Source organism: Barbus barbus, assembly GCF_936440315.1.
Source record: "Barbus barbus genome assembly, chromosome: 39".
Taxonomy (NCBI): Eukaryota; Metazoa; Chordata; class Actinopteri; order Cypriniformes; family Cyprinidae; genus Barbus; species Barbus barbus.
This window is the reverse complement of record NC_136717.1, coordinates 3,066,736-3,138,824: the sequence shown is the minus strand read 5'-3', so window position 1 is coordinate 3,138,824 and position 72,089 is coordinate 3,066,736. Positions and strand designations below refer to the sequence as shown.

At 38.4% G+C, this 72,089-nt stretch overlaps 2 protein-coding genes across 2 annotated transcripts; one reads left to right on the top strand and one right to left on the bottom strand.

Annotated features, from left to right (window-relative positions):
- Positions 1-34,309: 34,309 nt before the first annotated feature.
- Positions 34,310-44,662, bottom strand: LOC306858883 (uncharacterized protein). The gene is made up of 3 exons (XM_079399661.1): positions 44,639-44,662; positions 44,078-44,181; positions 34,310-37,155 (listed from the first exon to the last, which is right to left on the bottom strand). The coding sequence occupies exons 2-3, from the start codon at positions 44,160-44,162 to the stop codon at positions 35,591-35,593; spliced, it is 1,650 nt and encodes a 549-aa protein (XP_079255787.1). The 5' UTR covers positions 44,163-44,181; positions 44,639-44,662; the 3' UTR covers positions 34,310-35,590.
- A 2,895-nt stretch (positions 44,663-47,557) lies between these two features.
- Positions 47,558-56,768, top strand: LOC306858879 (uncharacterized protein). Its single transcript, XM_079399653.1, has 3 exons — positions 47,558-47,602; positions 49,865-50,019; positions 54,544-56,768. Exons 2-3 carry the CDS (start codon positions 49,935-49,937, stop codon positions 56,190-56,192), a joined length of 1,734 nt encoding a protein of 577 aa, XP_079255779.1. The 5' UTR covers positions 47,558-47,602; positions 49,865-49,934; the 3' UTR covers positions 56,193-56,768.
- The last annotated feature ends 15,321 nt before the right edge of the window (positions 56,769-72,089 follow it).

Sequence of the window (72,089 nt, the reverse complement as noted above, 5' to 3'; positions counted from 1 at the left end):
ACAAAGAGAGTTTCAACCAATAGCCTTATGATCCTCTGAATTCGCACACTAGACAATTCAACCAGACCACGAGACCACACACTTGATGATTGTAGGAACGATTTCACAATACACGTGATCTCACGGAGACTCACGAGATCAAATGTGATTGGAGAAGAAAAACTAATGGCAAAAACAAACGATCTGTTTCACAGTTAAAAAGAAAAGAAAATGGGTGATGTTCTTTCTCAGTACTCTGCTTTCATAGCATGTTTGTGGCTACCAGGTTTCAGCTGAATGCGAGTATCGCTGATACCAATACTATTGCTGTCTCTAGGAAATTGTTATTTTCTTCTTAATATTTAACCATTGAATATAGCCATCCAACTTGACAGTGTAATTGAGAGCTATCAAGTTTAACATTTATTAGGATTTAAAAAAATAACTAATTTAAGTGAACTTAAAACAATCTTCACATAAACCCATTATAATAAATGGCATATTTAGCTACCTGTGCCCTTCAGCAAGAAGGAAATATACAGAAATTTAATAAAGTTATCAAACACTAAATGCTAAATTAAATATAGATGAATCCTTAAGCTACAAAAGTTATTGATTTCCACATTTTCTTTTTTTCTTTGATTAACAGGGATCACAGCAGCTGGTTATTAGGCTGCTATTAAAAATTTATTTTATTACTTTAAAAGCTTCTGCTGCTGAACATGAAATGGATCTGACAGGCATGCTTGTAGTTTCATTCACGCTTTAGTATGAAATGATGCAGGCTACAGTGCACGCTGCTGTATTTGTGTGTGAAATTGAAGAGCACGCATTACAAGCACAGTATAACAGCTGACAGGACAGGAAAATTAATTTTTACCGACATATGACCTGACAACATCTCATCTGACCACAGTTCGTTCACTGTTGTTCTACTGAAGCTCCTCGTCACCTGTACCTGGTGCTGAGGCGATGTGGAGTGCACGTCTGAAAAAGTCTCCTGTTTGATGTGGTTATAAAGATGTTCTGTGTCTAATAAAAATTATTTTCAAGAAAAGAGACAGAAGCAGCAGTTGTGAGTGGCCAGCACTAGCTCTGCCCCTGCGTTATATATGTTTAACGTCATTAAAAAGGACAAATCATTCGCCTTGTTACCGGGCTGACGAGACGTGAGACGTGCGGATCCATGTGCAAAGCTTTATTATAAAACATGGTCATACAGGCAGGGTCGGGAGACAGCAAACAGGTATGGCAGAGGCAAGACAGAGCAATCCGTGGAGCAAGTGTGGGTCGACGATCAGGAAACAGGGGCAAGGCAGAGAGAATAATCCAGGAACACGGGCAAGAATCAGAACACAGGAAAACCACGAGGAAAACTACGAACAGAGAACACTTTGTAGTGCAGACAGGCTAACAATACTCAGCGGTGAGCAAGAGCAAGTCCCAGGCTTAAATAGTGAGTGGTAGTGATTGTGAAATGGTAATCAAAGTGTGGGCGAGATAGTGAACAGCTGTGTGTGTCGTCAGTGCAATGGATTGTGGGAAATGGAGTCCAGTGTGTTGTGAGTGAAAAAGTCAATGTGGTGAACGGGTGACCTCTAGTGGTGGTTGACCGGGAGAGCATGGACCAGATTCGTGACACGCCTGTGTTAACGTGCTAATTTTGACAGCACTCATTCATATAGATTTATTAGTAATATATATATTTTTTTTTTTACTATTTAAGTAATTAATATTTTCCATAAGATTGGCAATATATGCATTTCATGTATTATGAGCATTTCAATGTAGTGTCAAACAAACATTTTGGGGTAGAATTTTGTAATTCACATTATCTGTATAGTGTTTGGGCAATTATTTAATCCTTTTTTCTTTTTTTTAATTAAATTCACTACAACCTTGTTCTCTTAATTAACTTAATTGTTCAGAGACAATGTTCTGCATTATTTGAAAGAAAATTGCAGAAAACATTTTTTCAGCATTCCAGACATACTGGAATGAATCATTTTGACATATGATGCACTTTGATTTATAGTTAAATGTGCATATAGCTGGGGGCAGGTGCATAACTATTAAAACAAAGAATGTTTTATGTTCAGCCAAATTTTCTCCACCTATATAAAAACTCACACACCACCTCACTTTATTGTCACTTCACCACGTACACAAGTGTGAGTCGAGCTGGACACGCATACCTGGACCAGGATGAAGGTTTTAGTTGTCCACATCTGCGCTCTCTTGCTGCTCCTGAACCAAAGAAACAGTAACCTGGCTTCAGGTAAGACATACAACACTCCTCAGGTAACCTGTGTGTATACATGTTCTGTGACAAAATACAGGAAACAAAAAGTCTAACCAAACCAAAGATGTTTTCTATTTATATATGCTCTATATTCAGATTACTAACTATTGCTGTTATTGATATCGTCAAATCCTGATAATTTTATAAGCCGGGGTCCGTTCTTCATACATGGATTACTCAGTTAGTTGGATTTTTTTGACATGATCCAAGATTATTAGGTTCTTCGAAGCTCATTTTGGAGTTGCTGTCATACCAACCGGTCCATAAACTCAAACCTGCTCAGGAGCAGCTGATTTCACATAGACAGCATTAGATTGTATCATTTTAAGTGAAGGTGATACTGAAAGTATCAGTCTCTGCTACTTTCTTACAAGTGTACCTAATTAAACTGAAGCGTTACTAAACATTACTGAAGCGTCAGTCTGGATCCAACCCTTAAATGATCTGAGATGACCAAACACCAGAAGAGATGATGCCAACCCTCAGACAACATACAGAATTACCAAATTTTGCTATAACTTAAATATATTAAGTTTCTACACTATATAAATATATTGAAGATACTTAATTTCCTGTAAAGCTGCTTTACAACGATTTGTATCATAAAAAGCGCTATACAAATAAACTTGAATTGAAAAATAATTTAAAAAGTATAAATTTAAAATTAGTTTGAAAATAATTAAAATGTTGCACAATAATAGACATGGCCAATTTTACTCTGAGAGAGGTTTATTTGAGAAGGAATAATTATCTCTTCTTTTTTTTTTTTAAGTCATAAGCCCTATTCGCAGGGGATTAGTATTATCTGGGGACCATGTGTGATTTTGAAATTACTGTCTGAATGTCTGAATTTCGTGTGGTGCATTCACACGGGATAAGCAAAGCCTGTGATTTTACTCGAAATTACTGATTTATCTCCGGATGTCAAGGCTTTGAGAGTCCCGTTCTGTGGTCCAATTAGATGGATTAAAAAAATAAAACAAACTAATATAGTTTTGTGCCCCGTGTCATTTATATTTCACCAGGTTAAAATAATATCTCAAGCTTTATGCTTGATTTATTTATAATACATTAAACCTTTTCAGCTTTCTCTTTCTGCAAATTGTGTGGTCAGTGTCACCTTGTGTTCAAACTTTACAATGAAATGTCAAATAAATGCTAATAGCTTTCTGTGAATTTTGCCTATTGTAATGAGACTGGTATTAATAGATTCCTTGGGTCATGCTGAGAACAGTGATACCAATGTTGCTGTAGTCAGCCATACTTCCTCTCTGCCCGTTTGATTTTCTTTAAAAACCTACTCTTTCGAACTCCTCCTACACCGCTGGTCCGATTTTCACCAAAATCGAATCATATCATCTTCAGACCATGCTGACAAAAATGTATGGATTTCATGTTGATAGACAAAACGGTTTTCACATACCACAACACCACATTTGAGGCATGATGCCAAAATGACACTTGAGGCCGTATCTCTGCAATGCTTTGGCATATTGACACCAAACTTTGTGTGTGTCCCATTGTCACCTCACACAGAACACACCACATCGATTTGATAACGGTGCCACTGTTTGGTCAAAAGTCCTTCAATCATATTACTGGTAGTTTTAAATGATTTTTCAGGCATTTGGACTGCAATAATCTAAAAATGGCTTCAAATACTCATTTCTGCAGTTGTTCTGGTGCTCCATGCTATGCTTAGCTCCTCATTTTGCCGCTGATGTGCTTGGCCCCGTCATTGCTGCTTGCAGCTATATTTGTTCATGTTTTTGCATTACCCAATCTAAAGGTTAAACTATTCATCACTTGTAAATGTTTATAATGTTTACGGTAACACTTTATTTAAGGATCTCTTAACTAGTTTCTTATTAGCATGCATATTACTAGAATATTAGCCATTTATTAGTATTAATTAAGCACATATTACTTGCTTTATTCTACATCCCTAATCCTACCCAATACCTAAATTTAACAACTACCTTACTAACTATTAATAAGCAGCAAATTAGGACTTTATTGAGGGAAAAGTTGTACTTAATAGTGAACAAGTGTTCCCTATTCTAAAGTGTTACAAAGTTTACTATTAAACATTTAGTACCCCTATGAGAATAAATCTTTAGCTTCTGTAACAAAGTTTGAGTTAAAGGTGATTAGAACTTTATATTCTTGCTTAATTCATATTCTTGCTAAAGGCCGATTTATCCAATATAATATACATAACTACGTTTTCAAAGGAGTATATAGACCTAACATAATGTTTTTATTACCTTAGAATGAGCAATTTCTATCTACATACACCACGGGTCCCCTTACATGGAAGTCGCCACTATGTTTCTACAGTAGCCCTAAACGGGCAAACTGCTCTACAGAGTGCGTTTCGTCACTATGTTGTTCTTGCGAAAAAACACAATGTTGAACCAGTAACAGTTATTCAATAAACCGATGTTATTGCGAATATTACTAAGTAAATATAATTCCTTAATTTACCTTTGTAAAAAAAAACTCAATGCTCTGCTGTCTCAGATGATGGCATAAAGGGAGGGGTGAGCGGGGGACTGAGCCATTGGTTGCAATTCGGAACCTCACCGCTAGATGCCGCTAAAATCTACACACTGCAACTTTAATGTAATTCAATAAATTCATCCTTTACTAGCACATTATTTCTTATTTGTACTATTTGATTTAACTAATGTGTTAATAATAATTATATAATGTGTGTTAATGATTGATTGATGAAGGTTATTATAAAGTGTTACCCATTGAAAAATGTAAACCCTGTACAAATACTAGAAATGGTAAATAAAAAAGGTTATCATTTAACAATCAGTTACACATTTCATCTATTAGATCTTTTATGCCATTTTACTTGCTAGGCTGTTTCCTTGATCTTAAAGGATTAGTTGACTACCAGAATAAAAAATTCCTGATAATTTACTCACCCCCATGTCAACCAAAACGATCATGTCTTTCTCTCTTCATTTGGAAAGGTTTTTGAGGAAAACGTTCCAGGATTTTTTTTTTTTTTTTTTTTTTTTACATATACTGGACTTTAATGGTGGCCAATGGGTTGAAGGTCCAAACTGCAGTTTCAATGTAGCTTCAAAGGGCTCTACACAATCTGAAAAAATGTATATACTTTTTAACCACGAATGCTCCTCTGGTACTAGTTCTGCAATGTGCGTCCATGACTTTGTGTTATGTAATCACATTGGAAAAGTCAGACAAGCTAGGTGGAAGAGGAGCATTTGTGGTTAGTATATAGATATAAAGTATGTTAAAAAAAAATTAATGACTGATCGTTTCACTAGATAAGACCCTTATCCTTTTTATTCTGGAAGTGAACTAATCCTTTAATTATATGATGTCATTACATTGCTATCTTGCCGCCAGCCAATCACTACTTTGCTGATAATGGTTTCGATTATCAATATATCTGCCTTTTCCAATGTATATGTCAACACTGAGTAATCTCAGACAACTTAATCCAGATATTTAGATATCCCTCTAACTTGTTTGAAAAACCAAATTAGCCAGAGATCAGTTGTTAGAATTAAAGAATATAGCATATGTCAAGTTTTCTCAGATGTATTAAGCATGGTACGAAGAACGGACCACTGCACACAACTCTTTTACACGTTCTCTGTGTCATCGTCTTGGGTCTTCTATCTTTCAGCCCAGTGTTCAGGACCCCCAGAGTTCTGCTGTCATGAATTCAATGGCTGTTACCGTGACGGGTGTTACTGTGATGCTTACTGCGTGGGAGCTGGGGACTGCTGTCCTGACTACGAACAGACATGCACTCAATGTAAGATGAAATCAAGATGTTACCATGAAATCAAAATCGACAGTACTTTTCATTTTTTATTTATTTTCTTTGAATATTGCAATGTTTATTATAAATGTATAATTATTTTCAGTGAACTTCATGAACTGTTAACTCGTACTCCTTATGTTGTTAACATTACCCCTTGTTACTCCCTGCCCAAATGCCTAGACTGAGGAGGGAACGTAACACTGTGCCATGTCCTTTTCTGTTATATTACTAGATTTCAACTTACATGTTGATAATGACTATGCAGAATCCTGTGAACTTAGTAACCACATTTACATGGACAATTTTATTCCATCATCCGGAAATAATTCTGAATAATGAATCTAAATATTGTGTTTACAATAAAGTGATCAGGTTGATGTGTGCGTTTATCTGTCAGAAGTTTCAAATCGGATTTAATCTTTTGACACACTGCACAACTATACACAGTTTCCCGCTGTTTTTGCAAACCTTCCTCCTTTTTTGTTTTAAAAAGCAGACTTAATATTTATCCATTTCAGGTCTTAATTAGAAGACAATAATTACACACAGTTTTGAGCAATCATGCTTATATTAATCAGGCAGTAAAATTGGCCATTCCTGCGCCCAACACAAGATGAGAGTCTGAAACAAGCAATTGTGGGACAACGCTGTCCTGTACCACTTCACAGATGATGAGTGGAAAGAGAATTTGGTCACTCTTTATTCTAAGGTCCAGTTCCAATTCCTAATTTGCTGCTTATTAATAGTTAGTTGTTAAATTCAGATATTGGGTAGGATTAGGGATGTAGAATATGGTCATGCAGAATAAGTGCTTTATAAGTACTAATAAACAGGTAATATGTTAATAACAGGCACGATAATAAGCAACTAGTTTATAGTGAGAATTGGTCCTTATACTAAAGTGCTACTGAGAATTTGAGATAGACAGGACAGTCACTTATTATATTATATATCAACAACAACATCAGTGGCCTGTAGCACGAAGCAAGATGAACAAACTCTGAGTTTCAGAGTAGGTTCAGAGTTGACAAAACCAAACAAATCCAACCTGATTTAGATCAGGTTCAGCGTGCTCACAAAACTCAATATAAATGTTCTCTGTCAACTCGGGGGTTTGAACCAGAGTTTGTGATTAAGTGTGACATGTGCAGCAAACAAGCCAATCACAGGGAACATGGAGAGCGTCAGTTTGATTCACTTCTCTGTTAAAAATTAATAGATGTTATTAAAAATATAATTTAATTAAATGCATTTACAAGGCAGGAATAAACACTGATGCTGCAGCAAACGTTTGAGAAGACAGCAGGAAGAAAATGTCCGACTAGGCAAAAGAATCAGCTGAATTTATTAATTTATATACTTTCACAAAGAGCTCAAAATAAAATGCTAATTATATATTATATTAATATCATATGATTTATAATTATTCATAATTATCTAAAATATTAAAAAAATTATTAAATGAGCTGGCAATTCATATAAAATTTGCATTGAATTAATTTAAATAAATACATTGCCTATACATAAGTTTCGAGATATAAAGAATATATAAAAAAATATGCATTTTATTTCCTGTCATCTTCCTCATCCCTATTATCATCAGCAAATTCACAAACTTCATCACCATCTCCAACAATAACATCAACCTCATCATCACCTACAACATCTGCATGGACCACACCAAGCTCAACGACTTTGAGACCATCTTCATCATCCTCACCATCTACATTGCCAATTATACTACCTTCATCTTCACAAACCTCCATACCATCATCCTCACCATCGCCAACCTCTGCAACATCTTCATCAACAACACCACCATTATCAGGTGACCATTTTAATAAATAATGATATTATTTTGATGGTCCCTTTTGAACATTCTGACACTAAGTAATGTTGCTCCTACATGTCAACTAACTTCCATTAGATTATGAGTAGACTGCTTAATATATGCTAACCCTTTATTGTGATTTTCTCCCCACAGACATTCTACTGTCTATAAGTAACTTTGCAAGTACATGTCAACTTATTCTAGCCTTAACCCTACCAGTCTACTAATACTCTACTAACACTCAAGTGAGAGTTAGTAGACATTACAGTAGGTGCAACATTACTTATAGTCAACAGAATGTGTTAAAGGGACCATCATAATAACGTAAAACCAATCATTTTCATGTAGTCCTGTTACAACATGGTTTTTATGTGATTATGTCAATTTAACATGTTAATTTGATGTGACTAATTATGGCTAAAATAATATGTTAAAATGATCAAATACGTTAAAATTACATTTAACGCACATTCCCCGCTTAGACCTGTATGTCATCTTAAACCGTGGCCATCAAATTAAAAATTACCTTATTTTCTCTTTATAATAGTACATTTTTTATTTATTTAAACATTTGATGTTTTCTATGTTCTATGTTTAAATCATTGCTTTTTTTGTTATTTTACACAGCGTATGGAAATAACTGCATACTTCCATGTCATTTTGTGCAATATGGTCATATTCTTTTCTGTTTTAGTTTGTAATACTTGCACTGAAAATGAGGATTGTCAGGAGAGAAGTGGTGTCTATGGCTGTGGTTGCTTGCATGAACAAACACCAAATCCTGAAATCTTTGGTAAGTGCTCTCGCACTTGTTGTGCATTCACACATTTATCTAAGGGGCAGTTTACACAATGTTTTCAGCCAAAAACGGTCAACTTTTTATGCGTGTTGCCTGTTCATTTACACGAAAACAGCATTTTGGGGACTGAAAATGCATAATTTTGAAAACTGGTTTAAAACGTCACCGCTATCGTTTCCATGTAAACACCCAATATGGAAATCTTTGAAAACTGTGACGTCATGCGCGTGCGCAGTACGTGTTAGGTATGTAGACGTGCAGTGCATGACGATTTTCATCGTCCGTCCAGACAAAATTACTTGCTGCTTATATTGCTTGTTTGTTTACGTCTGTGCACGAGCTGCCATCACTATGAATGAGGAGTAGAGCAACAGTCGATGTGATGAATTTAGTGACGGAACTCCCGCCCACAAAGAGCCAATCGTCACTTCAAGGTGACAGCGCCAACTACTGGCCTGGCATATGTAATACAGCATTTTTGGCAGTTTTCACGGATATGTGTAAACGCAAATAATTTTGAAAAAGTTGAGTATACGTAAAACATTTTAAAAATGCAAATAATTTTTTTTCCATTTTTGACTACATCTTTGTTGTGTAAACAGCCTAAAAAAGCTGTTTTTCACTTACATCATATCCTTCTCCGTCTGACTACCTCATTTATACTGTCAGTAACTTGTACTTTTCTCAAAGGTTAAACCAAACAGGTGTAAGTGCCTGTAATGTTATAGCAGACAAAGACTAGTTGTTGCAGTATATACAGTGCCCTCCATAAGTATTGGAACAGTAAAGACAAAATTTATCTGTTGGCTGTGGAGTCGAGACATTTACAAATATGATTAAAAGATGAATATGAGACAAAACTACAGAATGTAACATTTTATTATTGGGTGATTCAACACAGATGTTTTACCAGCTAAGAAGTTCCCTCTATCTGATGTGAGCATAAGTATTGGAACAGTTGCCTCACAGGTCTTTCTAAGTGATCAGCTGTGTCCTGTTGCATTAATTCTTCAGATATTAAAAGCAGGGAATGTGTCGTATCAGTTATATCCATTACTTCTGCATTCTGAATCTTGCATTCGATGATGACACACAAACCAGGATGAAGATGACGGAGCTGACTTTGAGAGAAAAGCAAGCAATTTGGATGCTAAAAGAAAAAAGGGGAAGTCAGTTAGAGCTCTAGCAAAAACAAAGGGCATGGAGAAATCAAAGAGTTTGGAAACCACCAGCGACACCAGCAACCAACAACGACCTGATCGGCTGAGAAAACAACAGTAGTTGATGACAGACAAATCATAAAAGCTGTGAAAATGAACCCTAAAAGACGTGTCTGTAAAATCACCAACAGCTTCCAGAAAGCTGGGGTGATGCTCTGACAATCTACTGTCCTCAGGAGACTTTGACACAGAATTACAGATGCTACACAGCAAGATGCAAACCTCTGACCAGCACCAAAAATAGAAAGACAAGATTAGAGTTTGCAAAAAAAGTGCAAAGGTGAGCCAGAAGAGTTTTGGATCTGTGTTTATGGGCCGATGAGACAAAGATTAACCTTTATCTAAGTGATGGGAACAGGCCCTCTCAACTTTACTGATGACTTAATGTATGATGACAGTAGCAGAATGAATTTGGAAGGGTACAAAACCATCTTTCCTAACAATATTCAAGAAAATGCCACCAGATTAATTGGGAAGTGCTTCATATTGCATCAGGACAATGACCCAAAACAGCCTGCCAGTTCAGTCAAGGAATTTATAAAGGCAAAGAAATGGAAAGTCTTAGATTGCCCAAGTCAGTCTCCAGATTTAAATCTGATTGAACATGAATTTCTCCAGCTGAAGAGGAGAGTAAAGGCAGAAACTCCCCAAAACAAGCAACAATTGGAATTGGCTGCATTAAAGGCTGGGAAAAGTATTTCAAAGGATGAGATCAAGAGTCTGGTGATGTCTATGGGTCACAGACTCACTGCTGTGATTGAGCGCAAGAGATCTGCAACTAAATAATAGCTTTTAATCTTTTATATCTGCCTTATGTTCAACTGTCCCAATACTTATGCTCACATCAGATAGACGGATGAACTCTAAAAGTGCTGTTCTTTTTATTTGGTAAAACATGTATGTGTTGAAACGGCTAATAATAAAATGTGACATTCTGTAGTTTTGTCTCATGTTCATCTTTTAATCATATTGGCAAATGTCTTGACTCCACAGCCAACAGAGCAATTTTGTCTTTACTGTTCCAATATTTTTGGAGGGCACTGTCCATGCAGCAGCATGTACAAGATAATCCTAGAGGATAAAATCTAAAAGTAGTTGTATTACAATCATCCACTTTCACAATAAAGTTTTATTACACAATGACTAACACATACTTTTTGTTAAAGGTAAAAACACCAAATATAAATCTTCTAAAAAGGCAAAAACACCCAAAAATATTTTATACAACTTTGGAATTCTTTATCTACTCAGATGCTGTGGAGTCTTGTGCCAGCAGCACTGGCTCCATGTCTCTATCCCGCTGCCAGCTCTTTGAATCTGGTTTTCGTCCTGAGCACCTGCACCTAAACGACCCAAGCTGCAAAGGAACCCTTGAGAATGGCAGACTTGTGTTTCATTTTGACATTGAAGACCACTTGTGTGGCACCACTTTGATGGTAATGATTTTTCCATTTTTGTTTCCTCAATATGCTAATGAGATCCATACATATGTGTATATGTATAGCTTGGGATTGACATTTGTTCATCTCCTCACAGAGCAACAGGACACACTTTATCTATCAAAACGCCATTCAATCCACAAGTATCATCAGCCAGAACGTCATTACAAGAGAGAGATGGGCAAACATTACATTCTCATGTGTGTATCCTCTGATCCAGACCATATCTATGCCCATGGGTATCCGAGCTGAAGGCGGGTAAGGCTAAACAATGTCTTCTAGATACAAGTATTAGGGATGTCCCGATCAAATATTTTGTGCCCCCGATCCGATCTGCAGCAACACTGTGAACTTTTATAATGATGCGTTTGGTCATTAACTTTTAAGTGCATCATTATGCAACACATGAGCAGAGTTCTTGGCATGAAAGAGCCGCCATGTGCCTCTTTGTTTCCCTCCAATACGGTAGTAAATCAAATCAAATGAAATGTGGATGATGTTAACTGTGACGAGATGATTGACAGGGCAGTTTAAACAGTTACAGGATGCACGTAACTAAGCAAAAGAGCGTCCGTTAAAGAAGCAGCTATGACAAAGTAGTATGTCCCAAAGCCTGCCTACTATTCTGCTACATACTCAAAAGTATGTACTTTTTCTTCACAAAAAGAGTGAAGAAAGAGTACTTTTAGGGCATAGTATATAAGTAGGCGAATTGAGACGCAGCATCTGTCTGGTCCGCAAACTAAGTTTCAAATAACTCTTCCCTGAACTTCCCGCTGCCCTGTATCTTGTTCTCTCATAGGCTGTAGGTCATCATCAATTTATTTTTCAATCAGAACTTATTTCACATAGCATGATTTTGAATCACCGACAGGTCCAGATATTTAGCATGCCAAATATTTCATGGGCGTCAGCGATACATCGGCCATTTTCGTCTTTGATATTTCACACTGCGTGATTGGCACTCGTTTGAACAAGCAACGATTTGTCTCTGATTTTGGACATTTGTCAGCGATTTCACAAAACCTGTCTGCAAGTGAAAATCGGGGCTAATATCGTGCTGGTAATTGAAAGGCTGGTGGTTTAAGTCTCATTAGACTTGAGCCGTGAGCTAGAACCATTTACTTAAGTCATTGTTGCTGAAATGTTTCTATATTTTTGCTCACAGTGTGATAAGTAAGGAGCTGCCTGCTGGCCAGGGCACATACCAGATCCGCATGATTCCCTACCATGATGCACAGTTCACTAGCCCATATGATGGGGAGGTGCAAATGCAGATAAACCAGCAGATATATGTGGCTGTTGAGGTGGAAGGAGTGGATAGAAATCAATTTGCAACAGTTCTGGACAACTGCTGGGCCACACCAGTGAATGATTCTGACTATCATCTTCGCTGGAATCTGATTGTTGGAGAGTGAGTGGCTTTGTTTAAATGGTTAAATTTGTTGAAATTATCTATTAAGAAATTGTTGTACCATATGCTTTCTCTTGACCAAAAAAGTAATGCTTAGTTCACCTATGCCTAGAAACAGCCCTGCTAACCAAGTACATAATAAAGAAGACATTCAAACCTTGCCAATTTTCTATTTATAGCATTCCTTTCTAAAACTCTTCTCTCTTCCTAGATGCCCAAGCCCTGACGATGGCACAGTAGAAGTTCTTCAGAATGGTAATGAGACCACAAGTCAGTTCTCCTTCAGGATGTTCACCTTCTCAGGAATCTCTGACCACATCTTCCTGCACTGCCAGGTTCATCTTTGCCTTGTACACAGTGGCAGATGTGCAATGGTATGTTTGGACAGTAAATTTTAACTGCATTGTTTTGACTGAGCATTGTTTGACTGCATTGTTTTCATTGAGTAGAATCCAAGCAACTTAACCTTTTATGACAGATATTTCTAAAAGAAAACATACAACAGCTTTTGCACTGTAGAAAGCCTGTATTTAATCATAAATCAATTTTTTGTGTGTCATCTTCAGCCATGTGACCATGGACATAGTCGGCGCAGTAGAAGGCACAGATCTTTGGACTTCCGCCACTCTGCAGCGATCACCATGGGGCTCATGAAGGGTCTCAGTAACCCTAATGAATAAAAGATCCTACAGAAATTTCGAAAAATTTTCAAAAGCACTTTCGGTAACACTTTACAATACGGTGACACTAATATGCATTAATTCATGCTTATTAAGCTTATTGTGAGTTAATGTATAACTCATCATAAACTAAACCATTTATTAATAATTACTGCATCAGCAACAAATTAACATTCTTAATGATTCATAGATTAAGTAATCAATAAATTGTTAATAGTTAAATGTACCAAAGTATTAATTCCCTAATGACATATTATCTTACTAATAGTGTAAATTCATATTGTAGCGCGCACACTTTATAATCATGGGGAAATTGCTGTTATTTGTTTTGCACCGGCAGTGATAGTGTTAATGTGGGGAGTTCAGCACCCGGAAGAGAGAGACGAGCGAGTTAGTTAGGCTGTTCTGCATTCTAATAAAACCAGCATACACTGAGCGTCTTTTAACAGTCATTCTTCAGACATTACAATATGTTAATTTCCACAATGGGTTGAAGCATGCATTTCAACTTGCATGAGTATCATTGTGTTGTGACTTTACTTGTTGAGGCACATGACTAACTAACTAATTCAAAATCTATAACTTCATGTATCTATATAGTTGCTGATGCAGTAATCATTAATAAATGGTTTAGTTCATCATGAGTTAGACATTAACTCATGATTATCTGTGCATTAGTTAAGAGTTATTGCATATTTGTGCACCGCATTGTGTTACCACCTTTCTTAACTTTAATTCAAATTAATTTACAGAAAATAAATCTCTGTAGTAACTCTCTGTATCTATCTATTGTTTAATTGCTGTAGAGAAATTGTTATTAAAATCAGTAAATACAAAACGAGTCTTTTAGCATGTTGGGAGGACATTACTAAGATTTAGTGTAAATGGAATCAAGTGAACGAATCAGCTGTCTGTCTTTCTGCTTGCTCAAGGAGCAATCTTTGAACACTATACATTACACTTACCTTGAATAAACCTGCTTAGCAATGAAAAAACATTGTGACATGTTTTTTTCTTGAATTGTAGTTTCATATGTTTAGAGTGAATTAAATATACATTGAGTGTTGCTTACATTGTACACAGTATTGCACAGAATGAATGTAATTGAGAAATAATGCATCTCTTCGTAAAATGTAAGACTGGTATTTCAGAAATTGTGACAACCATAGCCTTTATTGTAAAAGTGTGCTTAAAAATAAGTTGCACCCACTGTTAAACCCTGTGGCTCAAAAGGGACACAACAGAAGAAAGCTGACCTTTAGTACATACAGTTGGTATAGAAGAATCACTCCCCTTTAAAATAATCGTATTTTCCCAAGTTCACCCTTACACCTAATCTGATAGCAAATACAGGTGCATCTCAATAAATTAGAATATCGTGAAAAAGTTCATTTTTTTCTTGTAACTTATTTCAAAAAGTGAAACTTTCATATATTTTAGATTCATTGCATGTAAAGTAAAACATTTCAAAAGTTGTTTTTGTTTTAATTTTGATGATTAGAGCTTACAGCTCATGAAAGTCAAAAATCAGTATCTCAAAATATTAGAATATTTACATTTGAGTTTTAATTAATGACCATCCCTACAGTATAAATTCTCTTGTTCTTTGAAACCACAATAATGGAGAAGACTGCTGACTTGGCAATGATCCAGAAGATGAACTCTGACGCCCTCCACAAAGAGGGTAAGTCACAGAGGGTCATTACTGAAAGCTGTGGCTGTTTACAGAGTGCTGTATCAAAGCATATTAAATGCAAAGTTGACTGGAAGGAAGAATTTGGGTAGGAAAAGGTACACAAGCTACAGGGATGACTGCAAGCTTGAGAATACTGTCAAGCAAAGCTGATTTAAATACTTGTGAGAGCTTCACAAGGAGTGGACTGAAGCTGGAGTCAGTGCATCAAGAGTCACCACGCTCAGACGTCTTCAGGAAAAGGGCTACCAAGCCACTTCTGAACCAGAGACAACGTCAGAAGCGTCTTACCTGAGCTGTGGCGAAAAAGAACTGGACTGTTGCTCAGTGGTCCAAAGTCCTCTTTTCAGATGAAAGTAAATTTAGCATTTAATTTGGAAATCAAGGTCCCAGAGTCTGGAGGAAGAGTGGAGAGGCACAGAATCCATGTTGCTTGAAGTCCAGTGTGAAGTTTCCACAGTCAGTGATGATTTGGGCTGCCATGTCATCTGCTGGTGTTGGTCCACTGTGTTTTCTGAAGTCCACCGTCAACACAGCCATCTACCAGGAAATTTTAGAGCACTTCATGCTTCCTTCTGCTGACAAGCTTTATGGAGATGCCGATTTCATTTTCCAGCAGGACTTGGCACCTGCCCACACTGCCAAAGGTACCAAAAGCTGGTTCAATGACCATGGTGTTACTGTGCTTGATTGGCCAGCAAACTCGCCTGACCTGAACCTCATAGAGAATCTATGGGGTATTGTCAAGAGGAAGATGAGAGACACCAGACCCAACAATGCAGATGACCTGAAGGCTGCTATCAAAGCAACCTGGGCTTCCATACCACCTCAGCAGTGCCACAAACTGATCAACTCCATGTCACGCCAAATTAAGGCAGTAATTAAAGCAAAAGGAGCCCCTACCAAGTACTGAGTACATATACAGTAAATGAACATACTTTCCAGAAGGCCAACAATTCACTAAAAATGTGTTTTTTTTTTTATTGGTCTTATGAAGTATTCTTATTTGTTGAGAAAGTGAATTGGTGGGTTTTTGTTAAATGTGAGCCTAAATAATCACAATTAAAAGAACCAAAGACTTAAACTACTTCAGTCTGTGTGCATTGAATTTATTTAATACACAAGTTTCACAATTTGAGTTGAATTACTGAAATAAATGAACTTTTCCACAACATTCTAATTTATTGAGATGCACCTGTAGTAAGCATATTTTAGCACGCTGTCCTGGGGGAGGGCTCCGAGCCCAGAATATGGCCCAAACTCAGAGAACTCCCCCTATCCCTAATATGGGATAAAAATAGATTAGGGGTGAGGAGTTGGGGGTGGAGGAGGGATGCCAGAAAACTGTCATTAGATAGAGGCAGGTAGGCTGCATTTATAATATATATATATATATATATATATATATATATATCACTGATTCTTGAAATAAGGGACAAAACATGTCCCCCATCAAAATGTTACAATCTGCCTTAAAAAACAATAAATTGTTTCATTTAAAAAGGCTTTAAAAGTTGGATATGAAAGACTTGTGTATGTTTAGACCCTTAGTTTTGTATATATTTATATTATTTCATAGTAATTTTATAAAATACCGGCACTGTACTATGAAAGCCCATGCAAATGAACTCGTCCTCTAGGTCACAGTATCAAACTGCAAAAAAAAAGAGTTTTAAAATGCCCAAAATGCACAAATATGAATATGAGATTAATTGGATGGCTTAATAAAATATCACAAATTACTTAAAGTGAACATTGCATTATTTTATACATTGACAACAGCCTTTCAAAATCTGTCATCAATTCATGTCAACTCCGTCAGATATTTTTCAAATTTTAAATAAATCAGGCATATTTTGGTCAGCTTTAACCCTGAGGACCCCCTTTGACTTCTTTCTGTTGATGGATGCAGCAGTCCAACACATGGTCTCGTATGTTTTAAATTTTTTTAAATATTCAGCAAACAAGTTGAAATCCTTGTGGTCACAGCTTTTATGTGTCAACACTGTCTTCAAAGTAGGGATGATTTTAATCAAGAATTTTGAAATAAAAGTTGGTATTTTGGTTTAGTTTAGTGGCAGCTGGCAACTGAGGAAAATCAAAATGGCTACCATCTATTAGACATGATTAAGTAGAAAAAACATGTTGTTTTGTCAACTCCGTCAGACGTCAACTCCGTCAGATATTTTGTCTGACGGTGTTGACATGTAAGCTGACGGAGTGGAAAAGTGCTCCAAAATACTCATTAAGTAATGTATAACAACTACATAGCATGATAATATGATCTAAGTATACATGTTGATTGACTTAAAATATCTTAATATATATATATATATTATATTTTATATATTTTATCTGTACTATAGGCAGACATGGCTAGACCAAAACTGTCAGTGGAGGAGCAAAGAAAAAGAAACAGAGAGTACCAGAGAAATATGAGAGAAAGAATTAACAGTGACCCAGAAAGCAGAAGAGACCAGTTAGAAAAGGAGAGACAGAGATGGAAGGACAGGGTCCAAAACAAAACAGTAAAACAAATAGGAGAATTAGGGCCAAGAGCAAAGAGGCACCGCAGAAAGTACTGGAGGAAAGCAAAGAAAAGGTCCAGAGCTATGCAGAATAGACGGCTAAATTAAATAGACACCCCACCAGAAAGTCCTCTGGACCAGTCACATAAAAACTCCTTTTTTCCTCTTCACTGAAGCCTTTTCAATCACGCAGTGAAACTACACGTCCATTGGTTCGTGCAGTGCGATAAAAAATGAACCAGTGGTACGGTGGCGGTGATGAGCAAGCCTATGGCTATGCAGCCCGCCAAAGCCCGCCAAAATGGGGGGGCTTCTGGCTATATTAGCGGCCGCTTCGCCGCCGCAACTCAGATTTCTTCGAAAGAAGCGACTGAGGCGTGCAGCTCATAGCACGGCCAGGAACGCAGTACTCGTTCCCATATCTCAGGGAACCGAGGTTACATTAGTAAACGAGTACGTTTCCTGTCGATATTTCACTCGTACTGTGTCGTAAGATGCTGTATGGGAACCAATACAATCCCGCCGTGCTATGATGGGGAACGACTCAAACATGACTCCCATGGGAGGGCCCAGGGGAGTTAAAATTACACCAAGCACAGGCTGAGCCACCGGGTCAACCATGGCCTATGTGTCGTCCCGAAGTAGACACTTAGTGCTCATAATATGGACCTTCCAAGAGAAGGAGGGCCTTGAGCAGAAATGGTCAAGGAATCCCAGAGATAGCTTATCTAGCCGGAACGGCAAATTTTAAGCAGAAAGGACACTGGCCTGCAAGGCGGGGGACGTCCAGGTTGTAAAACCTCATAAATATGGACGGCGAGGACCAGCCGGCCGCCTCACAAATTTCTGAAATGGACACCCCGCTGGACCATGCCCAGGAAGAGGCGATGCCTCTGGTGGAATGGGCTCTGACTCCAATGGGGCACTGCAAGCCCATGGAGGAGTATGCTAGGGTGACAGCATCCACTATCCATCTGGAGATACTTTGCTTCGTAACAGGGTGACCTTTAGCGCGGTTACCGAAGCTGACAAAAAGCTGTTCTGATCTCCTGAATGAGGCAGAACGCTCAATGTATACCCTTAGGGCCCTGACGGGGCAGAGCAGGAACAATTCCTGGTTGTCCGTCGAGGGGGGGAAGCGCGGAAAGCGCTATGACCTGGGCTCTGAACGGAGTGGAGAGCACCTTTGGTACATAACCCAACCTTGGTTTCAGGACGACCTTGGAGTCGTTAGGCCCGAATTCCAGGCAAGCAGGGTTGACAGAAAGGGCCTGTAAGTCTCCTACCCGCTTAACCGATGCCAGTGCCAACAGCAGGGCGGTTTTAAACGAGAGCGATCTCAGGCTCGCAGATTGCAGTGGTTCAAACGGGGGGCCTCTCAAGGCACGGTTGGTAAGTCCCAAAGTGGAACTGTACAAGGGCGAGGAGGGTTCAATCAGCAATAGGGGCATGAAAAGCCGCTATGGCTGAAGCGTAAACTTTGACGGTGGATGGGGAACGCTGTTTGTCCAGCAGCCCCTGCAGAAACGAGAGAACCACTGGAACCTCAGAGGTGACCGGATCCAAATCACGGTCTTGACACCAAGCCGAGAAAATAGACCATTTCAGAGCATAGAGGCATCTAGTAGACGGGGCTCTAGCTTCTGCCATAGTGCTTAAGACACGCTCTGGGAGGACAAAAGGCTCCCGTTGAGCGGCCACACATGCAGGGCCCATAACTCGGGCCATGAATGCCACAGTGTGCTGTTCGCTATAGAGAGGAGGTCCCGTCTCAAGGGAATGGGCCACGGGGCTGCTTCCAGCAGCTGGAAAAGTTCTGACACCCACGGCTAGTTCCTCCAGAAGGGGGCTATTAGGAGAAGCCTGTGTCGTTGTTCCCTGACTTGTCTGAGTACCTGAGGTAGCAGAGCGATTGGAGGGAACGCGTAGAGCGGAAGACTGGGCATCCGTGCTCCTCATAAAGAGATAACTGATCGTACTAGGACGTGGTGTCCCCTTATGTCCCGCAGGAAGAATTGACAGGCACGGCACACTGCTAGCATTTCTAGGTAGTTGATGTGCAGACCCTCCTCGGACCAAAGACCGAAGGCCGGTTTGCCCTCGCACAGCGCTCCCCAACCCTTGTTGGAAGCATCTGTCGTGACAACTTTCCTTCTGTGCGCCGTGTCCAAGATCACACCTCGCTTCAGCCAGAAAGGGTCCCTCCAACAGCTCAGGGCTGATACACAGGCCCAAGTCACCGTTATGCGATTGTGACCGTGATGCCAAGCTGCAAATGGAACCCTCTGCTTCAGCCAGAATTGTATGGGACGGATGTGAAGCAAACCCAAACGAAGCACTGGCGAAGCCACTGCCATAAGGCCCAGCATTCTCTGGAAAGCCTTGAGCGAGTGGACGGTCCCTTCCTTGAAGGAGACCGCATGGCGCTGAATAGTCATGGCTCGTTCCGCTGAGACAGTTGCTGTCATCTGCACCGAGTCTATCCGGCCCGAACAGGCTGTTGGCTGAAACTGGAGCATCGAGGAAGGGGACCTTATCCGCCTCTTTCATCTCTGTCAGCGTGAGCCACAGATGACGTTCCAATACTACCATGCTGGACATAGACCGCCCGATGTGATTTTCATGTGTGCCTTAAAGATCCTGTCACCATGTACTCTTTGTTTGACGTTTGATACCCTTTCCCTTGATACTCTCTCCCTTTTCCATGTTAAAACTAGGTAAATATCTTTATTCAGTTTAATTCTTGATTAGTTTGTCAACTCCGTCAATTGTGTGTCAACACCGTTAGTTATGCGTCAACACCGTAAGATGGAGGTTTTTCATTTTTATAAAAAAATGTAGGTTTCATTTGTTCAATTAAGTGTGTTCATGCATTTAAACACCAACTTATCTACATTTATCAGTGTCTTGTGTGCACAAAACCATTGATTGTATATATTAAAAATTAAAAAAATTGTAAACTAAATGACGGTAATTTAAAATGGCTAATTCCAAAACAATATTAAATAATATTAAAAGTGTATACAATGCAATTTATCACTTAACCTTGCTAAGGCACACCATTTCTACACACTCAAAGACTTTACAGTGTTGTTGAATTGATCAAACACACAAAAAAAAACATTTTTGTGAGTCAGACGGAGTTGACAAATGTCAAGTTACTAAGTGAGTAAATGTACATTTTTTAAAAAAGTGGTTAAATAAAAAACCTGTTCCTTTTCATGGTATGATAGATGAGACCCGTGTTTATGAAGATATCCAATTCAAATTAATGTAGTATGGATTTTTTGTTTGTCACTTTTCAAAAGTACTTTTGTCCCTTATCTCAAGAAACAGTGATATATATATATATATATAGTGCTAGTTAGGATGGTTAGCTAAACAAGTTGCACCTGTGCCAGATTAGTTGATTACTGATCATGCTCCTCCCGAACCTTGTTAACAACCATTAATCACTTATTTAACCCTCGCTTTGAGTTTCTCAATGAGGCTAAAATGTATATTAACTGCACCTGATTCAGTTAGAATCTGGAGGTGTACTTGCTTGTTTTGCTAAGGGAATCACTTTCGTCATTGTCCTTGCAGGAAAGGGGGTGCCCTGAAGTGTCCGATTGGTTGAGAGTTCAATATTCTTTGAAGTGAGGTCTTGGGCGTTGGCTGAAGATGCTGAGTTGGTCTGGTTGAAGTTTGAAGCGAGTGCAGTCGGAGCTGGACTTTGCAGCAAACTTACATTAGAACACGAAACTCCACAGAAAGAAAAGAAACTAAAGTAAAAGAATAAAAGGATGTAACGAGACTAGGTGGCTTTCTTCTCATTATGGTAGCAGCTGGCACGTGGGCCAGAGCACGCTCAAAGAGCAGCGTCAAAACACGGTGGCAAAAGAGAAGAAGAGGAGAGAGAAGAGAGTTTGATGGTGTCCTGAGTTTTTAAACTCGGCTTTCAGACCGTCCCATCTGGACGTCTTGACCAATTAGATACTGTCCTTGCTTGGGGTGTTGCTCTGTTCCTCCACCAGATCAATAAATCAACATGTTATCTGTTCAGTCAGAGGTCCGACCTTTACAGGTTCTTGCAAAGTATACTTTTGAACATGATTTCTATAACAAGACTATGATGCATTTGACAAAGAATTGATTGGAAGAAACATTTAAAGCATGAGTTTTCAAACCCATACATACCAAACATGAATATTACCCTTTAACCTGTTAACGTTCACCAGAGCGACCTCGCACTGAACGATCTTTGTTTGCATGTGTCATTGTTTTCTAATAGAATAAATGAAATGGGACAAAGTTAATCTTGTCAAACTATATATCATTCTGAGGGTCTAAGCCTCAAGCATCGACGACAGATCGCTGTTTTTCGATGGAAAGCTTATAAGGAATGAGTGGCACAAATTTGCTACATTTGTGTAAGCAGTACACATCCAAACACGCAGAGTAAAAAAGCCGTACGTACCTTTATCATTGTAATAACGAGCCACAAACGCGTCCACTGCTGAAATCCCAGTTTAGTTAGAGAGGTAAGGGTCCACAGAAAAACATACCAGCGAGCACTTTTAGTCCAGCGAAACAATAACGTTGTAATAAGGATGAATATTCCTTTGTTTACGTTTCATTTCTTCAGAGAGTTATTGTTCGCGTCCGTTATGGAATAAATTACGCTCAAAAACAGCGTCTTGGTGGTAAAAAAACAAAACGATGTTACAGCATACGGTTTTACAAAAATAATGAGACTGTCTACGGAAAAAAAAGTCTCAGAAAAGCGGAATATAGATTATTTGAATTTGGCGCTCCCTCCTGCCGGCAGTGACGCACACTGTCATCTGAGCGGGGCGTAACTTAGCGATCTGCTTTATCCATAAAAAACTGTTTTTTTTTTTCTTCTACATTTTTTATATGTGTGTGTGTGTATTGTGTGGGGAATGTGGCCGTGTCTGCATGATTATAATCTGTATGGACGCACATCAGCGTGTTTATTAGCGACTCTATGACGGCTATCATTGTGATTCATTGATCAGCTATTATTGATTATATGGCCCATCTGTATGATCATCATCTGAATGGAAGCACATCAGCGTGTGTTTACTGACTCTATGACCATGTCTGGCAATATCACTTCACGTCTGGCAGTGATATTTATCATTGTAATAACGAATAACGAAGAATACTTCAGTATACATACTATATACAAAGCATTTTTTTCTATTTTTTTTCCTTTTTTATTACTCAAATAATTATTTTTTTATTTTTTAGTGCTCAAATAAATCTGTCTATTATTTTATAATTGAAAAACTATGCAGGAACATGTATAATGACTAAAATAGCTTGTATAATTCTGCAATCCATTTGGTGGTTATTTTTCCTCAAACAGGGGGGTGGGGGGGACTATAAATTGTTTCAGAAAAAATATTGCAGGAATCTCATTTTTCATGGTATCTTCTTCAAATTTGAAATATGAACTCATGAGACACGTGGCTTTCGATCCATTACTTTTCTGGATTGCTCCAGGACTTATTTCATGTATTTGTATATGAAATAAAAAAAACATTCAGTGTGGAAAAATATTTTTCAAGGCACGTCAGTGCCTATAACTTTTTATCTTTTTGAGCATTATCAACTCTGGATGATAGATAGTAAAGCCCAGACTCTCTTCTTTCCAAAGATACCTAATTTGTTTGTGTAAGCACACTTTGTCACAAACTGTTACCATTTTAATTTAGGTAGGTTATTTTCACCTGCGAGGCCACAAATGGCAGTGAAGGTTAACAGGTTAATGAGAAAGACGTTATTTTTAATTATCAAGTTATCATCACGATTTCTGAACAAGCTTATGATTAGCCGTTACTCAACAATGTTCTACAACAATGTTACGTTATATTGCAAGGTTTTATTTTGGTTGAAAACGTGTAAACTACAACAGGAAAAAATACATTAAAAAAAAGCATTCGAGATCAAACAGAGCAAATGGAAAAATCAAGCAGACTGTTCCAATTACAGTACAGAACAACACAGACTTTATATGCGTTCCCATTCTGCAAAAAGAAATAAGCAAGCATCATTGAAATGTTGAAATAAGATACATACAGAGATTATTATAAGGTTTTCTTATGGATATATTATAAAATTACTGTTATAACATTTAAAATCACATTTGATTCAAGTTCACCATTTTGTTCATACAGATATGTCAGTTTTTACAATTTTGCCATATTATGATTACAGAGAAAGCTGAAAATGACTATATAAACCCTTAAAAAGAGAAGACTTACAAAAAGTATTGTCACCTGTCATTTATTTCAAATATCTGTATCAATATGTGTGCATGTATGTCTGTATATGAGTGTCTCTCTGTGTGTGTGTGTGTGTGTGTGTGTGTGTGTGTGTGTAAGCAAGCTTAATGATTATTAATATATATTTTTTTTTGTTTACTATGTTGAGAGTTGCTGAAATCGCGTTTGGTCTCGTACTGTATCGCGTATCCTGTCAGTGTCTGCACTTGCTTGGCCATTTTTAGTGATAAACAGGAAAGTGGGTCCAGCTGAATTCAAATAGTGATTTGTTAGACGGGTATAAAAATAAAAAGGTTATTATACCGCTGCAGCCCTCATGTAAAGCCCTCCTCGTGTGAAGACCGAAGAGTGTAAAGACCATCGACTCTACCGTGCGACTCCACCGGGCAGGGACACCAGCAGAGGACATAAGTATTGATTTTTTTAATTCTCATCATTCCTACTACTTGTTTCACTTCTGTTTTAGTTTATATAACCTATTCTTACTGTGTGTTTCCAGATCACTACTATCACTACCACTCGCAAACCACGCATCACACACTGTAGACAGCGCAATCCTATCAACCTGCGCACTTTGCCTATGTCTGCTAATACATTACTTTCTTTTTCTATCGGTCTCTGGAATTGTCAGTCTGCTGTCAACAAAGCTGATTTCATTACTTCCATTACTAATCATTCAAGGTTAAACCTCATGGCTCTGACAGAGACCTGGATCAAACCAGAGGACAATGTTACACCTGCAGCACTCTCCAATAATTTCTCCTTTTCCCACACCCCCCGTTTGACTGGAAGAGGTGGAGGTACTGGTCTGCTAATCTCTAATAATTGGAAATTTACTCCTTTACCATCTCTGAGTATCAACAACTCTTTTGAATCACATTCGGTTACTATTACCTACCCTCTAAAAATCCATTTTGTAGTTGTTTATCGTCCTCCAGGATCACTAGGTAACTTTGTGGAAGAATTAGATTTATTGCTCTCAACCTTTCCCGAGGATGGTACTCCCTTTGTCTTACTTGGAGACTTCAACATCCACCTTGATAAACCTCAGGCTGCAGACATCCACACTCTGCTTGCGTCTTTTGATCTCAAGAGAGTGCTAACTACGGCTACTCACAAATCAGGCAACCAACTGGACCTTATTTACACACGGCACTGCTCCACTGATCATGTGCTGGTTACTCCACTGCACACCTCAGATCACTTTCTCCTCACTCTTAACCTCAACATGATTCCTGACACATCACATACCACTCCACATGTCAATTTTCGATGTAACTTGCGTTCACTCTTACTCTCCCGGCTTTCTGCTGTGGTTTCATCTTCGCTTCCTCCCCCTGCACAGTTATCCTCTCTTGATGCTAACAGTGCTACTGATACTTTCTGTTCCACACTGACGTCTTGTTTAGATACTTTCTGCCCCTTATCTTCCAAGCCAGCCCGTACTACCCCTTCTGCCCCTTGGCTATCTGATGTTCTCCAAAAATATTGTGCGAAACTCAGGGCTGCAGCAAGGGTATGGCGCAAATCACAAAATCCTACTGATCTTAATTTATATCGATCACTCTTCTCTGACTTTTCTGCTAATGTTTCCACTGCTAAAAGGACATACTATCATGACAAAATTAACAATTCACCTAACTCTCACATGCTATTTAAACATTTTCCTCCCTCCTTTGTCCTCCTCCTACCCCTCCTTCATCATCTCTAACAGCTGACGACTTTGCCACATTTTTCATTAATAAAATTATAAACCTCTCTGCACAATTTTCCACACCACAATCTATCAATCATATCTTACCAGCAAACATACACTCGTTCACATCCTTCTCTCCACTCTCTGAGGCAGAAGAAGTCTCTAAACTCATCCTTTCCAGTCATCCTACTACCTGTCCGCTTGATCCTATTCCATCTCATCTCCTTCAAGCAATTTCTCCTGCAGTTGTACCTGCACTCACTCACATCGTTAATACATCCCTTCACACTGGAATTTTTTCCTCAGCATTTAAACAGGCTCGTATAACTCCACTGCTTAAAAAAACCCGCTCTTAACCCAACTCTTTTAGGGAACTATAGACCGGTTTCCCTTCTTCCTTTCATTGCAAAAACATTTGAACGAGTTGTGTTCAACCAAGTCTCTGTCTTTCTCACACAGAACAACCTCCTGGCAGTAACCAATCTGGCTTCAGAAGTGGACATTCGACCGAAACTGCCTTGCTTTCTGTTGTTGAAGCCCTAAGACTTGCAAGAGCGGCTGACAAATCTTCATTACTTATCTTGCTGGATTTGTCTGGTGCTTTTGATACAGTCAACCATCAGATCCTCTTGTCAACCCTATTGAGAAAGGGCTTCTCAGGAACCGGACTCCAGTGGTTTGAGTCTTACCTCTCTGATAGGTCCTTCAAAGTATCTTGGAGAGGTGAGGTATCCAAGTCGCAACATCTAGCTAATGGGGTGCCTCAGGGCTCAGTTTTTGGACCACTTCTCTTTTCTGTCTACATGGCATCACTAGGTTCTGTCATTCAGAAACATGGCTTTTCATATCACTGCTATGCTGATGACACTCAACTCTACCTCTCATTCCATCCTGATGATCCGACGATAGCTGCTCGCATCTCAGCGTGTCTAACAGACATTTCTTGCTGGATGATGGACCATCACCTTCAACTTAACCTAGCTAAGACAGAACTGCTTGTAGTTTCAGCTAACCCATCACTTTGTCACAATCTCACCTTCCAGTTAGGCTCATCTACCATAACTCCTTCAAAAACAGCCAGAAACCTTGGAGTTGTGATTGATGATAAGCTGAATTTCTCAGACCACATTGCTAAAACTGCCCGGTCCTGCAGATTTGCATTATACAATATTAAGAAGATCAGTCCGTTTCTCTCAGAACATGCAACACAACTCCTTGTTCAGGCTCTTGTTCTGTCCAGACTTGACTATTGCAATGCTCTCTTGGCAGGTCTTCCAGCCAATTCTATTAAACCTCTACAATTAATCCAAAATGCCGCTGCAAGATTAATCTTTAATGAGCCGAAAAGAACGCACGTCACACCTCTGTTCATCAGTTTACACTGGCTACCAATAGCTGCTCGCATTAAATTCAAGGCATTAATGGTTGCCTACAAAACCACCTCTGGCTCTGCACCCCTTTACCTAAATTCATTACTTCGGAATTATGTGCCCTCTAGAAGCTTGCGTTCTTCAAGTGAACGACGCATTATTGTACCATCCCAAAGACACACAAAAACACTTTCACAGACTTTTTCATTAACTGTTCCCATCTGGTGGAATGACCTGCCCAACTTAATCAGAGCAGCCCCGAATACTTAACCATCTTCAAGAAACGGCTAAAAACTCATCTGTTCCATCTTTACTTGACCCTCTAACTCTAGCACTATCTATTCTAATTTTATCTGTCTTTTTAATAAAAAAATAATAATTATTATTATCTTTACTGCGTTAGGCTAACCAAGACTTTTAATAGCACTTGCTCGTTGCTGCTCTTTTGTTGGTTTTGATTGCTTCTTATGTCCTCATTTGTAAGTCGCTTTGGATAAAAGCTTCTGCTAAATGACTAAATAAATAAATAAATAATATGATAGTTTAACCATTTAATTTCTATTTGTGTGTATTTCTGTGAGCCTATTGTCCATTTTCGATGTGTTTCACTGTCAGCTATACATCCAGGTTGGCCTAGACCCTAAAACCATGCCACCTTAGGCCTTAAAATGCTTGAACCCCGGTAATCGCTGCTTGCAGCTATATAATTTTTTTTCTTCCCCCCCCATAGGTTTTTAACATGCCAAAGGCTCTTTATTCCAAAGATACTACAAGCTAGTCAGTGTATTCAGTAGGTGTAATGTATTGTAAGTTGCTTCAGACGTATTGCAAGTATTACATGCAACAATAATAAAACAGTGTATTGACATAAAAAAGGACATTTACTTTTGGCACTTAAGTACTTTTAAAAGCAAGTACTTCTGTCTTTACAACTTTTACTTGTAATGGAGTGATATTTGACCAGCAGTATCTGTACTTTCACTCAAGTAATGGAGTTGTGTACTTTGTCGGTATTTGCATGTATGTGTCATGAGTCTAAGTGGTCAACAGGGTGGACATTTTGAGCTTCAATTAGCATATTACCTTACAACAAACTGGGACTAGCTAAATAGTTAGTCTGGTTGTTGAAGAGAATTAGGTTTATTTAAACGTACATATTTTGAAAATACTGTATTCGAATCACTTCTGTCATATTTTATGCTGGCAGGGTGGACATGTTAAACTTTGGCAAAGCAAGTAAGCAAACTCATACAAAGAAAATTTGTCAATTGAAAAGTCACCAACTTACTCACCTCAGACTTTAAAATTCCTGCCACTAAAGAGACAAAAAAAAAATCTGTTGTCCTGATGTCACTAAAGGGGATGGTCTTTTCTTAAAGGGGCCGACTCAACAAGCATATTCCATGACAAAAATGGTATCAGTCAGTATGTACACTTAATAATGTTAAAAAGGTTCATATTTATAAATTAGCTCATAAACTTATCCATTTCATTGCCCACACACGCTTTTGATTGGCTGAGATGTTTGATTCTGTCGCTTCTGGTGTGGACACCCAAATTGCTTGTCGCTGGAATCTTGTCACGTCGCATGTAGTTAGGACACAGTGTTAGAGCAGCTCGTCGTTTGCTTCAGAGGCCACACTAAAGGGCTGCCAGACACAAAGCCGAAACTATGTTGCTGGATAGTTGAGGTTACAGCCCTGGTTTACGCCTCGGTGGGCTTACAGTGTCCTTTCGGAGTGAGGGCTCATTCCACCAGAGGAACGGCCTCCTCCTGGGCTTGGTCCAGCGGCGCCTCCCATCATTTACAACATGGGACAAACAACAACGGGAGAGAACGTTCAGAGGGAATGCTCTGGTTACTAATGTAACCTCGGTTCCCTGACATAAGGGAACGAGCTTTATGTTAGCTGCCAGGCTATAAGGCTGCACGCGTGTCATAGACTGTCGCTATCAATGAAAAGATTCTGACGAAATGGTGCTCAGAGTCGAGGAGGAACAATATTTGAATATGAGATGTGAACAGAACAGCATATATACATGTCCTCTCTTTGTTGAAACAAAAGAAATGTGTAGAGCGTAGAGCAGAGAAACTTAACCTGAAGTATCGGTCTCATCAGGCTAGTATCGATCTGAGACTAATACCAGCATTGGTGTAAATACTATAGATATTAGGCTCTATCTGCCCACTGCTAGAAGAAAAAGAAGAAGGGTTGCTAATGTAGACAAACTCAATCAATCTCAGTCGTGTGTGGAGTAAAATATATTTTATTAAGCAAATAAAAGCTTCATTGAGAAATTTAAAAGCCAAAAAAGCAATTACAATACTTGATGGCATTTAGCTATTAAAACTAAAATGATAAAATTACTTTTTCTTGATTCAAATACAATTAGCAGACAATAAAAGTTGTTGATAAAATATAAAAAAAGTAAAAATAGCAATGTATTAACATTTAATCAATAATTACATTTAATCAGCAAATACAGAAACGATCAAAGTAAAGGGAAAACTAATGAGATGTCTATTATATCGGACTCGTAATCCAAAGGTTGCGGGTTTGAGTCTCGGGCTGGCGTGGATTGTAGGTGGGGGGAGTGAATGTCCAGCACTCTCTCAACCCTCAATACCACAACTGAGGTGCCCTTCAGCAAGGCACCGAACCCCCAACTGCTGCCCGGGCGCCGCAGCATAAATGGCTGCCCACTGCTCCGGGTGTGTGTGCATTGGATGGGTTAAATGCTGAGCACGAATTCCGAGTATGGGTCACCATATTTGGCCGTATGTCACTTCACTTCAATGAGTATCTGTAAAGTTTTAATGATATTGTGAAAACTTTAGATAATGTTTCTTTGTCTCGTCACTTGTAAACAATGTTCCCTCTAAGCTGCGCAAAGAAATAATATGCCACACACGCAAAAATGAGTTGGGAAAGCCATGTGAAAGAATTGCAGTGCTCAAACCGCTATAGAGTTGATGTTGATATGGAGTCAGTACCGATGAATGAGGTTTACAGGTTTCATAGAGAGCCGTGTTGCCAATTTAGCAACATTTCAGACTACCTTAGCAAGTATTTCTTCCAAAAGCACCTTGCAACAAATGTAGCTATTTTAATGTATTTAGCAACTTTGATAAGTGACTCAAATGATAAAAAGGCACACGTTTACCATCTAATTTACACAAAGTGAGGAAACCAAAAGATAGTACACACATCAAGTGAAATAAGTTAGCTACTCTAAAAAAAAAAAAAAAAAAGTATTTTTTTTTACTTTTTTACGTACGTTTTCAATAATTCAATATATTTAAAAATAGTTGTTTATATTTGAATATTATAGTATGCATTTATATTATTTTACAAACATATCTAAATTAACATATAAAATATACTTGCTGCTGAAATTTGATGTAGTGACAATTTTGTTTTGTTTTTATTTCCTGAAAATGAATCCTGAAAAAAGTATCACAGATCCCAAAAAATATTAAGCAGCACAACTGTTTCCAACATTGATTATAAATCAGCATATTAGAATGATTTCTGAAGGATCATGTGACTCTGAAAATTCAGCTTTGCTTCACAGGAATAAATTATATTTTAAAGTATATTAAAATAGAAACCTTTTCATTTTATTAAATTGCAATAATATTTCACAATATTATTTTGTGAAATAATATTCAGTAGTTTTTAGTAAATAGATACAGCCTTGATGAGCATAAGAAACTTAAAAAAAACTAAAAAACTTTACTGATCCTAAACTTTTAAATGGCAGTGTATTATACTGTAAAACATGTTTTCTCAGGTAACCTAAAATGTGCATCATTTAGTTACATCGAGGGTCAAATCAAATATAAATAGCAGAAAAACATTTGCTCGGCAAGAAAAAAAAAGTAGAGGGAACATTGCTTGTTGGTTGATGCATTATTGTGTCACATTTGTTGAGGATGCAGCATCAGATCTGAAAGTGCTGGATCTGAAGATGATCTGCTTACTGTTGTTTTGATATGTGTTTATGGGGTATATACGACAGACATCTTATCTGGTTCTACATCAAAACACTTCTGCTCTTTATTACGCCACCCTCAGGCTTCCACATGAACTGCATCACAATCAACATGAATTATTCACATATCATGACATCCCCTTTTTTTTTCTAACACTTTCCACTAGAAAGTCCATAACCTGCAAAAGACAACAACTAAAACAAAAATATTCTGCTTAGCATCACTTAACACTTTTCTTGCATATAAACATGTTTTACTTTTTTTTTCAAAAAATAACTGTTATCATTTTTTTTTTTTTCTCAACTGTCCCCTTAACTATCACTCCTAAACAAACATCAGGAAGTTCACAACTACTCTTCAACAAGCCTTCTTGGTTTAGTAACAATCCTTCCACTTGCTGTTTTGGTTGGGAAACTTGGAAGCTTTGTAGGACTAGCCTTTCCTTGTTGTGTTCCATTCTGAATGTCCACTTCACATGGTTCACATTCGTCTTCACACACATTCTGCTGTGTCACATTTGGATTATTTCCGTCCCTGGTTATGACATTTTCCTTCTTTGTCTGCATTAGAAACTTTCTGTTCCTTCTGTACTTCTTGCCATCAGGCGTCTGTACCACATAGGATCTAGGTTGTTCAGATAGTTCAGTTACTTGAGCTGGATTCCATACGCCCTCTTGCCATATTCTGACATTGTCGCCAATCTGTAGTTTCTGAAGCATCCTTGTTCCTTGATCAAAGTATTCTTTCTGTTTCTGTTGTCTTTTTTCAAACAACTGCTGCACTGGTTCAGAGACCAAACAGGGTTTCAACATTTGTGCTTTTGTTGGAAGTCTCGTTTTCACTCGTCTCCCCATCAACAACTGGGCTGGTGATGCTCCAATGTCTTCCAGTGGTGTATTCCTAAGGTTCAGTAAAGACAAATACGGATCCTTTCCGTCCGCCTTAGCCTTTTTGAGCAAATGTTTAACAGTTTGTACTCCTCTCTCAGCCATTCCATTCGACTGAGCATGATGTGGGCTTGACGTTACATGAGAAAACTCCCACTCTTTTACAAAATCTTGAAATTCACGAGAGCTAAATTGAGGTCCGTTATCTGAATTCACTACCTCAGGAATTCCATGTCTCGCAAATTGTGACTTAAGATGGTTGATGACTGTTGCGCTTCTTGTGTCTGATCTTAGCCATTCGACCTCGATAAACTTGGAATAGTAATCCACTAAAAGTAGATACTCCTGCTGGCCAAAGGTGAATAGATCAACACCTATCTTTTGCCATGGTCTTTCTGGAACCTTGTGTGGATGTAACGGCTCTTTGGTTTGTCGTTTTTGATGAGTTTTACACACATCACAGCTGTTCACTACTTCTGTGATTCTTTGTGACATTCCAGGCCAAAAGAGTACTTCTCTCGCTCTGCGTCTGCAACTTTCAATACCCAAGTGGCTTTCGTGAATTCTCTTAAGCATTTCAGCTCTCATTGCTGTTGGAACAATGATTTGTTCTCCTTTGAATAGAATTCCATCCACTGCTGAAATTTCCTCTCTGTAATTCCAATACACTTGTATTTCTCTTGCAGCTTGACTCTTTGTCTTCGGCCATCCACTCAGGACTGTCTCTGTGAGTTTCATTAGAGTCTCATCATTCTTTGTTTCCTTTTTGAATTCTTCCAATTTATCACTTGACACAGGCAAATTGGAGATCACCATGTGCACCTGAGCTTCTATCTCTTTATCAAGTGTACAGGTCACTGGTAAGAAAGCTCTAGACAATGCATCTGCTATATGCATCTCCTTTCCTGGCTTGTAGTGTACATGCACTTGATATTTCTGCAGCCTCATTAATAGTCTCTGTATTCTAGCTGGTGCACTGCTCAATGGTTTTGTCATTATCACCTCAAGTGGCTTGTGATCTGACTCCACATCAATTTCCTTTCCATATACATACTGATGGAAGCGTTCTACCCCAAACACAATTGCTAACATTTCTTTTTCGATTTGCGCATAGCGCTGTTCGGTTTCAGTCAATGCTCGCGATGCATATGCAACCGGTTTATCCTCTTGCAGTAGAACTGCACCAAGTCCTTCTTTTGAAGCGTCCACTGATAGTGTCACAGGAAGGTTTATGTCATAGTATCTGAGCAAAGGAGCTTCAGTGAGCATTGTTTTCAGTTTGTCGAATGCATGCTGATGCTCATCTCTCCACTTCCATGCCACATCATCTCTTGTTAGTCCACGTAGTGGTTCAGTGTGTTGCGACATATTTGGAATGAACTTTGCTAAGAACGTTACCATTCCCAGAAACCGCTCCATATCTTTCTTGCATTCAGGTGTTGGCATTTTCTTTACAGCCTCGATCTTGCTCTGATCAGGTTTCAATCCTTCTTTTGAAAAGACATGACCCAGGTATTTAATTTCCTCTAGGCCCACTCTGCATTTTTCTTTATTCAGCTTGAAGTTCTTGACTCTTGCTCTCTCTAGCACTTGTCTCAGTCTTTCATCATGCTGTTGTTTTGTCTCTCCCCAGATCAACAAGTCATCAATGTACGTTTCTACTCCTTCAATTCCTTCAAACAGTTGTCCTACTGTTCTGTGAAACACTTCTGGTGCTGAATTAATTCCAAAAGCTAGACGAAGGAATCTGTAACGACCAAAAGGTGTGTTGAACGTACAGAGGCGAGAACTGGCTTCATCTAATTTGACTTGCCAGAAACCTGAATTTGCGTCCAGTACTGTAAAGTATTTAGCTTTCGACAGTCTGCAGGTTATTTCCTCAACTGTTGGTAACTGGTAGTGTTCTCTCATGACCGCTGTATTAAGATCTCGCGGGTCTAAACAGATTCTTAATTTTCCATTAGACTTTTCCACAATCACAATAGGGTTTACCCACTTTGTAGGCTCTTCGATTCTTGCTATAACTTTCATCTTTTCCATCCTGTTCAGCTCTGTTCTCAATTTTTCTCTTAGAGTGACAGGAATCTTTCTTGGTGGGTGAACTTTTGGTGTCACACTCTCATCAATGCGTATGGTGTGTTCCCCTTCAAGACAACCAATTCCTTCGAACACATCAGCATACTCTTTGAAGATGTTTATTTCCTCACTTTTATTCAGTGTCATCACTCTCTTTATGAGCCCCATTTGCTCACATGCTTTGATACCTAGTATCGGTTGAGCATCTGACCTCACGACAATGAATTCCAGGAAATAACTTTTCTTCTTGTATTTCACTGTCCAGTTGCACTTTCCTTTCACTGGTATTTTGTCTCCTGTGTATGTTGACAGTTTCACGTTTGTTGGCTTGAGTATGTTCTTCTTGCCTGTCCTTTGCAGTAAGCTGTAAGGAATTACATTGGCCTGCGCACCCGTATCGAGTTTGAATTTGACAGATTTGCGCTCCAGTTGTATTTCGACGGTCCATTCATCTGCTTGTGACTGTGGGTTTACATGCACGGCTCCAACGTAAAGACTTGTTTGCTGATCTGCGTCGTCATCGTCTACTGCGTGCACTTTCCGCGATCTACACATCCTTGCAAAGTGATTCATTTTCTTGCAATTTTTACATTGTTTGCCATAAGCTGGACACGCACGTGATGAATGCTCAGTTCCACATCGTTTACAGTCAAACGTGCTTGCTTTATCTTTCTCATTCACTTTCGTTTTATTTTGGTAGTCTTTTTTTCGTGTCTGTTTGTGTTTCACGGTATCCACATGCTTGCTTTCTCGTGCAGAAGCTTGTACATTGTGATCTTCTTCGTGCATTTTTTTGATTTGTGCTTTAGTCGTTTCAGCCGCTACGCAAAGCTGGGTTGCTTTTTCAAGAGTTATGTCAACCTCTCTTAGCAATATTTCTCTCATTTTATCCGACGTGATTCCACAGACAACTCGATCTCTAATGAGGGATTCTTGCAATTGTCCGAATTCACATGATTTTGCCCTTAGCTTTAACTCGGTGAGATACTGGCTGAATGACATATCCCCTTGCACACACGTGAAAAAGTTGTACCTCATAGGTTATGTTCTTCTTCGGGTTACAATAATTGTCAAACTTTTCCATGATTTTCGTCAGTTTATGCTGATCATTTTCTTCTTCAAACGTGAAGGTATTATACACTTCAACTGCTTCTTCGCCAGCAACATGAAGAAATAGCGAGGACCGTACCTTATCTGGCTTGCTAGCTCCTCCGATAGCTGTTAGATACAACTCGAACCTTTGCCGAAATCTTCTCCAGTTTTCTGATAGGTTTCCTTGCTGTAAATCAAGTCCAGCGGGTGGTTTAAGTCCTTCCATGATCACAAAATTGTCCTTCACTTTAAGAATTTACTTCTGACACCATGTTTTGATATGTGTTTATGGGGTATATACGACAGACATCTTATCTGGTTCTACATCAAAACACTTCTGCTCTTTATTACGCCACCCTCAGGCTTCCACATGAACTGCATCACAATCAACATGAATTATTCACATATCATGACAACTGTGATATTTTTTTGTATGTGTGTGTAGAGCAGAAGATTGATTGAAATGCTGCCCACATGCAGTCAGTGATACGGTTTCTCTCTAGTGTGGATTTTCTCATGTGTTTTCAGATGTGATGACTGAATGAAGCTCTTGTCACAGTGTGAACACTTGTAAGGTTTCTCTCCAGTGTGGATCCTCTCATGTGTTTTCAGAATTGATGACTGATTGAAGCTCTTGTCACAGTGTGAACACTTGTAAGGTTTTTCTCCACTGTGGATCCTCTCATGCAGTCTCAAACTGTATGCTGAAATAAAAGTCTTTTCACACTCAAAGCACATGTACTCTTTCACACCAATATGAACTCTCATGTGACGCTCAAGATTACATTTGAGAGAGAAATTCTTCCCACACTGATCACAAGCGAACGGTTTCTCTCCAGTATGAACTCTCATGTGACGCTCAAGAATCTGTATGCATGTGAAATTCTTTTCACACTCAGTGCAGGCGAACGGTTTCTCTCCAGTATGATCTCTCATGTGATGCTCAAGATAACATTTGCGTGAGAAACTCTTTCCACACTGATCACAAGCAAACGGTTTCTCTCCAGTATGAACTCTCATGTGATGCTCAAGATGACATTTGCGTGAGAAACTCTTTCCACACTGATCACAAGCGAACGGTTTCTCTCCAGTATGAACTCTCATGTGACGCTCAAGATGACATTTGCGTGAGAAACTCTTTCCACACTGATCACAAGCAAACGGTTTCTCTCCAGTATGATCTCTCATGTGATGCTCAAGATGACATTTGCGTGAGAAACTCTTTCCACACTGATCACAAGCAAACGGTTTCTCTCCAGTATGATCTCTCATGTGATGCTCAAGATAACATTTGCGTGAGAAACTCTTTCCACACTGATCACAAGCAAACGGTTTCTCTCTAGTATGAACTCTCATGTGATGCTCAAGATAACATTTGCGTGAGAAACTCTTTCCACACTGATCACAAGCGAACGGTTTCTCTCCAGTATGATCTCTCATGTGATGCTCAAGATGACATGTGCGTGAGTAACTCTTTCCAGACTGATCACAAGCAAACGGTTTCTCTCCAGTATGATCTCTCATGTGATGCTCAAGATGACATGTGCGTGAGAAACTCTTCCCGCACTGATCACAAGCAAACGGTTTCTCTCCAGTATGAACTCTCATGTGATGCTCAAGATGACATGTGCGTGAGAAACTCTTTCCACACTGATCACAAGCAAACGGTTTCTCTCCAGTATGAACTCTCATGTGACGCTCAAGATGACATTTGCGTGAGAAACTCTTTCCACACTGATCACAAGCGAACGGTTTCTCTCTAGTATGAACTCTCATGTGAAGCTCAAGAATACATTTGCGTGAGAAACTCTTTCCACACTGATCACAAGCGAACGGTTTCTCTCTAGTATGAACTCTCATGTGACGCTCAAGATGACATTTGTGTGAGAAACTCTTTCCACATTGATTGCAGGTGAAAGATTTATTTTCCCTTCTTTTCTCTAAATCTTTCTGTTTGGGTTTTTCTCCACTTTTGATTTTTGATACATGATTTTTATCCTCAACTTCACTCATTTCCTCTTTAACCTCATTGTCTTCAATCAACTCTGAAATAAAGTAAAACAGTTCATTTTCAGTAACTTGTTATAAAACACAAAAGTGAAAGAGCATAAGAAATTGAAAGGACATAAAAACAAACCCTGATATAACAGAAGTAGACAATTGCATAACAAAATTTTTATAATTTTGATGTAATTTCATAAATTACACTTCCCTGAAACTTTCCATGAATGAGGTACACTGATCTTCAAATTATTAGTTTTAAAATATTATAACCATTACAAATGGTTAACAGTGTTTACATCGAATCAGAACAGCAGTTCTGGGCTTTTGTTTTTAGCTAGTTAGTTGTTTTTCTTGGCTGGATAACTATTATCTAACATCAACATACAGTGAGTGAACAATATTACAAAATTAATTCATGTTTGTGGATGTTATTGAATACAAACTCGATCATTCATGTTTGTTCATTGTACATTAAATAATTTGAACAGACTGAACTTTTGATTTTATGTATTAGTAAGTTTTGAAATTAACCCTAAAGACGAATAATTGCAATATAAATATTGTTTATTGATAGGTTATGTTATCTAACAAATGGAATCTTATTGTAAACTGTTTTTAATGCTACAGTTTCCATCTACAGGTGCTGGTCATAAACTTAGAATATCATGAAAAAGTTGATTTATTTCAGTAATACCATTCAAAAAGTGAAACTTGTATATTAGATTCATTCATTACACACAGACTGATATATTTCAAATGTTTATTTCCTTTCATTTTGATGAATATAACTGACAACTAATGAAAGTCCCAAATTCAGTATTCCAGAAAATTTGAATATTGTGAAAATGAAGACACCTGGTGCCACACTCTAATCAGCTAATTAACTCAAAACACCTGCAAAAGCCTTTAAATGGTCTCTCAGTCTAGTTCTGTAGGCTACACAATCATGGGGAAGACTGCTGAGACGACCATTGACACCTTGCACAAGGAGGGCAAGACACAAAAGGTCATTGCTAAAGAGGCTGGCTGTTCACAGAGCTCTGTGTCCAAGCACGTTAATAGAGAGGCGAAGGGAAGGACAAGATGTGGTAGAAAAAAGTGTACAAGCAATAGGGATAACCGCACCCTGGAGAGGATTGTGAAACAAAACCCATTCAAAAATGTGGGGGAGATTCACAAAGAGTGGACTGCAGCTGGAGTCAGTGCTTCAAGAACCACCACGCACAGACGTATGCAAGACATGGGTTTCAGCTGTCGCTTTCCTTGTGTCAAGCCACTCTTGAACAAGAGACAGCGTCAGAAGCATCTTGACTGGACTGCTGCTGAGTGGTCCAAAGTTATGTTCTCTGATGAAAGTAAATTTTGCATTTCCTTTGGAAATCAAGGTCCCAGAGTCTGGAGGAAGAGAGGAGAGGCACATAATCCACGTTGCTTGAGGTCCAGTGTAAAGTGTCCACAGTCATTGATGGTTTGGGGTGCCATGTCATCTGCTGGTGTTGGTCCATTGTGTTTTCTGAGGTCCAAGGTCAACGCAGCCTTCTACCAGGACGTTTTAGAGCACTTCATGCTTCCTGCTGCTGACCAACTTTATGGAGATGCAGATTTAATTTTCCAGCAGGACTTGGCACCTGCACACACTGCCAAAGCTACCAGTACCTGGTTTAAGGACCATGGTATCCCTGTTCTTGATTGGCCAGCAAACTCGCCTGACCTTAACCCCATAGAAAACCTATGGGGTATTGTGAAGAGGAAGATGCAATACGCCAGACCCAACAATTCAGAAGAGCTGAAGGCCACTATCAGAGCAACATGGGCTCTCATAACACCTGAGCAGTGCCACAGACTGATCGACTCCATGCCACGCCGCATTGCTGCAGTAATCCAGGCCAAAGGAGCCCCAACTAATTATTGAGTGCTGTACATGCTCATACTTTTCAGTTGGCCAACATTTCTAAAAATCTTTTTTTTTGCATTGGTCTTAATTGATATTCAAATTTTCTGAGATACTGAATTTGGGACTTTCATTAGTTGTCAGTTATAATCATCAAAATGAAAGGAAATAAACATTTGAAATATATCAGTCTGTGTGTAATGAATGAATCTAATATACAAGTTTCACTTTTTGAATGGTATTACTGAAATAAATAAACTTTTTCATGATATTCTAATTTTATGACCAGCACCTGTATTTGATATACACTTGTCTTAAAGGGGTCCTATAATGCTTAATTTTGTTTTGGGGGTGTACTAGAACATGCTCTCATTTTTCTTTTAATGAAATAATTATTTTTCACATAATTTACATTACAATATCTTTCTCCCCAGCCTGACACAAACGGCTCAATTAGTTCTGGGTTTGATGAAGGCCCCCCTTCCATTAAACGAAATGCGTTGTGATTGGTTAGCTGTCCCAGTGCGTTGCGATTTGGCGAACAGCTTAGACGGCGTTTCAATACTGCCAATACTTTCAATACTTACATTAAATAAATGTAATCTTATCTAAATTTATTATAAAAGCTGAGGTTTGTTATTTACTGAAATGTTATATTTTAGCAGGAGTCGATGATCTTATGTTGCATTTGGTCAGACTCGGCCCACTGCTTTACTTAAGGCACAATATGTACGATTTTTTTATTAAAACATCCAAAAACTACGGAAGTTCTAAGCGGCCATGCATTATTATTTTTTTCCTTCTCGTTTTCTCGTGATCACGACATAAAAGTTGTAATTAACATTATAAATGCTTGAATAAATATGATAATTTTGCTTGAAATTGTATCTGTTATCTTACGTTATTACTGCTGCACGACTCACAGGCTACAATGGCATTTGTAATGTGCAGAGGTGGGTAGTAACGAGTTACATTTACTTCGTTACATTTACTTGAGTAAATCTTTTGGGTAACTAATACTTTTAGAGTATATTTTAAAATGGGTACTTTTACTCTTACTCAAGTATATTTTTAGAGAAAAAACGGTACTTTTACTTCGTTACTGTGGGCGACTCTCCTCTCGTTACTGTATCTTAATGCAATACAAGTTAAAAATGCTTCAGTTTATTCCAAACGCGCCGTCTACTTTTCTCTGTTCAATGAATGATGCCCATTCGCGAATGATTCATTCTTTTGAGTCGATTCTGTTTAAAGGCTTTATCAAACCAGTTGGCAAACCAGTGAATCGGTTCGCGAATCAGTTTGAATGATTCGTTCAGTTCCCTGCCGCACGCGCTGAGTCTCTGAAGCGGTTCTCACTCAGATAACAGAGAGTTTAAGCACATCAAGAGCGCTGAAGACGTGGCTTTGGATCTACAGAAAGCAAATCTGCAAAGGCTTGTTTGCTAGAGCTATATGAAGATCTTTATTAGATGAACACCGCGTGTGCTGTCTACTGTTCCACAGGTATAGGCCACGATACCACTATGGCATTATCAGTTTGTTGTACATGTACCTTACATTAAATACAATGTATAATTTATACATTAAATAAGCTCTCACAGAGTATGAAATGAACACCCGCGGAACCTGCTTTAGCTCTGTGCAGCGGCGCGCGGCCTGTTCTAGACCCAATTATTCATATTTTTACAATATTTACTTGCAAAAATATAGGCTACATTTGTTTACATTTTGCAGAACAGAAGATCCGTCAATATGCATTTGTTTCGTTATGTTCAGAGCACTCATGTGAGGCGTTTTCAGAGGTTTCAGTGTCTAATACATAATTAATTTACTTTAAAATATAATTTAATTCAGTGATGCAAATCAGAATTTTCATCAGCTGTTATTCCAGTTTTCGGAGTCATATGATCCTTCAGAAATCATTATAATATATCGATTTATTACCAGTGTTTGAAACAGTTTTGCTGCTTAATATTTGTGGTGATGGCGCAGTGGATAAGACACATGCCTTTGGTGTGAGAGACCCGAGTTCGAATCCACTGTGAGACACCAATGTGTCCCTGAGCAAGACACTTAACCCCTAGTTGCTCCAGAGGCGTGCGACCTCTGACATATATAGCAATTGTAAGTCGCTTTGGATAAAAGCGTCAGATAAATGTAAATGTAATATTTTTTGGAACCTGACATTTTGTTCAGGATTCTTTGATTAATAGAAAGCAAAAAAGAGCAGCACTGATAATAAATCAACATGATTTCTGAAGGATTATGTGACTCTGAAGACTGGGGTAAAGGCTGATGAAATTCTGATTTGCATCACTGAAATAAATTACATTAATATATATATATATTTTGAACAGCAGTGTGTGTGTGTGTATATTAGGGCTGCAACAACGAATCGATTGAATCGATAAAAATCAATTACTAAAAGAGTTGGCAACGAATTTGATAATCGATTCGTTGTGTCGCGCGACGCGGAGACGTTTGATTATTAAAAAAAAAAAAAAAAAAAAAAACGAGCGCGGAGCGGAGTGAACACACTCTCGCGCACGGATGCTAGCAGAGTTTACCAGGCTTGTTTTTAGTAAATTTCTAACTGCATCTGGCGTATCTTGGCATGTGTAGTCAGCTGCCTAGGGCCGCTTACTTCTCTTCTTGATTAATTTTAGACATTTTAGCGTTATCTAAATGACAGATGTGGAGAGCGCATAATGTTACGCAATCATGTAATGCGCGAGCACGCATCTCTCCACTCGCAAGCGGATTTCCGTCACTCGCACAAAACTGGACGTGTGCTTTTAAATATACATTGTTATTTTATGAATTGGCTCGGGTCTCACTCAGATATTGTGAGTATGCTCAAACGTTATCCTCGCATCACTGAAGACCAGAAAAGCTTTTTCTTTTCTAATTCAAGTGAAGAGTAGGCTTTTCTCACTAAATGGAAGCAAGCTGAATATAGTTAGCCTTCTCTAGTTTTTAATTTTATTAATACTTATTTTAGTTAAGTGCTTAAATTGTAAATATGCATTTATTAAATTATTTTATGTAGTACATTTGTATTTTGTTGTTTTTGTATATAGTTATAGAAGCATATCAACCAGGTTCCAGAAATAATCACTAAGGCTGCTTCTGAAATAAGTGGGGGTGCTCTCTTAATGCACATTTTCACATATTTAGTCCTTTCTATTACTATCAATATGCTGATACTTCGAGAGCGAATCCTGTATAAATATGCAGATGTCATTCCCAAAACTTTGCAACATGTGTGTGGGCAAAAAACAAAGTTCTACATTTTAAATGGATTGCCTAGAAAGCTTGCAAAGAGCGCTCATAACCAATAAAGCTGTCACTCTTTGTTTATCGCAATCTCACAAAGTTCTGTGAGTACCAATGAGTCTCACACTGTGCAATTAATAGCCTATATAATATAGGCCTATTAACATTAACCCCCCCATTTAAAATGCTCTAGACACGCCCCTGTTGTTCTGGCAGCTCAGGTGGCACTTTATTTAAAAAAAAAGTCTATATATTTGGCAGATGTAAAGCATACATGTGTATGTTTTTGTGTTAGTCCATTTTTATTTTATTTTATTATTATTATAACAGCTCTGGGATGTTCAAGGAGCAACGTGTTTGTGCACTTTCTACATATTTTAGTTCTGTTTTTGAATAAAGGGTTGGAAATTAATGCCTTGTTTTTGGTTTTTTATCCGATTCATCGATTAATCAAAAATATAATCGACAGATTAATCGATTATTAAAATAATCGTTAGTTGCAGCCCTAGTGTATATATACATATACACATTACATAAATGTAATCTATATATATAAATAAAAATAGACTATATTCAGTATCTATATGATCCAAAGTAACTAGTAACTAACTACTTGAGTAGTTTTTTTATCCGGTACTTATTTACTCTTACTCAAGTAACTATTCAGACGATTACTTTTACTTTTACTTGAGTAAATATTTCTAGAAGTACTTTTACTTTTACTTGAGTACAGTTTTTGGGTACTCTACCCACCTCTGGTAATGTGCATCTTTATTTTTTATATTTATCGTTAATAAATGTATATTAATAAGAAACGTGTGTATAATTTAGTTCAATGATGTTATACAGTGTTGTAGACTATCTTTTGTATTTTCTACATTTCTTACACAATTACACACACATCCATCCACGCTTGTAACGCACATGATATCACAACCTATCCTTTTGTTTGTATCATGATTGAAATGGAAAGAGCACAGAAAAAGCCTAAGTTTATATTAAGAGATTTATTTGTGTTAGTTACTTGATTTGGAGCTTGTTTTAAAATTTAAATTTAGTTTTGTTATTTACATTTACATATTATTTAGCAGAGGCTTTTATCCAAAGCGACTTACAAATGAGGAGAATAGAAGCAATCAAAACCAACAAAAGAGCAATAAGTGCTGTTAGTATATTATTATAATGTTATATTTTAATTTCACAAAGAAATGTGCTGCATTTTGTCCAAGCAATAATAAAAGGACACATTTAAATTATAATTAGTCTTGAATCTCATTTTGTAAAAAAAATGATTCGTAAATCAAATTGAATCGTGAGTTGAGTGAATCGTTACATCCCTAATTTCATGACATGACACCCATTATATGGTACTTGCCTAAAAAGAGGGGTTTATGATGTGCGTTATTAACAGATTACACTAACATTAGGTGACTTAAGCTATAGCCGTACCCTTATCTTCCACCAACAGAGAGAGAAACCAGTTTTCAAGAGCACCCCCCCTCTACTATTTCCACAAACCGCTCCCTGGTGGATGTGTTCAGGGACCCTGGCTGTTCAAATATAATGTTTAACCTGGAAATAAGATCTTCTCAAGACTGGAATACACTACACCACAGATTTTAAAACACTAGGCATCATACGCTTGCAGACTTTGTAAATAGTGAAGAGAAGCTGGGCATCACACACTAAATGACTGAGGATCATTCACTACTAGACTTTCAGTCGCTCCAATCACAACAAACTCATGCCAATCATTTTAATAAGAATCAAATGCATTGAGAATGAAAACCAACCAGTTTGTTCCTCCAGATCTTCTTGTTTGAGACTGAATACTTCTTCAATCCTGAAGTCTGCAGGCTCCTCTTTAATAAACGCCATGTTTCTGTGTTTGTTCACTCTGTCATGATCAAGATGAGAATAATTAACAAAGAACAATTAATGCAAACTAAATCTTGTGTGTGCGTCTCAATGATGACTAAAAACAAACAAACAGCCTCAAAACTAACACTACACTTTAAACAAAGTTTCAATTTCAATAGTATTTATATTTATTTCATGATAATATATATATTTTTTCGTAATTAAACTTGTTGCACGTGTTTGTTCGTCGAGCGATTCATTTCGAGCCAAGATGGGTTCAGTTTCGTTTATTAAATCTCAGTTTCTCCAGATTCGTGTTTACTAAAAATAATTCACGGTATATTAGAAATAAGACGCGACTTTACTGTTAACTTACTCGTCTGTGGATGCGCTTTACTCACAAAAGACGGCGCTCTTTAATATCACAGTCTTCCGATGTTAATGTATCTCATAGTTCACTGCGGCTTGCGAAGCTTTAATGAATGAAAACAAACCTTTCCTCAGAAACACAGACGCAGCCTGATGACGTCACGCCGCCAGACCAAAATAAAAGTCCGGTCCACAAGAATTAAACTAATTCACACGAAAACACACAATAAGATACTGGATTAATTCAAAGAACAGACAGCAGATTCCCAAAGCTTCTAGTTTTTAACAACAGCTTCCAGTTACATGTCCAGCTTGTTCTGATTTAAGAAAGGAGTACAAAAACAGACATTATAATATCTGTCATCACTCAAATTAATACACGGCTCAGATGAACTGTATAGCATGTGTGTAAGACTCCAATACAATTATAAAGAAATGATTTCATCACTAATAAATCTTCCAATGAGTCTATAGTATTATATTTTTTAATTAGTATTATTCATCTGCCAAGTCACAGAATCACAGTCATGCTGATATTTAGAGCAGCACACTCGCACTGCTTGTGTCATGGCTATCACAGGGAAGTGTCTCAATCAATCACAAAAAAAAAAAAAAAAAACCTTGACACAAAATCTGAATTACACACATGTGTTTTCTTGAGCAGTTGTTGGATTCAAACGATTAATTCAAACTCTCTTACATTACAGCAGTATTTTCAGTCCCCAATGTCCTGCAGAGTTTAGTTACAACCCTAATCAAACACACCTAAACCAGCAAATCATGTGCTGGAAAAATAAAAAAGACAGGCCACCTGTGCTGAAGCAGGTTGGAGTAGGATTGAAGACCTAGACAACAGCTCATTTCAAATTTCAGAGTCATATTTTTGTTGCTTTTACGTACTTACTTTTACTTTTACTTTTGTCATTTAGCAGATGCTTTTGTCCAAAGCAACTTACAAATAAGAAAAAGTAACTAAAACTAAAAGATACAACTCTATAAATACTATATACCCACATATTTAAGAAAATAAAGAAATTAAAATGTACAGAAATGCATATTAAACCACACTTTTATATAATGTAATTAATAAATATTAATATTGATTAAATAATATTCTGATGAATAAAATAATATTCTGATGTTTTTGTATATTATTTCCAAAAATTTCCCAGTTTCATAAATCTATGTATATTTTGTTGTTACCAAATATGATGTTTAACGGCAGGTTCCATTGTGCCACATATTGTGAGAAAATGTCTCGCTTCTATGTTCAATTAAATATGTATTGTATGTTCAGTAGTTTTTGTACGCTTTGAGATAAATGCCCAATAGAAAAAATACTTAAACCAACCTAGAGAAATACACTGGAATAAGAAGTAACTAATAGTCCCAATATACTATTGAATTAAATAAATACATACCTCATGGTTTACTGAAATTTGTTCAGAGCTTTGATAGCTAACAACATCAAAACTGTTCTCTGTGGGAAAGAGTGTAAAGTTATAACAATGGGGCCAGATTAAACATATGGACAACTGGGTCAAGGGGCACCATACAATCAGTTTTGCCTGATCTTTAAACATTTAAATACCTTTGTGGTACCACATGGTAATGCCACCTGTGTGCTGATCCAGCAGTGGTATGGATGAGATTTATACTGGAATAAAGATAATGATTGACTTCAGTTGCCAATGGATTGAAATTGAAATGCAGTGCTATAGCTATATCAAACTTAGAAGATTTAAACAAATGGCCAAAGAGAGTGCACCCCTGGTAGTATTCCTACTAATAATTAGTAGTAAGTAGAGACAGTAGTACTACCATCATTTATTAATATTCATTTATTATTCTTTTTTTCTTACCAGTTGTCACTGAAAGGGCCTGAATAGAGCCTGGAGATGTGCTGTTTCCTGGAAAATCAAGTCACAAATATTATTATTATTATTATATATATTATGTGTAAAACAGTCAGACACTGGTAAATTCAGTAACCTGAGTGTGGTGCTTTAAACAGAACTACTACTACTACTACTATGACTAATTAGTAGTAGTAGTAGTGGTAATAATATTACCATAATTTATTATTATTTATACATTTATTATTATGCACAAAATCTTATCAGTTGTCACTGGAAGGGCCTGGACAGAGCCTGGAGATGTTTCGTTTCCTGGTAAATCAAGTCATGTATACATGTGTAAAACAGCCAGTAACCTGAGTGTGGTGCTTTAAAAATGAAGTTATAATAATAATAATTACCACAAAGAATTTTGGCATCTAAGCATGTCTGAAGTTCAACATTTAATTTCCTCAATTCTTTCCCTTCAGCGATTGCCTCTTGATATTTCCGAGAGAGCGATTTGTACCTCTTCGCGAGAAGAGAAAAGCCTTGAAACTTACGTTTAATAATTCTCTGTTGTATTTCAGCAGGTCATACATACTTATTCGTTATCTGCCTTCACATTTATCCCAGTATACAGAGCCCATGACATTATGGACATGAATTAAGAAATTGATCACTTTCTATGATTCATTCCTGTGTATTAATTAAAACGTGTTTAAATAATAATGAAACCATATTTTAAATAATAATAATGTCACATGTTTGTTCCCCGTTTAGTTCCGTTTTGCCTTTATTTGGTCAGTTTCCTGTGTTTCTTTAGTTAATCATGGTTTATTCTTATCACCTGTTTTGTATTTATTCATCATCTCGTTTGCTCCTTGATTTCCCTGTCTTTATAAGTCCTGTGTTCTTCCCCGTTCCTTTGTCTGCTGTTATATGTGTTCTAGATGTCTAGCTATGTTTGAAAGGATTAAAGATTGTTTTGTTCAAGTGTATCTTCGTCCCCAGCGCACCGTGACAGAACAGCAGTCAGTTTTTGTTTTTTCCCTGATACAGTACCAATCACCAAACGTGATTTTAGCAAGTCTTATTTCACCAATAAATAAATTCTGAATTCCTCAGGCATTTAAATGTGTATTTGTGTATTTTAGACAGCAGCATGATGACAGGACTTTTATTTTGGTGTTGTGATGTGACGTCATCAGACTGCGCCGCTCCCTCCATCTGTTGTGATTCAGCTGAAGAAAGGTTTGTGTGGTTTTTACGCATTTAAAGTGTTTAAATCAATGCATAAAATTCAGAAAATGTAATAGTTTTTACAAGCAACATAAAATGGTTTAATTATGGATGAAGTAAACGTAATGATACTTTAGCTAACATGAATAAACGTTATTTTTGAGTAAAAGGCACTCATACATGAATAACAGGGTAGCTGCGTCTCGTTTCACTGCCTATGTAGTGACCCAGATTATAGTGAAGCTGTAGTGACCCAGATTATAGTGAAGGTGTAGTGTCCCAATTTATAGTGAAGCTGTAGTGACCCAGTTTATAGTGAATCTGTAGTGACCCAGATTATAGTGAAGCTGTAGTGATCCAGATTATAGTGAAGCTGTAGTGACCCAGATTATAGTGAAGCTGTAGTGACACAGTTTATAGTGAAGCTGTAGTGACCCAGATTATAGTGAAGCTGTAGTGACACAGTTTATAGTGAAGCTGTAGTGACCCAGTTTATAGTGAAGCTGTAGTGATCCAGATTATAGTGAAGCTGTAGTGACCCAGATTATAGTGAAGCTGTAGTGACCCAGTTTATAGTGAAGCTGTAGTGATCCAGTTTATAGTGAAGCTGTAGTGATCCAGATTATAGTGAAGCTGTAGTGACACAGTTTATAGTGAAGCTGTAGTGACCCAGATTATAGTGAAGCTGTAGTGACACAGTTTATAGTGAAGCTGTAGTGACCCAGATTATAGTGAAGCTGTAGTGATCCAGATTATAGTGAAGCTGTAGTGACCCAGATTATAGTGAAGCTGTAGTGACCCAGTTTATAGTGAAGCTGTAGTGATCCAGTTTATAGTGAAGCTGTAGTGATCCAGATTATAGTGAAGCTGTAGTGACCCAGATTATAGTGAAGCTGTAGTGACACAGTTTATAGTGAAGCTGTAGTGACCCAGATTATAGTGAAGCTGTAGTGACACAGTTTATAGTGAAGCTGTAGTGACCCAGATTATAGTGAAGCTGTAATGACCCAGATTATAGTGAAGATGAGCTCATAATAATGACAACATAGGTTTGCCAACTTCAGAAAAGGGAAATAAGGGACGCTACCTCCTGTATTTATGATGCGCTTTTCTCACTGACTCAATATTTGAGCTAGAAACTTGGATTTATCTGATCATTGTAATGTGTTTTGACTGCTTTAATATTCACAGTTTATTAAAATCTTATTTCAGACATGCAATTGTGTTTATGAAAAATACACACTTCAGCATTAGAGTAACCCCCCCCCAACTTCCAACAGAACATATTAATAATTATTGGTTATTGTTAGTTGTTTTGTCTTTTTTTAACAGTTCTGTAGCTGTTACCTGGATGGGACGAATTTTTATAAATGTTTTGTAATTTGCTTAAATTAGGGCTACATTTATTTGTCCCATTTTTAGCTAAATAATTGTTTTTTACTTTTTAAAATGCCAAATTGTATATGACATTTTTGATTATTTATATTAAATTTATGACTAATATAAATGATACATTAATAAGGGTCTAACATTAATCAATCTATTATAATGACTAGAAATATAATAATGTCTACCAAGCTCTGATAATGTATGGAATATTATATTAACAGACTAATCCAAATTTTAATAAAACAATATCTGTATACTGAAGCACAGATGTGTCTGTCACTTTAGAAAATATGAAAATTCGGTCATAATTTACCCAGGTTGTTCTAAACCTGCATAAAGTTATTTTTCTTCTGAACACAAAAGAAGATACTTATGTGGGAAACTAAACAGCTGCTGGTCCTCAGTAACTTACAAAAAAATACTATCAGAGTTATTGGGGACCAGAAACTCTTTGATTACCCGCATTCTTCAAAGTATTTTCTTTTATATTCAACAAAAGAAAGAATTGATTACAGGTTTGGAACATCTCATGGGTGTGTAAACAATGACACATTTTTAATTTTTGGGTGAACTGTCCCTTTAAGTCAAAGTTCACTGCAACTGAAATGCTTCTCTGCAAACTGTGCATTCATTATTAGTTACTGGACAGACCCATTGATAACTTTCCCATTCAGCCGGGACAATTCTTTCTCTCACAGAACAGTTGGAAACTCTAATCTAATACCAAATGCAGAACATGCTGTTTTTTGTCTCCTGATGGTGATTTAAGGCCATTAACTCTCTCTCTGAGTCACTTAGCAGTGCAGTAACTAGGGAGCTGATTGAGACCCAGAGATTTAGTTTGCATTTATTTTTGGTTTTCTCAATTATTTTCTTCTTACACAGGACAAAGTGTCCAAACACACAGAAAACCTCCTGCTGAAGCGAATGAGATCCACGAGACACTGTTATAAAGATGGCGTTTATTAAAGAGGAGAGTGAAGACATGAAGATTGAAGAAGCATTCAGAGTCAAACATGAAGATACTGAGGAACAAACAGGTTGGTTTTCATTCTCAAACTCTGTCATTTGATCCTTATTAAAATATCCCTCTCTACTGAAATGAATGATATTTTTAAAGAATGTCACGAGTGTCCTAATTGAAGTGGTTTTATTTTATTGGTCCTCATGCTGGCCAGACGAATACCGGACAAAAACACAAAATATTGAATGTCAAAATAACTATTTTTGGCAAGTGACTTTATAAATATTAAAAGAGCTAAATGACTGTAAAGAACAGGGAGAAAATTGGATTTGTGTCAGATCCACGTCATGAGCAACAGATTTTAAAGAGACGGCACTGCTTTTATGAATTCGAGACTTTGGTCTCATCCACACAAAGCCAGAGCTTTCCATACCCGCTTTTTTTCTTCTGTAAACATGGCTTCATATCAAGAATAGTGATGGGCATTTCTGGCAATTTCTTATTTTGATCATCAGTAGGTTTCAAAAACAAGTAATCGAGTGCTCACGGGCCGGGGCCGTCATGGAGATAATGAAAATTAATGATAAAAATATAAATGACATGAAAACATGAACACAGTTATATTATGATTACAATGCAGCAATATTATTTAAAAAAAGAAGCATTGGAATAGCTGCCTGAGGTGAAGCTGATTGACTTTATGCCAATAAACTGAAGCCCATTCTATGACACATCCTATGATATTAATCAGATAACTTAGCTATATAACAGATGTAACATTACAACTTGCATCTGCACAAAAGGATGGAAATGCCTGTGATGTGCTTTCATGGCAGTGCGCTGAAACATGGGCGAAGAAAGCAGACAATTTACTATAGATTTCACAATCTATAAAGTTCTCATTATAATGTTTATGGCAGATTTGTGCTATATTTTCATCTACATTATCAAGTGATTCCTGAAATTGCCTGCGCATTTTAAACGCATACAAAGTACGAAAACAATTTTAATTGAAGTATGCCTACTGTTGAACAAATATGATGAAAAAAAAGCACTGCAGCATTATTATAACGTCACTATTTTTGAAAAATAAACATCTAAAAGCAATAAGACAGTCTCGCATAAACCATAAATCAGGTCATATTAATAACAAGATAATGATACTGCTGTTGTCTCTTGCTGCAACTATTTCTGAGAACCGGTCCCAAACATTAGATTTAGCAGCTTGACCATTTTTTCTTTTAATGATGAAAATTCCCAAACCCAATTTCTCCCGCACCTCGTGTTCCAGCTTCACTTTTATTTCTCCGTTTTTGTTGTTGTGGCTGGCGGCGGGAGCTGCGTTGCGCTTTCGTGACGTATCATGTGACGCCAAAGGTTTGGGGACATCACGCAAGTTACGTTGCTACGTAGGCCTTTATATTGTAATCTTATCAAAGAACCTAATATTTAATATAGGCTATAGGGAATTGCTCGCAACATACATGGATTTTTTTTATTTGTTTTTAATGCCCTGCAAATAAAGTGACAATTTCTTTACCCGCCCCAACCCGACCCGTGGGTTATTAGACGACCCGCGCACAGTATTGGATTTGGATCCGGCAGAAAAGAGTAGTATGTAGGCGTTGGAGTTGTTGTGTGATTGGCAGGTCTGATATCAGCTTTTCAAGAATGGAGATGTAATCTCCATTTTGGATCAGGCCTACAGCACTGATGACGGTGAGAGCCGTCAATGTCTCGGTAGGGGTCAGGTCTTTTGGTAGTCGGTTAATGCTGGTTTCTAACCAAGGCATCCCACTGTCCTTGTACCGCTGAAGGTTTCTTGCGTAGCAAAGACCCTTTTTTTCAATGTTAGAGCATACATCACCCAAGAGTGCAGCTGTCGGCTTTTCATTTGGACCATGTAGTTCTACATAGTTCTTTTTGTTCCATCTTGCTTTAGGGTACCTTTGCTCATCCCAAAATTTAATTGCAGGAAAGTACCTGAATCCCAAGAGCCAAGGTGGATACACTCTTGTGTATCATGGCCAACTGAGTTGGTCAGTTCGATTGCCCTACCAAAAGTTTGTGGGTACCCGAAACCTTTCCTTTCCACCAAGTCCTTGCTGAGATCTTGAGTCGTACGACACCCTACAATCTTTGCCAGCAGGGGGGGTTCGGGTTGTTGTAAAGCATCGCGCGAGATTCTGTCATTTCGTTCATGTAGATCACATAAAGGACCCGAATTAGGGCCTGCCCAATGACAGATGGGGCTGCATCCAATGAGTCTGTGAAGTCAAATATTCTTTCCACCCTGAGTCTTTGGAGAGGTTCTGTTATCCAGATCTGCAGAGGTGGTGGAGACACCCCAACACTTGCGCTACCAATGGGTGACAGGCCTAGGAATCCCCTTTGCTTTGTGAGGCTGTTGAAGTTTGTTGTATTAGTTCCTAAGCTAATCGAGAACTGGGTGGATTGTGCACAGTAGGACTTTCCGTAAAATAGCTCCTCAAGGGCCAGCTCGTACTGAAAGGCTGTCCAGCTATTGTTGAATCCTCCTCGACCTTTTGTTTCGGACAGTAATGTGTACAGTGTTGTTGTAAGATGGTTCGCCACCGGCTGTAAAACATGCCTCGGGCCCAGTTTGTGGTCATCGTCTCGGAAAGGCAAGAGAATGGTTGTCTGTTCAAGGAGGTGGTAGATAGCAGTGCTGTTATAGAAATCTTATGAATACTGAGTATGTGGGATGATGGACAACAGTGGAGTCAAAAGAAAATGGTGATGGGAGAAAAGATCAAGGTGGAGCCGAGGAATCCGAGCACCAGGTAAGAATTCATGACTGGGAAGCTGGGAGGAGCCAGGGAGCTGGATGGAAGGATGATGAAGATTTGGATGACTTCCAATGGCTGGCCAACAGGAATTAAGATGCTGAGCAGAACCAGCAGAGATTAAAAAAAAAAAAAAGCAAAGAAGCTGAGCGAGACCAGTGGGAATGAAGGTAGGGGGGTGGTCCATTCTAGAGTGTGTAGATTCATGAGTGCTAGCTTCGTGACCACTGGATGTGAAGGTATGGGAACACAGAAACTACCAGATTGGGGTCAGTGGACTAAGGCCAAGGGGTTCTGGAAGGGCAGTAATGGACTGGACTATCCTTTATGTCACCCACAATGAAACACTGTACATTTGGTGCTTGCCATCTTGACTAGGTCTCCCTGAAAGAAGAGATTATGATATCTCAATGGGAGCTTCTTGATTAAATAAAGGCTAAATGAAAAATCAACAATAAAAAATCATTGATGATTATTTTCCTCATAGATTATTACACAAATTCAGTAATAAATTTGGACAGATGTGCAGTTTTGTCACAAAATGTAAAAATATATCTTTGGCATAACTTTGTGAGCTCTAATGATAATGTCCCTCATGGTCAGCATGTACTCAGAGAAAAGCAGAGGACCTAATACTGATCCCTGATGCACTCCATACTTGTGTTTGATGAAATGTCTTTGTTTACACAAAGTATAAGTAGTCAGATAGATTTAAGACCTAAACTGTGCTAGAGCTTGACAAATTTAAATAATTTTAAACATGAATGGCAGATTCAGGATTGGTCTATAACAGTGATTTTCAATCCTAGTCCTGTGGACCCACCGCTCTCCACATTTTGTATATCTCCCTTATCTGATACACTGAGTTCATGGAGCTCTCACCTAATGAGCTGGTGATCTGAATCAGGTGTGTTAAAATAGAGACATAACAAAATGAGTGGAGCGGTGGGTCCCTAATGCCGAGTTCACACTGCACAATTTTCAAAGACATCGGATCACCGTTGTTTTCACACTGCGTGACTATCTGGGGTAGCATTCAGTCGCTGCTGTGTTCACATTGCATGATGGATCGGCGACAGGAGGTTACACACTGCATGACTTTACAAAGAATCGCAGACATCTGTCTGGTCCGCAAACTACAGCCAAACGCACATGAGAAGTGATAAAGTAATAATGCAAGATCACGCTGATATTATGGTCAATAAATCCTCCCCGAACACACATTAATTAACAAATATGACTTGGCCTACTTGAAAGTGAAACCAACGTGTTGTGCATTTTATGAGTTTATTTCTTATAGCCTATAAAAGCCCTCAAAGTGATGAAAAAGAAAAATGCAATAAATCTATTGTCCTTTATAGAAAAATATTATTTACAGGAAAAACCCTAGCCCCTTCATCTTCATGTAGCCTACTTGTTCTGTATATTCTAATGCAAAAATGTAGGTACGTCGTTTGTAAATGGCTAACGTTAATTGCTAACATTAAGTCCTCCCCAAATTTTCCGCTGACCTGTATCTTGCTCTCTCATTGACTGTAGGTCATTGCGATGTATTTTTCAGTCAGAACTCATTCACAGACAGCTCCAGACATTTAGCATGCCAAATATTTCATGGGCGATAAAATCGTGCAGTGAGAATTTGGCATAAGACCAGGAGTGACTGGTCTATAATATCCCAGTTTTGTTGGAAAATGTTTGTTTTTATGTTTTAATATTTTATCAATGTTTTGATGTCTGTTGCTTTAAGCCATTAAAGTGCCACTAACCTGTATTTGTTTTTTTTTTCACTTTAGACCTGATGGTACTGAAAGAAGAGAGGCAAGAACTGACAAAGATAGAAGAGAAAGATCAATGTGAGAGACTTGACTTCATGACTGTGGAAACAACTTCATCACCAAAAAAAGTTCAGAAGACCAAATCTAACAGTTACTTAACCTGCCATCAATGTGGAAAGAGTTTCATGAAAAAAATTAACCTTCAAATGCACATGAATGTTTACAAATGCCATCAGTGTGGAAAGAGATTCACATGTAAAGAAAACGTTAAACGCCACATGAATAGTCACACTGGAATGAAGCCTTTCATATGCCAACTGTGTGGAGCATGTTTAGCACATAAACAAAGTCTTGATTCCCATATGAAACGTCACACTGGAGAGAAGCCATTCACATGTGATCACTGTGGAATGAATTTCATACAGAAAGTATCTTTTGATTACCACACGAAGAGAAAACAGTCAGGAGAGAACGGTTTTACATGTAACCGGTGTGGAGAGAGTTTCACTTGCAGAGGAAACCTCAGAACTCATATGAGACTTCACACTGGAGAGAATCCTTTTACCTGCAATGTGTGTGGGAAGAGCTTCACATATAAATCTCGTTTTAATACCCACATGAGAACTCATACTGGAGAGAGGCCGTTTGCCTGCAAACTGTGTGGGAAGAGCTTCTCATGCAAAGGATCTCTTCAGATTCACTTGGTCGTTCACACTGGAGAGAAGCCGTTTCCATGTGATCAGTGTGGAAAGTGTTTCAGACAAAAAACAACCCTTGATGCACACATGAAATGTCACACTGGAGAGAGTCCTTACATCTGCAAATTTTGTGGGAAGAGCTTCTTAAATAAATCAACCCTTAATGCCCACATGAGAAATCACACAGGAGAGAAGCCCTTCAACTGCAAAGTGTGTGGGAAGAGCTTCACACAAAAAGGAGCTCTTAAGATTCACATGAGAAATCACACAGGAGAGAAGCCTTTCATTTGTCCTCAGTGTGGAAAATGTTATGCGCAAGAAACAAACCTTACTTACCACATGGGGCTTCACTTAAAGGAGTATAAATGTCATCAGTGTGGACAGAGATTCCCAGACAAGAGACACCTTACCTGGCACGAAAGAATTCATTCTCGAAAGACTTTCACGTGCCATGACTGTGGAAAGAGTTACAGATTTAAAGGACACTTTAAGATTCACATGAGAATCCACACTGGAGAGAAACCCTTCACCTGCACTCACTGTGGAAAGAGTTTCAGTCAGAACATAAGCCTTCAGATTCACACGAGGCTTCACACTGGAGAGAAACCTTTCACGTGTCTTCAGTGTAAGAGGAGCTTCACATATAAAAGAGACCTGAACCGTCATTTGCAAACACATGGAAAGAAACTGCAGTGCTCTGCGAGTAGAAAGAGGCCTAGAAAAAGGAGCAGTTTGAAAAATCAAAAGCACGTTCGCTCTGGAGGAAGGCAGTTTAATTGTGATCAGTGTAATAAAACATTTCTTTTGCCGTCACACTTACAGATACACCTGAAAAGTCATGCCGATGTGAAACCATATTTGTGTTCTTCATGTGGAAAGCGTTTTAAATGGCTCAGTAGTTTAAAATGGCACCAGAAAATGCGCATCTGTGTGAAACAAAAGCTACGTTCTCACCGCAGCCGAAAGTGACCCAAATCTGATCGTCCACCTTCATTTGCATTCTTCTCCTCTAGATAGACTCTTCTGCATTTTAACCGCTGTGTATGTGACCATCTGCTTTGCTATAATTCAGTTGTTTTGTATAATCCAGTATAATTCAATTTTGGTTTGTCGCAGGACACAACTTTGTGAATATGAATTTAATCTTTGAAACTTTACAGATGCTTCCATTCACAAATTTCACAATTAAATGTCATTATTATAAGTGTCGTTATTGTTAGATTAGTTAATTGTAAAGTTTTTAAACTAAAGGCAGGGTAGGTGATTTGGTTCAAAAACATTTTTTTATTATGCTGGTTGAAAATCTCTTCACATCCTCATAGCAAGCACTAAGTTAAGTGGTCTACATTTATTCATATGCATTTATATTGTCTGTGGAAGGCATATATCACTTTCACATAAACTTGATACTAAATTCACCCTCCCGTAATGCTCTTAGTGAATTGTTGTCATTGTTATAAAGTAATGTGTATTTGCTGTGTTCATCCTCCCTTGTGTTTTGACACATTTGAACTTGAAAATAGGTAAAACATCTACATAAATACTAAACTGAACCAGGATGCCTTATGATATATATATTTTTTTTCTATTCTGAGTTTTTTTATCTAAAATCAATGAATATGCACAGGGGCGTTGCTAGGAATCCCGGCCCCGTGCACTGAATGTGCTATGGGGTCCCCTCAAAAATCATAACTCACTTGGATGCGTAGTGCCTAATCACAGATTATGTGAGTTAATGTCAAGTACCATTCTGTTCAGTTCTGTTGTTACAATCTATCCCCACTATGGGGTGACTTGTAACACTAGCCAGGGATAGATGTAACAATGAGAGGTAATATGCTGAAGAAAACATCAACTAACCATTTAAATAGACAAAAAACAAAAACATATTGTATATTTTAGAACTTTAAATGTAGCCTTGTCCCAAATAGAACAATTCATGTGTACTTGCACTCTTGCAGACTTACAATGGCTGCAGCGTGCGCGTGTCCTTTAAGTCCACGAGTCCGTAGAGTGTCCCATTCATCATTTTAGCTTTCACAGCAGACTTCTACCTGGGAGTCAAAGCGGCATAAAGTGGGGGACTCCGAGGGGACAGGGCCAGTGTTGAGTCTTCTGAAGTGAGGTGAGCAGTTCACGGTTCAAACACACTTTATAGAGTTTGTTCGAGCGATATTTTACAGGCTCATTTCTGTATTGTTTTCATCGGGTTCAGTGCTACTTGCGTCTTTTCTGGTGTCTTCCTATTGAAATAAACATTTAATGCAGCGAGCATGTGAGCAAAATATGATCAATTCAATAAGACCTAAGGGATTTTGAGTGCTTATGTGTGTTTGTTTGATTGTTTCAGTATTTACTGAATGTCTCCTGATCTCAATTGAAAAATCAAAAAGTTTAAGAACCGTTCAAGTGGAAACGAGCTTCCCAAATTCATCAAGCCTTAAAGGACACATGATTTTCCACACTGATCGCATATGAACACCTTTTCTCCAGTGTGGATCGAGTTTCTCAAACAAACACAATATAGATCAGCATTTTAGCTTTTATTTCCAGGTATTCATATCTGGATCTGACACACAACATAGAAGATAGCACCTTTTGTTTGAACCCAAACTTTTGCATTCTTCTTTTGTGATGCTTTTCCAGGCTTTCACCGCAGCCTCTTTCAGTTTTGGGGGGTTACCCCCTTCAGTCTCTTCTTTAGCAGGTAAAATGCATACTCTACAGCAGTGGTTCTCAACTGGTTTGGCCATGGGACCCACATTTTTACATGGTCATCAAGCCGTCACCCAAATATTTAGTAACTTGAATTAAGCAAACTTATTTCTCATTAACACATACACAAGTGGTGTCCCTATTTACTTAACTTAAGACAGATACATTCTAAGAAAATCACCAAGACTTATGAATAAACAGTATTTTGTGGCTGTCAGAAGTCCTAAACATTTAACAAAATGTATCAAAATTATAGAAATATCACAAAGTAAAAATACAGTGGTTGGGGTAACGAAAAGTACAGTTACCGTGGTAAATAAACAATGAACTAAACTGAACTTTTAATAAAACATATATTAACACTGATCCTGTTGAACAGAACAAACCAGCAAATACTTAGAATGATGAAAATAATCATAACCGTTCTTAGATCTAATATGACAACTATTATAAACATCTGTTTCACTCTAATGAGATAACTGAGGATGTGCTTTACTTGATAAGAGTTTCAAAGTCTGGGGTCATCGCTTGGATTACAGCGTCATGCGCCTCCATGCTGAACGTGATTTTTCTCCAATGAGGGGGAGGAGGGGGAGGAGTTACGCTACATCACTTATATTATTGCACTGATTGGCTATTAACTGTAAGCAGACAGTGTCAATGCATTGGAGAATACAGCAAACGTAAATGTATAGAAACGTCAGAATTTCCTAACAAGCAACCATATTTTTTCAAACAAGCCCAAGAAACCGCAATCCACGACCCCGGATTTTTTCATGCAACAAAAAAAGAAGTCCAAAGTCGTGTACTAACACTTGGCAACTCTGATAATGATACATCAACAAGTTATGAGTTTATGTTGGTCTATGAATAGTTAAGAATGAGTTAGTAATAATGTGCACAACCAAGTCATTACATCATTAAATTGTAGATGTATTTAAATCATTATCTAAAATATTAACATACTCTTCTAAGATCTGATCATTTTGAAAAATTCACGGTTTAAAATAAGAGCAAAATTCAAAGGTAAAACAAACCTTTAATTTGACAAAACTCCTTTAATCTTCAGAACACCTCACATCAAGATGTTTAAGTGAACCTGTATTTACATCAAGCACAGCAGAAAATGTTCAGTAGATTGAACTCTAAACAGGATAAATGATATGATATAGCCCGGATTGGCTAATCTGGATTGGAGCACCAGGAGAATTCCCAGTGAGCTGGTCAGTTTTTTTGGTGGCGAGGGCAGTGTTGAATTTAAGCTGCCTGCACTCACAGCATCCCCACTTTTTAAAAAAATTTCTCACAGCCCCACTCTTTTTATTTATTATTTTGTAGCAGACCCACTGTTTTTATTTATTATTTTACCGCCCCACTCTTTTTTATTATTATTTTCTCGCCGCCCACTCGCAGAGTGCAGCCTGCAGGTTAATGATGACATAATTATCTTTTGACTCCCCAGACAGCGGCACCTTGCTAAAAAAAAAAAAAACCCAGCAGTTATTGGAGATATCCAAGTAAGAAAATAAGAGATAAAAATGGATAATAGAAAGCGCAAAAGCAGTGCTGAAAAGGAGAGAATAAAAAAAGAGAAAGCTCTAGAAAAATACAATGAATTACAAGGCTGTTGTCACGAGTGCGGTGCATAATGAACGCACGAAGATGAATAATGGAAAACAGTCTTTAATAAATCCACAGAGATGGATGATTTAAATTCCAGCTTATTTGCAGTTTTGTACAGTTGACCTCGACACTTCAGTTTACATGATCGGTGCATCAATCTGGTGCAATTATTGTGCAAACGAGTTCAGACATTTTTATCGCTCATATCATTTGGACTGAAATAGCGCAGACACTAAACAAGGATTAATCTTTCTTGTGCGCTTTTGTCGAGAGATAATGTAGGCTACATGAATCCTTTGGCTTTAATAACAGCAATATGTGTAGGTGTGGTGGGGTTTCTGCAATCGGCACACCGGGAAAAGCTTGCAATCAATTCTAGGTCTACTTTTCCTTTCCTCCACAGCCAATCACTTGCCCCCTCAATCCGTAGGCCTTGTGGCTTCAACCCCACCTAGCCCTTATGTTAATCCGGCCCTGCGCATAGCCTATGGCGTAAAGTAGGGGTTCCCAAACTCGTTTCTGGAGCCTCCCCAACACTGCGCATTTTGCATGTCTCCTTTACCAATCACACCTGATTCAACTCATCAGCTCATTAGTAGCAACTCCAAGACCTGAAATGGGTGTCAGACAAAGGAGACATGCAAAATGTGCCGTGTTAGGGAGGCTTCAGGAACGTGTTTGGGAACCCCTGGCATAAAGGCTATGGCATAGGTCTGACGCAGAAGTATAAATTAGCCTTGAGTCCCAGGTCAGATGTACAAGCCACAAACATGTGTGATGAATTAAAATGGACAGTTTTGGGTTACTACCTTGTTGAAGCAACTCTAATACACTGTAAACCCTAATAAGTTGAGAGTACTCAAATGATTTGAGGAAAGTGATTCCCTCAGTTTGTTTGAGTAATGTAAAATTGACAACTCGATTTATTGAGTTAACCAAATGTGGTCTCTTCATTGAATTAACTTAAATGTTTAAGTACAGATAACTTAAAAGGGCTAATAGACAAAACTTACCAAATTTTCAGCTTATATATTCTTTACTTGTATTAAATAATTTATAAATCATTAAAACAAGTTGTTTTTTTTCCCCCAAATCAACCACTTTATTAGGCTTATACTGCATTTACATTTCATTTCTTATAACAGTAAGCCCACATTTTTAAAAGACATGAACAAAATCATGAGCTCATTTTAACAGCAAACTCCTATTTTCATCTGTAAGATCACATTCAGTCATTTTTAAGACATGAACAAAACCATAAGCTCACATTTTTAGAAGACCTGAACATAAGCTATTTTTTTGAACGGTAAACTGTTTTTAGATGTAAACCTATTATTTATCACATTTTAAAAGACACATTAACAACCAAATGGTAAGCTTATTTTTATCTAGACATTTTGTCACATTTTCAGAAGAGACAAAACTGTAAACTCATTTTTGGTTTGAGATTTTCCAGTTCCTTGTGCGTTATAAATATCATGGTATTAATCTGGACCTACCACAGTGTTTTGTACGGTAGGTTTGTCGTCATTCCACAGAATCGTGCAACAAATTTGAGTGTCCTGTCATTGAATGTGAACAAACTACATTCTCTGCAAGTAAAAGGTTAGAGAACAAGGAAAAAAGACAAGTTTCCACTTTGCTGGTAAAAGTCTTACTGACTGTTAACATTAAAATGTTTTTAATTTCCAATGTAAAGGTCTTTTTTTTTTTTTATCTCAGCTGACAAGAAAAAGCACAAAACAGAAAGGGACCCCTCCATGCTGTATCTTTAAGTGTTTTTTTTGTTTTTAAGAAAATGCATGTGCTGATCTTGTTTATCCATTTTAATGGAACAGCTGGTTAGCCAAGGATTGTATCTTAGGCTGCAGGTCTTTCTGCCCCATGGAAAGGAGAATGCGTTGAATAAATTCAAATGTGTACTTCAGTGACTTTGGGTAATTTAAGTGCAACTTAAATTACCAGCAAAGTGGAAACTTGACTTTTTTTCCTTGTTCTCTAACCTTTTCCTTGCAGAGAATGTAACTTTAGTTTGTTCACATTCAATGACAGGACACTCAAATTTGTTGCACGATTCTGTGGAATGACGACAAACCTACCGTACAAAACACTGTGGTAGGTCCAGATTAATACCATGGTATTTATAACGCACAAGGAACTGGAAAATCTCAAACCAAAAAAAATTAGTCCAAACAGAAGGCACATTGATTCAGGAAGGTCATGTAGATTGTCCATCACCACTTTTCCCTCAATTACGATCCCAAATGAGGAGAGAGGCTGAAGAGTAGTCCCATCTTCAACTATTACAATCCCCACTGGAACGTCAAGATTCGAGCTGCGATCATCGGACATCTAACGTTAGCTGCTAGTGAAGATGAATAAACATTATCAAATTAAAGTTAATTCACATGGTTGCAAGCTCATGTTCATATTAACCTAAACGCATTTAACGTTATACCTTGTCCATCCGTATAAAATAAAACATTTTACAGACAATAAACCAAAACGTGCAGACGTGTTAAACGTTAACTTACCAGTGTAATCCATGGGCCTTCATAACTACTCCATCCCTGTCACGCCTGCTTCACGACCGCCTGGCTGCAAGTGCCGCTGGGGGAGGAAAACGGTTAGGCGGGAAATTCAAATGTTCTTACAGAAAATTAGAAACTCAGGCGTGTTTATAACTACAAAATAAAACCTTTTACAGACAATAAACCAAAATGTACAGACGTGTTAAACATTAACTTACCAGCGTAATCCATGGGCCTTTATCACGACTCCATGCGTGTCCCCGCCTGCTTCATAATCGCCTGCAGCAAGTGCAGCTGGGGGAAGAAACCAAAAAAATTAAACGGGAAATTAAAATGTTCTTACAGAAAGTTAGTAACTCATGCGTGTTTATAACTACAAAATTCTCCAAAAATAAAACGGCAACCAAGCGAATTTTACACTTAAATATTTATCATTAACCTACCTGTGTAACGTCACTCTAATGAATCTTTCAGGACGACTCTCTTCCCACCTGCTTTACCGCCAGCGTACTTGTGCTGCTACTGGAGTGAAACGAAAAACGTAACATTAGAATAAGGTGTAAATCAATAAAGAAAAGTGTATATGAGCGTTTAAATCTCTACTTACTAATTTAACTTTTGTCTTTCTTCTGTCAGATGGTTTCTGCTAGTGCCTCTGTCCTGCTGCTGCTTCAGCAAAATTCAGCACGACAAAGAAAAAAAATAATAATTCCCGCCTTGTGTCATATAACTTATATCGACCAATCAGCGCGGTTGTCAAAGCAGAATTTCAAGCGCGACCAATCATTTTAAAGTGAGACATGGTGAAACATTTAAATGAATTAAAATGTTGAGTTCAGAGAACTTAAAATATTAATTAAAACGTTTTTGCTGCCAAATGAGTAAGTTAAATACACCTGTTTAAGTTTTGATGCCAAAACTTAGTACTTTAAGTAATGTCAAGTTATATTAACTTAATTTCTTTATTAATGACAACAGTGGGGTTTACAGTGTATATACTTCTGCTGAAGCCCAGCACCCTGTATCCTCAAAACACAATTTTCTCATAGAATAACACAGCTGTGACTTCACTCACTTCAGTGCACACTGGTAAAAACAACCGAAGCCTGCATATTTGCTCTGAAGCTGCACCTGCAAACAGCAAGACAGAGCCAGACTATGCATGCAAGGGCACAGCGGGGAACACAGATGAAGCTCAATGGTAACTCTATTAAAGGGGTCATATGAGGCGATTTAAAGTTCTCCTTTCTCTTTAGAGTGTTACAAGCTGTTTGTGCATAGATAAGATCCCTGAAGTTGCAAAGACTAAAGCCTCAAAACCAAAGAGATATTCTTTATAAAAGTTAAGACTGGACCACGCCCACCAAAAATGGCTCATTGAAACACACCCCCACAAGTCTACGTCACTGTGTGGGAAGATTTGCTAAACTCCGCCCAAATGTATATGCAAAGAAAGGGGGTGTGATTTTTTAATTCTCGCTGTATTATTGTTGCAGTTTAACCCAAATATTAGAGTGTGTGCAGCGCATTTTACGGAGGACTATTTCCTGAACCTGGAAGAGTAGTCTACAATGCTGGCTTGCACAAAGGCTGTTTCTATAAACTGGGGCAATTCCAACTTTGCAAGGACAATCTGGTGCTTCTGACTCACGTAAGCAGCGTAAGTACGTTTTCTTATTTAAAGAATTTGCCACTGACGATTCAAACGTGAGTTTTGAGCAGTGTAGAGTAGCGCTTGTTGTTTGTCATTTCTCCGATCACAAATGCAGACATGGTAATGTTTAAGCGATGCGATGCAACGTATCAATATCATGCTTATCCGATAACTCTTATATTTCCTACATGGGTTTATGTATATGCTTTATTTTTTTAAGATTAACTATTTTTTCTAAGGCATTGTTAGATTCCAGTGTTTCCCATCATAGCTATGCAAAGATTTGATTTCAAAAAGCAGTATCATAGCTATTAAACTATTTCTTGTTATGATTTTAAATCTGTATTTAACCTCAGAATGATCTTAAAGTTAGTCTGATTTTGTGGTGGCTGTGCTTCAAAGGGGACATTGGATGCCCATTTTCCTCAAGTTGGTATGATTCTTTGGATTTATGATTCTTGATACATATTTGAATAACAGCAAATAATTTTAAGCAAAAATTTTATTTTAAATGAAAATTAAATTGAAATAAAAACAATTAATACTACTAATAATAATAATAATATAAACTCTTCTTATTATTATTGAAATTATCATTATTTAAATTCCAATAATTATATTTTGTATTAAATTATTTAGTGGTGGAATGTGGTTTTCAATAGGCTCATTTAAATTACAAAGTAAAGTTTTCCTTATAAATGTGTATTTTTTTTAATCCTCTATCATTTAAATTTTTATTATTTACCTATAAAGCTAATTTTGAATAATACATTGGAATTTATCTTTGGTAAATTCTAGTACTTTCCCTTTACTAGGCGTGCACTAAAAACCAGGGACGGTTGCCAGAATACAGGCTATTTAACCAGGACTGGACCAAATGAGTGAACAGACTGCAACTGAGAAGTCAAGAAGCGTTACTTAGACACTCTTTATATACCATCCAGATTGTCTCTGGGACAAAATAACAACTTGAACAAGGTAAAGTTTTCCTGGTTTCCTTACAAAATAAGAATGCTTTCATTATTATTTAGTAATGCATTGAATTATATCTCTCTGAATTTGAAAATAAGTCATTTATTTTCATGTTTTTTGTATTCTACATTGACACTATTTTTGCATTTCAATATTTGGGAGTATATAGTCTTAATTATAATTGAACATATTCTTTCTGACAGTCATGGCAATCTTTTGTTATCTTCGGCTGATGTCTCTGGCTGTGCTGATGTTGGTGTCTCAGCTGGAATTTGCCAGTGCTGCTGTTCGGGTGTATAATATACAAGCCAATAACCTTGCTTCAGATAATATATTTGGAAACAGACCCGACCCATACGTCAAGGTCTGGTGCGGCTCTACTTATGGGGGGATGACCGATTTTCAGCAGAGTACCCGTAATCCTCTTTGGGTTGCAGAGTTCAACTTCCCAAACTGCAAAGCCACTGACAACCTGAAGCTGGAGGTGTGGGACAAAGACCGGACATCTGATGATCTCCTGGGCACATGCACCACATATGTGCAAAACGGACATTACAGTGTGCCTTGTTCTCTGAAAAAAGGAACTCTGCATTACACCTACACTATGAATTAAATCAGAAATTGTAAAGCTGCTTTTAGACAAACCTTCAATGTAACAAGCTCACTAGTAATAAAGTAGATCAGTATGCAGTGAACATTATGTATGTGTTGTATTGATATGTGTTCATCTAAACTTACCCACTGCTTACATACTTAGCTTTTTTACCAAATTTCTTTTAGTCTATTTACTAACAAGAAAAGAGTATTTTGTGCACTCAGTCACAGTACATACTACTGACTCAAGTGGCCTTAAGACAGGAAATAAAACTTTATGAGTGAGAAGCATAGACAGAGATGTGAAAAGTACTCAAAAAATAAAATAATGAAGTGAAAGTACTGACACTCAGTTAAATGTTTACTAAATTAAAAGTACAAGTATCTGGCCAAAAACGTACTTGAGTAAATGTAAAATAGTACAAATAAAAATAAAAAAAGTAGAAGTAACCAAGCAAAAGGAGATTCTTGTAACACTTTAGAATAGTGGTGCGTTGTTAAATAACTATACAGGAAGTAATCTTGCTTCCATATTGGTTAATAGTATTAAGTTCAGTGTTAAAGTAACACTACCTAAGTAGTAAGTAATAGCAAATTTAGGACAAAAATAGTTCCTTATTATGTATTCAGTAATTCCTAAATAAACATGTCCGCATTGAAAACTACTTGCTAACTATGACCAATTAATAAAGAATAATTCTTAATAATAATTAATAATTTTTTTCTAAATAACAGTTGTTAGTGTAGCGGGTCCCGGCTAGGTCTCCGCTGGCAGATATATACGTGTAATCCTCTGATAGGAGTGCTGGAAATCTGGAAATATTGGAAATATTAGATAGAAATCAGCGACGCAGGACAACGTTTGCTCATTCTCCATTCATTCGGATTATATTTATTTTTTTTACTTCATTTTAACTTTGAATCTGCAATCATGAATTATTTTCTGTTATTTTGTCTGCTTTACATTGAAGCACAGGTTATACCCACATTTGGATAACATGAAGCCATATATTCTTCCAAGGTCTGTTTTCACATAAATGTATCCTCACATATTTTCCAAACATCAACTTATCAAAATTTGTATAAAACCAAAAACAAACATTTTCCCTTTAAATCACATCTTTGTCCTCTCATCTAAAGAGTAATTTTTGTACTAACTGTACATTTTATAAGTGTTCACTTTATACAACAGAATAAATCTCATTTGCAGTTAAACTGTATTACATTCACACTATATGAACACAAACTTCAATAAACATATCTGTTTCATAACTTGGCGCCCACTCCTATGAACTGACACTGTATCATTGTCTAATATTAACGTGTGCCATGAACAAGGCTGCAGCCGTAACTGGTCTTACTCTATACATTCGAAATAACTTACTAACCTTTTAACATTGTACTACACACACACAGCAATAACTCACAAATGCCCCGGAGCCGCAAGGAACAAACAAAAGAAACAATTGATGCGGAGTCGGCCGCCATTTTCTTAGCTACGTACCATCAGACTTAACCGTTTACACATTTGACATATTTTTAGTTTACAGACCACACATCACCGGGGACTCATATTAGCTTATAAACACCTGTAGTCACCTAAAAGTCGTGTAACTAACCTGGAAATATTGGAAATATTAGATAGAAATCAGCGACGCAGGACAACGTTTGCTCATTCTCCATTCATTCGGATTATGAGCTCACCTTGCTCTGCGCGTTGCTAAGAGTCCCAGAGTGCCGCTGATAGTGGGTGCTGCCACCCTGTGTCCATTTTATGAAACAGCATATTATTGTGCTTCTTTGTAATCTCTCATTAGTATTCAATTCTATAAATCGGAATAAAATAAAATACAATTGCAATAGAAAGAAAAGAAACAAAAGTAATCATCTCAAAAACATATTTTGTGAGTGTCACATCCACCCCAACAAACAAAAATGGCTCCCGACATTTGTTACAACAACAAAAAAACTATTTTTTTCTCTTTTCTTTTTTTCTAATAAACTTGTGTGGTGACTGGCATGTAGTATGTGTAGGGCATGTACAATTGTGGTGCGTAAGAAGCAGGTAGGATGAACTGTCTGGTTATGTGTGGCATGAAAGGCAGGGGGCCCGAGGTAATCGGTGAGGAAATGGAATCTACATGGGTCTGTATTGAAGGTTGGCCCAGTGAATCATAAGTGAAAATCGGCCTCGGTCTCCTCTCTCTGGTCGACCTCCTAACCTCTCTGTGTGCATCTTCCACAGGCCAAGTCATAATAGAGGGATAACTCGGTCTTCCCTCCTGTACTTGTTCAGCATGTCCATTTTTCTCATCCTGGAGCTGAGGTAGGTAAGTGACATCAGGTTGTTCACTTGTCTGTGATTCATCTCCCACTAATTCCACTTCTCTGTCATTTGAGCTTTGTTTATCCTCTTTTACAGGAATGTTTTGTTCATGCTCTCTTTCAGGTAGGTTTGTCTCATCTGTGTGTGTATTGTCTCTTTCAGGTGTCTCTCGTCCATCTGGTAAGTATGTGTCCATAGGTCCAGTTTCTCTCGTCGGTAATGTATTTGGACATTCTTTGTGGGTCATGGCCGGTTTCGTTGGAGTCTGACCAGGCACTGTTGCAGGAAATGACTTTGACACTGGACTTTGCTCTTTCCCTGAGGCCGCTGATCTGCCATGTCCATCTTGATCATTTTCCATCCTGACTACAGGTGTTCTCAGCCAATAACCTCCTGTCCACTCATCATCATCATCAGTATCCGGTATTCCATCATTGTCAGCAGAGCTTGCCCTCTGTTGAGGTTGCTTTTGTCTCTGATGGGGAGTTACAACAGAATCAGCTGACTGTGCTGGGCTCTCAACAGGCAAGTCATTTACTAACAGTAACAAGTTTCTGTGTATGGTTCTGTTCCTTGCATTTGGGTCTCCCTCAGGATGAATGACATATACCGGATTGTCTGAGATCTGCTCCTTCACCACATAGATCCTCTTCTCCCAGTATGAGCGTAGCTTACCGGGTCCGCCTCGCTCACCCATGTTTCGAACCAGTACTCGATCTCCTGATCTGAGGACCACACCCCTCACCTTTTGATCATAGTAGGACTTGTTCTTTGCACTTGATGACAGGCTGGATTTGTTTGCAATCTTGTACGCTTCCGTCATCCTTTTTGACCATTTATCCACATATCCTTTGTGTGTCACTGATTCGGTGTTTCCCAATAATCCAAACAAGAGATCCACGGGGAGACGGGGGTGTTGCCCATACAGCAGGTAATGAGGTGAGTATCCGGTGGACTCGTGGCGAGTACAGTTATATGCGTGTATCATTTGTGGCAGATGTTCTTTCCATCTCTCCTTTTCTCTGTCTGTCAGTGTCCGTAACATTTGCAGCAGTGTGCGGTTGAACCGCTCAGCGGGGTTACATTGTGGGTGGTATGGGGATGTTCGTGAGTGTCCGACCCCTGACAGCCGTCCAAGGGTGCGGAAAAGGTTGTTCTCAAACTCGCGTCCTTGATCATGGTGGAGACGATTTGGATAACCCAGACGAGGTATGTAGTCATTGTATATCCGTTCAGCTGCAGTTTGTCCCGATTTATTTTTAGTTGGGTAAGCCTGAGCAAATCTGGTAAAATGGTCTATTACTACCAGAATGTACTCATAGCCTCCTTTGCTTTTCTCCAGATGTAAGTAGTCTATGCAAACCAGATCGAGAGGGGAGGCAGAAGTCAGGCCACCCATTGGCGCGCGTATGTGTGTGGTGGGTTTCTTTTGTTTTATGCAACTACATTTTCTTGTGACATACTCCTCTATGCATCTCTTCATGTGTGGCCAATAAAAACGTTCCCTGGCGAGGTGGAGCACACGTTCTGTGCCAACGTGCCCCATGTTGTCATGGAGATGTTTTAGGGCAACTGACCGGTACTTGGTGGGTAGGACTAACTGTTTTCTTTCTGGTGTTTGGCGGTACAGGACTCCATTCTCCAAATGTAGTTGACTCCACTCATGAAGGAGCTTGCGAGTGAGCCCACTCACTGACCTTCTGACCACATCAGTCAGAACATTATTTGTCTCTTTTAGTCTCATTATTTCCCCTATTCCGGGGTCATCTCGTTGGGCTTTTGCCAGCTCTTCGTGGCTTATTTCAGGCAAGAGTGAATGAGGCTGTGGCATGACATCAGCAGAGGTGGTGTAAAGTGCAGCTATCCAGGCTACATCTTTCTTCTGGGCTGCTCTACCCCCTTCCCAAGTCGCATGCAGCACATCCTGAGACAGCTCCTCCGTGCATGTCGCCACATAGTTGTCAATATCGAGTGGGATGCGTGAGAGTGTGTCGGCGTCTATATTGTTTTTTCCAGGTCTGTATTTAATATTGAAGTGGAACTCTGACAATTCTCCAACCCAGCGATGTCCAACTGCATTGAGTTTTGCAGTGCTCATGACGTAAGTAAGCGGATTGTTATCAGTGTAGATGGTGAAATGTGGAGCATAGAAGAGATAGTCTCTAAAGTTCTCACATACTGCCCACTTCAAAGCAAGGAACTCAAGTTTTCCGCTGTGGAGTCGGTAGTTCCGTTCAGCCGGTGTCAGAGTTCGTGATCCATATCCAATGACTCGCATTTTCCCACACTGTCGCTGATAGAGGATTGCCCCGAGTCCTTTCTCCGATGCATCCGTGTGTAGGACGAATGGCTCCTCGAAGTTGGGGTATGCGAGGACTGGGGGGTTGATCAGCATACTGACAAGCCTTTCCAAGGTGCTTTGGTGATCAGCCTTCCATATGATGGCTGTTTTGGACGGGAGTTGAGGACCCTTGGACTTAAAGTGACGTGGAAGGGGTTGAGGCATGGAGGACTTAAGTTGGAGCAGCTCATACAATGGTTTTGCTATTTTAGCAAAGTCCTGTATGTAGGAGCGGTAATAACTCAGGAAGCCGAGAACCCGTCGGAGGTCACCAACTGTTTGGGGCGTTTTGGTTTTTAAAGCTATCACTGCCTCGAGGTCTTTGGGGTCAATTCGAACTCCCTCTGCCGACACCAAGCGTCCAACATAGCGAACCTCCTTCTGAAACATCTCGCACTTTTCTGCCCGTAGCTTCACCCCATGATGCTGCAGTGCTTGGAGGACCTTGCGAATCACCTCCACGTGGTCACTGAAAGATCTGGAGTAGCACAGTAGGTCATCCAGATACGGGATGCAGTACTCGTCTCTCAGAGAGCCTAACATCTCCTCCATGCTCCTTTGAAAAGCGGCAGGTGCATTAGAAAGTCCAAATGGGATCCTTACCCATTCGTAGAGCCCCCAGGGGGTGATAAAGGCAGTGAGATGGCGTGACCCTTCTGCCATAAACCCCTGGTGGTAAGCTTTACCTTGGTCAAGTATACTGAACATTGAGTACCCACCTAACGTATCTATCAAATCCTGTATTCGCGGCAGTGGATGTCTGTCGGGTACTGTTTTTTGGTTTAGGAGACGATAGTCTATGCATAGGCGAAGAGTGCCGTCCTTCTTCCGCACACATACAACTGGGGCAGAATAGGCAGACTTCGATTTCACTATCCAACCCTTTACAAGAAGATCTTGAATGTAATCTTTTACTTCTTTAAACAGTGGTTTGGGAATGGATGTGTACGCTCTCTGCACAGGAACATCGTCGTTGAGGTTGATCACCATTTGCAAATTTGGGATACAGCCAAGGTCATTTCCATCCCTTGCAAAGGCGTTTGACTCCTCATGAAGCATCTTTCTAGCAGTCTCTTGCTGTTCTTCCTCCAGATGGTCGAGGTTTACAGGTGGGTCCCACAGAGGTGGATCAGGGTTGCTGACCTGAGTGGTGGTGGCCTGACTGACAGTCGCTGTAGGCTGTGATTTGTCCAGGATATCTGCCTCCACCACATTTTCAGCACACTGCAGGATCCCTAGAGCTGTTTTACGTGGTATTGTGATGTCATGATTGGTGTTATTACCAATTGGAATGGTGACATAGGGCTTGGTTGGGTTCTGAATTTCAAACAAACCTGGCCCTGCATCCCACTGTCCAGACGATAGGCTGTCTTCATCTGTCTCGAACAACACTAATCGGGTAGAGGCATCCATGTTTGACGGAACCCGACACCTCACCCACAACACTTGACCAGCTGAGAGCACGATATCCTTGGCACCTGTTCTTAAGCGTCCCTGCTGCATGACTGGCTTGGCCGTCTGAATAAAGTGGACGAGGGCTTCAGCTGTTTCTTTGGGAACAGATATGGCATTGCTAAGAAGGCTAGCAAGTACCGGCACTAGTCTCTCTGGTTTGCCACTAATCAGTACTTCCAAAACATTAAAGCCAATCAAGGGTCTGTCCATGGGGTAGCTGCTGAGGAGGAATGGGACACTAATGGACAGGTTGGGGTCCAAATTCCCTGGCAAGTTCACTGTAATAGCTACCCACCCATCATATGGAATGAGACTGCCATTTGCTGCAATAACTTTCAGTTCCTCCTCCCCTAAGATCTCCGAAACTGAGTGAATACTGAGGTCAGGTAGGTACTCTTCTTTCCAGGCACGGCTGACTATACTGACTTGTGACCCAGAGTCGAGCAAAGAAGTGACTGCTAAACCATTTAGATAGCTCTGAACTAGGGCCTTTTTCCCAATCAGGCCAGCAACAGCTCTAGCTTTAGCTACACGTGGTGACTGGGGAGGGAGCTGAGCTACTTGGTTACAGTGACTTAATGTGCTTGTCGTTACTGGGGTTGAGGGTGAAGAGGAGTGTATTTTGTCATTGCTGACCTCACTTTCTGGTTGGGAC

Bases quoted from the DNA above. Each gene is read 5' to 3' on its own strand.
- LOC306858879 (XM_079399653.1), top strand. From the start codon at position 49,935: ATGGCGTTTATTAAAGAGGAGAGTGAAGACATGAAGATTGAAGAAGCA. The intron at 50,020-54,543 runs GTTGGTTTTCAT...TTTTCACTTTAG, and splicing joins AGATACTGAGGAACAAACAG to ACCTGATGGTACTGAAAGAA.
- LOC306858883 (XM_079399661.1), bottom strand. From the start codon at position 44,162: ATGGCGTTTATTAAAGAGGAGCCTGCAGACTTCAGGATTGAAGAAGTA. The intron at 37,156-44,077 runs GTTGGTTTTCAT...ACTTTATTTCAG, and splicing joins AGATCTGGAGGAACAAACTG to AGTTGATTGAAGACAATGAG.